The 64,627-nt window shown below is 44.3% G+C and overlaps 1 protein-coding gene across 9 annotated transcripts; it reads right to left on the reverse strand.

Annotated features, from left to right (window-relative positions):
• Positions 1–240: 240 nt before the first annotated feature.
• LOC308113149 (immunoglobulin superfamily member 21-like) lies at positions 241–51,399 on the reverse strand. 9 transcript variants are annotated; one of them, XM_080469165.1, is made up of 11 exons: positions 51,011–51,254; positions 30,695–30,819; positions 29,640–29,761; positions 27,494–27,612; positions 26,290–26,405; positions 17,841–18,155; positions 17,633–17,771; positions 7,193–7,293; positions 3,840–4,032; positions 3,735–3,773; positions 247–1,656 (listed from the first exon to the last, which is right to left on the reverse strand). In XM_080469165.1, the coding sequence occupies exons 1-11, from the start codon at positions 51,063–51,065 to the stop codon at positions 1,574–1,576; spliced, it is 1,407 nt and encodes a 468-aa protein (XP_080325291.1). In that variant the 5' UTR covers positions 51,066–51,254; the 3' UTR covers positions 247–1,573. The 9 variants fall into 9 exon arrangements, with proteins under 9 accessions (XP_080325290.1, XP_080325291.1, XP_080325294.1 ...); XM_080469168.1 differs by adding an exon at positions 40,599–40,686 and having other exon boundaries at positions 17,633–18,155; positions 51,011–51,157; XM_080469164.1 differs by having other exon boundaries at positions 241–1,656; positions 17,633–18,155; positions 51,011–51,399.
• Positions 51,400–64,627: the final 13,228 nt, after the last annotated feature.

Here is a 64,627-nt window from a genome sequence, read left to right on the forward strand (position 1 = left end):
AAAATGTGATAGTTTTCAGTTGATCATTATCGTGACAAGAAAATAAATCTATTTAATGGCTTAAATAATCCTTAGAACATCATCTGTGATGAAAACACTGAGTTGATCCTCCTGGATCAACAGGTGAGGTCAAGTTTGTAAAATCATACAAAGACATTGTTGGTCATTTTCTGAATGTTCCTGTTGTGTCTCCAGACGGTGTTGGGAGTTGGTCCTCAGGTGGAGAAACGACAGCGAGGCCATGGTAACAGCTAGTGCAGGTTTATTAGCACACGGCAGGAAAAACAACACCACCAGGCACGGTCCCTACTAACCCCTGCAAACTCTGCCTGGAGCTCCCCTTGTGGTTTCCAGGCGCCCCCTATAGACCTAAACAGGCTATAGCAATTCACTCAGAACAGAGTTGGCTTCGCTGTAAACGAATGCCCTTTTCTTTGGATTCTTTTCTGTTTGTTTCTCTTAAACACCACAGTTACTCTGTATGTAATTCTTTTTATGTAAATATATGCTTTTTGGGAGGTGGGTACACTCAAAAAAACCTCTCACACCAGATTCCCCACTAAGCCGCTGTTTTCATTTTGAGTCTGAAATGTACTTCTCATTCTGACTTTCCACATTTTGTTGGTTTCTACAAATGTCAGACGTTGACTCACTTCCCTTCACAGACTTGTTGTTTCGATCACAAGCGTTCCTACGGAGACGAGCAGGTCATTAGCAATAAGGTACAATTAAAAGTGACAGGCCTCACGTATTATAGATGTGAACCCCTGAGCGCTCATCCTCATACACTGACATACTACTGGACCAAACTAACTCATGAGTAAATATTTCAGACACCACAACAGGTCTCCTCCAGTTCTTGGGCCGTTCCATCGTCACAGTCCAGTTTTAACTTTGTGTTTTAGAGAAACACTCCATCTCCTCCATCTCCTCCATCTCCTCCTTCACCGGGCCTCTTCAGCTGGGTGACGGTTCTTCTGTGAGCTTCTTCACAAAGCTTCCACATGTTTGGGCGGACTTGTTTGGAAAAGCAGAGGGTCGGGCCACATCGGGTCACATCATGTCGGGTCACGTCACATCGGGCCACGTCACATCGGGTCACGTCACATCGGGTCCTATCGGGTCACGTCACGTCGGGTCACGTCACACCGGGTCACGTCACATCGGGTCCTATCGGGTCACGTCGGGTCGCGTCACGTCACGTCGGGTCGCGTCGGGTCACGTCACATGATGTCACGTCGGGTCACGCTGGGTCACGTCAGGTCAGGTCACATCGGGTCAGGTAGCGCTGGGTCACGTCACATCGGGTCACGCTGAGTCACGTCACGTCGGGTCACATCGGGTCACGTCAGGTCGGGTCACGTCACATCGGGTCCTGTCGGGTCACATCGGGTCACGTCACATCGGGTCACGTCACATCGGGTCACGTCACATCGGGTCCTGTCGGGTCACATCGGGTCACGTCACATCGGGTCCTGTTGGGTCACATCGGGTCCTGTTGGGTCACATCGGGTCACGCCGGGTCCTGTCACGTGGGATAATTTCGGGTCACGTCAGGTCACGATAAGTCGGGTCACGTCGGGTCGCAGGTGAATCTCAGCAGCAGGATGATGAAGGTCAAAGTGAAGGGATGAAGGCCGACTCCTCTGTTGATGGCTACACACACACAAACAAACAAACAAACACCACGGAGGTGAAATCCAGTCAGCAGGTTGAGAGTTGAAAGTTCCTCCATGAGGAAAAGAGCCTGATGCGTCTTGATCCAGATCAGTGATTTAGTTCACCTCCATCATTCGACTGCAACAAATACTGAGGTAACCCCAGAGGCAAACTGACTGCATCCTGGAAATAACAAATATCTGCTGTTTAATGGAAAATTTATAAAAAAAAAAAACCTTTACTGAAATGTCAGGTCAACTCGTTTCTTTCAGAACAACAGCACAGAATTAATCAAAGCTTTATCAATTCTATGATGTTGACTTATTTATAATACAGCTTCTAAACAACCAGAGCTGATTCTATATTTTTCTCGGTGGAAAAGAAATTATAATGTTTTCTGAAATGATTTAGCTCTGATTTTAAAAAGCATTCTATGGTGTTCTCTGAAACCTGAAATGGCTTTGAGGAACGTTTCTCTACTCATTGGTTAGCGCTCTCCCCTCATTGCTAGAAGGTTGTGGTTTGGAGTCTGGACCGGGCCGTTCTCACTGTGGGTTCCTTCAGGAAGTTGAGAAACAAACCGAGGTTAACTGAAGAGAATAAGTGTCAGTCCGACCGTCTCCTCGGCTGCTCCCTCTCAAACTCTAACATCCCAACATGCAGCCATGCTGCAGAGACTCTCACTTCCAACCCAAATCAGTCACAAAAACTCACAATAATCAAATGGAATGTTGATTATCCAAACTTTGTCATCCAAGTCTTCACCAGTAAATGATTTGATAACTGAAACTTATTGATCTTCACTGAATCCTGATCACAAGTCCAAGAACTTCCAGCTGAGTGACCATTAATGTACAAACGACCTATGTGAGTTTTTCAGTCAGGTTCTAGAGCTCGTCATGGAGACGCTCTGGTCAAAGTTACTAATGACCTACTCATGGCCTCAGACAAAGGACTGGTTCAGGTCCTGTTCTGGTCTCTGTTCAGGTCCTGTTCTGGTCTCTGTTCTGGTCTCTGTTCTGGTCTCTGTTCAGGTCCTGTTCTGGTCTCTGTTCTGGTCTCTGTTCTGGTCTCTGTTCAGGTCCTGTTCAGGTCCTGTTCAGGTCTCTGTTCTGGTCCTGTTCTGGTCTCTGTTCAGTTCCTGTTCTGGTCTCTGTTCTGGTCTCTGTTCAGGTCCTGTTCAGGCTCTGTTCTGGTCTCTGTTCTGGTCTCTGTTCAGGCCCTGTTCAGGTCCTGTTCAGGCCCTGTTCTGGTCTCTGTTCTGGTCTCTGTTCAGGTCCTGTTCAGGCCCTGTTCTGGTCTCTGTTCAGGTCCTGTTCAGGCCCTGTTCTGGTCTTTATTCTGGTCTCTCTTCTGGTCTCTCTTCTGGTCTCTGTTCAGGTCCTGTTCTGGTCTCTGTTCTGGTCTCTGTTCAGGCCCTGTTCAGGCCCTGTTCTGGTCTCTGTTCTGGTCTCTGTTCAGGCCCTGTTCAGGTCCTGTTCTGGTCTCTGTTCTGGTCTCTGTTCAGGCCCTGTTCTGGTCTCTCTTCTGGTCTCTCTTCTGGTCTCTGTTCAGGTCCTGTTCTGGTCTCTGTTCTGGTCCTGTTCTGGTCTCTGTTCTGGTCTCTGTTCTGGTCTCTGTTCTGGTCTCTGTTCAGGTCCTGTTCAGGCCCTGTTCTGGTCTATGTTCTGGTCTCTGTTCAGGTCCTGTTCTGGTCTCTGTTCTGGTCTCTGTTCAGGCCCTGTTAGATCTCAGTGCTGCATTTGATTCTATTGATCAGAACTTCCTATTACAGAGTCTGGAACATGTCATTGGAGTCAAAGGTTCAGCACTAAACTGGTTTAATTATATTCATCAGACAGATTCTAGTTCCTGCATGCAGTTCCACAGGGTTCTGTCTTTGGACCTATACTCTTCACATTATATTGCAATCTATTTTTTCAATCAACATAATCTTCTCTGTGGGTCTTTTAGATTTGATTATTCTGAGCCTGAAATGAACAAAGTGAAGAAAAGCTCCAGATCCATGTGTTGTGGGAACATTTGGGTTCAGAGAAATCAGACGGGGAAAACTGCGATGATTTGAGCTAACTCACCAGTGTAATGTTCTTTTCCTTTCTTCCGTCTTGGGTTGTCTGTAAAAACCAGATAAACAGAATGAATGTGATCCCACGGTGGTGCTCAGACAGACACCAACTCACCAAACACAATAAGGCGGATGTGAGTGTCGGTGGAGCCCAGGGGATTCTGGGCCGTGCAGCAGAACATGGAGCCGTTGAGCTCGGCGGGGACTCGCTCCAGGACCAGCTCCCTCCCGCTGTGCTGCTCCCGGCCGTCCAGGAGAGGACTTCCCACCCGGGTCCACGTGAACAAGGGTTCAGGGAACACCTCAGTCTGTGAACACACAACTGTGTGAACAGAGCCCGGCAGGGTCGGGTCATATCTCCGTCTACCTCAAAACTCCTTGTGTGTAATTTAATAACAGTCAGACAAGAGTGGACATGTGGAAGTTCTGAGGGAGTTTCACCCACATAAGAGCTGCTGGAAAAGTTGGAACACAAATTGTCTTTACAGAGTGCAACTTTGAAATAATCACTTAATTAGGTTATTACTGTGATTGTGCTATATCTGCTCGTGAAGTTAGTATTGGAGCGAGAGACGTGCTCAGAATGAGCACCGTAAAGACTCCAGCAGGTAAAGCAGCTCCAACCTGGGACTGGAGAGGAGCCACATTCACACAATGAGTGTGAAACACAGTCAATTAAACATTTACATGTAGAATATAGCAGGTGATGATCGTACAGCGTCCGCAAAATCACACAACTGGGCTTTTTAAATAACAAATACAAAAGTAACAATAAAAAAAGAGCTTTATACCCTCTGAAAAATACTGCAGCAATTCAGGAATTTCAGACTCTATTTCAGGACTTTTCAGGTTCATCGACCAAATTCTGAAATTGAAACGACCTGATTTTGACCACTTTTACCACATTTTCTTGACCATGGAAGTGGTGATGTTGACCAATCAGTAATCAGAAAGCTTCGTCTCAGTTCATAACATTCTGCGCCTGGATTTCTGAATCAGTCATAATCTGCCTCCTGACATCAGTTGGGATTAAACTCCTCCAGCTTCAATGGGTTGTTTTTCTGCATGATTCCATCCTGATCTGCAAACAAACAGCTTGACTTTCCTCTGCAGACGCTGTTCCTCATGAACTTCACCAAAGGTTTCCATCAAAACAATTTCAGACAGGTTCCTCTGAACATTTTCATCATTTCATCATTCATATCCAACTCACCATCCTCATGAGTTTACAGTTTAACATCTAAGAACATGCGATGCACTTGACATCAGGTTACTTTGACCCTGCTGATGATGTGTTGTAATTGTACGCATGGCGTTTGTTAAAGAGTCATGAGCAGCACAGAACCCAACAAAAAGCCAAACCCAGATGGCAAAGCGGGTCACGTCAAGAAGAAGGACCTTCTTGGTGTTCCGTTTGGTTCTTCAACACAAACTATGACCAGTTTTCCAACATCCAAGAGGGCGACACTGATCTCATCAATATAAACCTTTAACTGGTTAAGGCTGTCCAAGGCCTGGGGATGTAGTGGAGCCTCTCATGCTTTATGACTTTGAAAAAAGGTAGTTGGTTTTCTGATTGCGCCGTTTGTATATGGAGCCTTTTGTCTGTGGATTTAGTGCAGCTGTTGTGTTGCAACGTTATTTATGCGTTTGTCCAGGAAGATTGTAAAACAGATTTTTTTATTTTCTTTGTTTCACTTCAGGACAGACTGACAGACTGACTGACTGACTGACTGACTGACTGACTGACTGACTGTATTGTCTGAGCCAAGCGGTGGCAGAAATGTATCTTTGACAGGGCCCCAAACAATAAAATACAACACATACTGTATTTAAAACACAAATAAGACACAAGTACGGACATAAAGGAAACAGTAGCCGGTATCACATTATTAAAGGACAAGTACAGGTACATGTACTAACCTTTAGCTACACAAATGATATGCGTGGCCACAACAAGCCACCTCCACACAGCCCCTGTGACGACGTTATGTGCTCTTCCAGTACACAGTGTGTAGCGTTCATCTACGCACTACCCTTGATGTACTGCAGACTGTAGACCAGGGGTGTCAAAACTACGGCCTGTGGGCCTACTGTGGCCTGCCATTCATAGATATATTTAGGCAGCGAGCCGTCCAGCCTTCGTTTGGACGGTCAATTTTTTGAAAAAGATAAATAGTGCTCAAATATGTTTAGTGTGGGACCTGTCTGGGGCCCAGGCCCAGTAAGAGCAGACGGGTCGTTGTACACAGACAAGTTTTAACTGTTAACACACCTTAATGAGCGGACAGCCTTCCCCACCGCACGATGCTGCTGGGAAGTTTCACTTTCGTCAAAACATAAGGTTTTATCGGCAAACTTCCCCAAGCAGGTACGAGTACGAGTATGACTACTCTGTGCAGTATCGGACCCGATACTAGTAGCGGTATCGGTTCAAACCTAGTTCAGAGATTTATAAGTGATCTATTTGTATGTTGTGGAAGAGTCAATATTTGTTTTGTTTTGTTTTTGTTTGTATTTGCACATGTTTTGTGGTTTTTGATTTTATCATGCTTTTATCTTGAAGTTTTGACTTTTATTTTTGTACTGCCTGCCAGTCGACCAGCATCAGGTATGGTATTCTCCCCACCAGATAAGGACTATATTTTAATATATTCCTCAAAATATGACCCAGAATAATGGAGTAATAGTAAAAGAAAAATTCTTCAGGATTTTACTCGAAAGTGAAAACTGTGATGCTTTGAAAGTACTCTTAACAAGTACACTGATTGTACCATGTTGCCTCTGTGTGCAGTTTAACACACTACAAACAGGATGTCAGCAAAACAGGCCCAGGCTGTCGCTCTTACTTTGAAAAGCTTTTGATTCATTTCATGTGGATCAGCCATCATCTTATTTAAATACAGTAAATTTGTTTAATCCTAATCGGGGTTAAAAAACAACATTCTGAGTGACTTGAGAGTACGTGGTGTGAGTTTCACTTCCTGTGTCTGAGAGTCTTCAGGTCTGCTCCTGATTCACCGAGTGCAGAGGAGATGGAGTTCGTCCTCCCTGCAGTAAAAGTCATTTAGCAAAGGAGTAGACGTATAGATCCCCTCTATGCCCTGCAGGAACTCTGCAGGCGACACAAAGGAACTCCACAACGTTGATTTTAAAGAACAGAAAGGAAGTGAAACCAGTTTTTGCCTGGAAGCAAAGACCTCAGTCCAAACGCTTGTTTGATAACTGAAACTTTGAGGTGTGGTGGACAGAAGGTTGGTTTCCTCTCTCTCTCTCTCTCTCTCTCTCTCTCTCTCTCTCTCTCTCTCTCTCTCTCTCTCTCTCTCTCTCTCTCTCTCTCTCTCTCTCTCTCTCTCTCTCTCTCTCTCTCTCTCTCTCCCCCTTCGGGGAATATCAGCTGCCTGTTGGTGACATTTTTCAAACTTCACAGAGATTGTCCTGCTCAGAGGACGTCCACATAAAGCTCACCGCAGAAGGTCCCAGCTGGAAGCCCTGGACCGCCATCCGGACCGTGTCTCCCACTGTGGCTCTGCTGGGACTTGTGGACAGCTTCGGGCCCCTGGGAGCCGCTGAGGGGAACAAATACAAAATACAGTAAAACTTCTGATGTAGGGACACCCTACAATCCAAGGGCAAGTGTCCCCTGAAGACAGGTGTCCTGTCTTCGGAGGGACGGGTCACAAGGACAAATTGTAGGACCAGTTGATATTGAACGACCCAAACATCAAATATGTTCTGGTTATTTAAAAGCACATCATAATAATGCTTTAGATTTATATCGCACCTTTTTTCACACTGACTCAAAGCACAGAGACCATGATTCAGTCACACCAGTGATGCTAAGCTACGTTGTAGCCACAGCTGCCCTGGGGCTGCTGACAGACCTACAGACCCTACCCCTACGACCACCACCAACATTCATACCAGGGTGTGGTAATGTGGGTAAAGTGCCTTGCCCAAGGACACAACGACAATGACTTTTTGATAGAGTGGGATTTGAACCACCAACCCTCCGGTTATTGGATGACCGACTCTGCCACTGAGCCACAATCACCCACAACTGAACCAATACAAGATGTATACAATATAAATACATATATACACATGCATGTAAGCTGTATACAAGATCACTATTAGGTAAGATTTAATGTACTTCAGGGACCACAGACAGTCCAGTTTCATCCTGAGTGGACCAGACTGGTACAATATTACTATAATAACCTTTACATTTACACTTCAGTTTTTCTTTGTTGAGGTCACAGTGGATGTGATGAAACTGTCTCTAGTTTTGCAAGATCAAACAGTTAGTACTGAAAATGATTACAATCTCAAAATAGTATTTTAATGAAACATTCTGGTGCAAAATACAATGAAATGTAAAAAAACCAAAAACAACTTGTCTACATCCTATTTAACCTCCTTGCTCGGTGGGTTTATCAGACCAGGCTGGAGCCTCTTACACTCGGTTTTGGTCCACGGTGGATCATCACTGAATCCTGATCACAAGTCCAAGAACTTCCAGCTGAGTGACCATTAACGTACAAACGACCTATTTGAGTTTTTCAGTCAGGTTCTAGAGCTCGTCATGGAGACGCTCTGGTCAAAGTTACTAATGACCTACTCATGGCCTCAGACAAAGGACTGGTTCAGGTCCTGTTCTGGTCTCTGTTCAGGTCCTGTTCAGGTCCTGTTCAGGTCCTGTTCAGGTCCTGTTCTGGTCTCTGTTCAGGTCCTGTTCAGGTCCTGTTCTGGTCTCTGTTCAGGCCCAAGATCACGGTCCATGGTTCTCTGCTGTAAAGGGGAAAGTGAAACTTTCGTGTGCGCAGACGACTCGTGACGTCAGAATCGTCATCCAGCCTGTGCGCTCGGCTCGGCTCCGACCCTCTGCGGTCGAACACGCAGCCCAAATTCTGTGACCGTGCAACCTGTGTGCTCCAGAGCCGCTGGGCGCTTAATGTGAGGAGCTCCTCCGTCTCCCCGTCTGAACAATCACAATTTAAAGGCAAATAAAGTTTCAGAGGCTCAGAACTTCTGAAGTGAAACAAAAAGTACTTTGGGAAAGCTGGAGAACGCCGGGCAGCAGACGTGGAGATAGTTTGGGGATCGTTAGGTTATGGAAGTGAGCGTCATATGGATGCGGCCAGCGCACAGTCTGTGGACACAGAGCAGCACCGTGCTGCGGGGAAGCGACGATTATTCAGGTCTCAGAACTAATCTCCTGACACCACAACGTCTGAATATTCCAATAATCCGGTCCAGCCCAAGTATTTTGGCCGTTTTAGTGTCGCTCAGCTTGAAATTTGCCAGGACAGCCTGAGTGTCGTCCTCGTCAGGCAGGTTGTCCTCATTAAGGTGAGTTAACAGGTAAATATGCAGTTAATGTGTAAATCATTCGGTCCGGAACACAGGCTGCGTGTTGTTCCGGCGGCAACACAGAGACAGTGTGAAGGAATACTTCTATTTTTAAAGCATCTTCTGCTAACTAAACCAATAATATCACGTGAACACAAACAATCAATTAACCTAAATGTTTAATAAAAGAATGATGAATCAGCGTTAAAGAACCACGGACAATCATCCGGTAGCCCTCTCTCTCTCTCTCTCTCTCTCTCTCTCTCTCTCTCTCTCTCTCTCTCTCTCTCTCTCTCTCTCTCTCTCTCTCCCCTCTCCCTCTCCCTCTCTCTCTCCCACTCATCAAATTTCACTAAACTTTCAGAAGAGAAAAAGCTACAAATAATAAATATTTACCACCTTTTACACCCATAAGGCCACAAATCCTGTCACGAGTCAGCAGCACAGCAGAAAATCTTAATCATCCAAAGCAGCCTAAAAAACATCCCTGGCTTAAAAAAGCTCTTCAAATCCAACTGTCTCTCTTTGTCTCCCACCGTCTTCCAGGCGAACTAACACACTCACAGTTTTACTCAAAATCACAGTTTAGAGTGACGTTGGAGCGTCGGACATTCCCTCTCCTCCTCACCCACGTTCAGTTTTTACATTCAGTTTTGTGTACAATGATATTTCTTGTGATTTCAACTCTATAAAAAACACGGCTGTCCATATATGATATTTAAAAAAAATGATTACACATAAAAGTGAAAAAGCCGGATCCTGTTCCTGCAAGATCCGGCCCAAATGAAGCTCTGTAAATATGTGTCCTTACACAGTGACGTGTCCGTTCTTACCGGGTCTGATTGTCAGAGGTTCTACTGTACCTGTCTTTACATGGACAAGACAAAAGCCTGCTTTCAGATTATAACAATGTTCAGTATATGTTCTCGAAACATGGACTCACCTTGAAAACATGCAAGCTGTTTCCACCTTCTATGGATTAAACCTTTTGCTTCGAAGTGAATCAGTACAAACGGTGCCGAGGGCTCCGAGTGACAAAGTACTGTGACGATCCTCACTCTCTACTTGGCCACAATATTTAACTATTCCATCGGCCGTTAACCCTCCGTTGTTGTTTACATACGCCGCTTTGTGCTCACTGGTTGATTTGTTAACCGGGTTTATTGAAAAGTCGGCGTGTGACACAACATGGTGTCTTTTAGCGAGATACAGACGCTCCTCTCAGTACCAGGAGGAGGAGATTCAACAGGAGCTGGACGCTGCAATCAGAAAGTTTAACCTGAGTCACAGAGAACAACTTGGACGGCCGCCGGCCGCTTCCGTGTTCTTCGCTCCGAGTCGTTCACAACCCCGCCTACATTTTCCCGTACTTGCTTTGCCGTACCGTAACCTCCCGCTCCGGCACGGTGGAACAGCGGGTAATGTAATGCCGAAATGTTGAAAAATAAGCCCCAAGGTCATGCACGTGTTATTCCTATTTATTTAGTTTTTCTCTTGCCGCTCCGGGGCTCCAGACTAAAACAAGACAGACAAGAAAAAACAACAATAGAGATAGGAGGAGAATAAATCATCATCATCTTTACTGCAGACATAGGAGTACATTAAAAAATATTCACAGATACATACAAATACATTAAACTGAGAATAAAACTGTATAAAAATATCAGAAACAATCACAGACAAGTTAAATATCACCCTATTTATAAAAGACACCCATATAAATGCCTCCACAAGGATGACTGGTATTTTTCAGTACTATGAGTGGGATTAGTCAGCAGTATTATAATGGTGTTCTGAGAGTCCTCAAGCCTGCGTATACATTTATACATCAGATTCCTCATGAGAGCTTGAAAAGCAGAAACATCTCACTTGCTCTTTCCCAGTGAGGTTTTCTCAGCAGGATCCTCAGAGCATCATTGTAAGCAACCTTGAGGCGTTGTAGGCTTGGTTTTCTATATTTAATCCACAAGGGGGCAGTATACAAGGGAGTACAATAAGCTCTAAAGAGAGTAATCTTCACATTATCAGTGCACATAGAAAACTTCCTTGCTAGTATGTTGGCTTGAACATACAGCATACGGCACTGTCTATTCAGATCATCATCATCATCATCATCATCATCATCATCATCATCATCATCATCATCATCATCATCATCACCACACATTTTATCAGAGATGAGATGTCCCAGATATTTTGTTTTGCTACTGACAGTGACTTCCTGTTCTGACAGGTAAAAATGAGAGAAGTTGAGATCCTTCTCCTCCTGAGGTCTACGTATCAGAACTGTGTTCTTTTTGGCATGATATTTATCATCAGATTTTAACCCATACTGAGAACAGATATTTAAAAGCTGATAAAAACCTGCACTGCTGGGAGAGAGAATGACCGAATCATCAGCATACATGAGATGATTAATTATCTTGTTACCCAGCACACATCCAGTTTTACAACTATTCTGTTGTTGAGATAACTCATCCATGTACAAGTTAAAGGGAGTAGGGACATACTATTAAGCCAAAGTTCTTACAATATAATCCGGCACCCCCTTTTTACTTAATTTTATAAACAACTTTTCATGGTTTACACGGTCAAAGGCCTTAGAGCATCAATACATCCTAGAAGAACAGATGAATTCTTTCTCATGTAAACTTCAACAGTTCCTTTCAAAGTATAAATACAGAGACCAGTGCCATGTTGGGATTTTAATCCAAACTGATTATCATTGGTACCAATATATTTAGTGATTTGATCTAAAAGAACCCTTCCAAGTACCTTTGATACCACACTGGCAGGCGCAATAGGCCTGTAGTATCTCGGCTCCCAATCTTTCCAGCTTTGTCCTTAATGAGAGGAACTAACAGGATGGACATCGAGTCTGGTATCAGACCACGAGTCAAAAACCCAGTGAAGCACAGAGCAAGAAGTACTGCAACCCTCGGGCCAGCAAACTTCAGATGCTCTGCAGTGATCCCATCTGATCTAATAGTACAGCTTTGTTATCAGGGTTCCCCATGACATAGGGTTCCCTGTGGAATAGTTCCTGGTAGTGTTTTCTCCATAATTCTGCTATATTATCTGAACCAGGAACTCCCCCTACTGTACATGCAGCTGCTGGTCCCTTATTGAACGCTCTCCCTTGCTTCCAGAAATCTGTGACCTTGTTACTGAGGAGTTTTTCAGCCATTGAGTCTCATTACCTTCTCATTTCTGCACACAACACTACAGCATATTTGAACCGAGCATTGCCAGGCTTCCTGTGCTCCAGGACAGGCCCCTGCCTGGGACGGCCTGCCTCAATCCAAGCTTTGAAGGCTTCCTGAGCTGCTGTATGATGGACAGCTACATGTTTATTCCATCCTGTTTTGATGTTACCTGTATTGTTATAGACAGTGAAGTGTGCTCTGCTGGCCTCATAAATAGACCCTATAATACCATAATACAAGAAACAAAGGGATTTACCATGAGAAACATCTTTACAGTTTACATTCCAGCACATTATAGCGTCTATAAATAGAAATAAGCCACCCAAGAGCTCCTCAGTTCTCTTATAGTATAACAGCAGCTCCTCATTGGTCCTGCTGTCCACACTGGCCTCATGAAGCAGCTCAGGAAGATTATCAACACTAAGGGTCATAGCATATGGTACATGATCAGCTAGAGACGTGTCATACAGCAGGTTTATTGACTGTAACATAGCATGGACATCTGATGCAGTGGTCAAGCCAAGACGTTGTGTGCCAAGCCTCACTTATGTAGGAGTAACTAGTTGGAGGTAACAGCGGCTGACTCAACAGCAGCAACCACAACCTCTTCACAGAGATGCATCATGTGCCGGGCAAACTGAGAACGTTCATCTGAGATGTCAGCATTCATGTCACCAACAATAAATACATTTGTACAATTATTTTCCTGCATAAATGATTCAATGAAAGCAAGGCGATCTGAATAAATATCTTCATTTTGCTGACACTCAAAGGGTGTGTATACATTAAGAATAATAACCTCTTTCTTCCCAATATGTAGTTGCACTGCTATACACCAGTCGGCTTCTGTCCTGTTTACTTTTAGCGCACAGTCCAGCTTTTTCTGCCACAGAATGGCCACTCCTGCTATTCCTCCTCTTATTAAAAACATAGTCAGATCCGTCCTTGATTCTCCAGCCCCAAGGAAATCATCATGTAAAGTGTTCCGTTTCCCCAGGTCCTGTTTTCTTAAAAATGCTTCCTGGAAACACAATAGGTCCCACTGTTGGAGCAGGTTGTCCACTGTTATGCGTCAGGCTTTATCTCCAGTGCTGTCACCCACACGCAGACCACGACAGTTGTAGGAAACACGTATATCACGGTTAGATCAGCATGGTTGTGGCGCACACGGACACAGGTGGAGAAGCTGTATGAGCCGCGAATTCAGAGGCTAAACCACTCACCAAATTCGTCTGAATCACTTTGATATTTCCATGCACCCCCGTGCCTCCAACAGGCTTGAGCCTCACTGCAGGCGTCTTTTCTGTGCGCTGCCTGTCCCGGGTGGTCTGTTCCCTGGTGCGATTTCTCCGACGCCGGCCTTGCTTGACAACTTTGCTCCACTTCGGCGAGCTTTGCGGTACCGCAACAGGGCTCACCCTCATGTTCGAGCCCACCACGGGGCAATCCACAGACGCTGCGGCGACTCTGCTGGGAGTAGAGGCTCCAAGGAGTGAGGCCTCACTGCCGTGTGCGATGATGCTGGCTGTAACCAGCGTTGCACTCCATCATGCCCTGGTTTCAGATGGTGATCCAGAGCCGCGACTCTGCGCTCAGTAGTGGAGGTGATTTCATGCAGCCCCTCCTGAAACCAGCTTGTAGTTTCACTGCGTGTCTGAGGACAGACATTTCACTCTGGAGCCGCTCCAGGTTAGACCTCAACTTTGACACATCTATGTTGTTATAGGTGACAGGCGGTAGTTCATCCAGAGAGTGGGAGACGAACCGAGGGAGGTTTTCTCTGCACTCATTCAAAACCTTTAAGCAACTTTTAATGTTGTTGATGTTTTTCTGATCACCTTTAAAAGTCCCACATCTTTGTTTGGTGTCAGGACCGAGTTCAAACAGCCTCGTTCTTCAGGATTCAATCCATTTCGAGTTGAACGTGTTAGAAGCTGTTAGAACAAGATGGTCCTGGCCCATTATTCTCATTTTGACCACGAGAAAGTTTAAAAACTCATCCTCAACTAGAAGCTTACCGTCAACAGTCTCATAAACCGCAGGTTTTAATGGTGGCTGATGAGATAGTGGAGGAGCCGTCACTCCGAGCCCCCGGTCAGCCATCTTGCCTCCTGACCAACAGCGTAATGTTTTCTGGCTCTTTGGTCTGCATCAGAGGTTCAGGTCAGACTAGATGGAGCGACCTGGACCGAACCGATGAACACAGTCCGTCTCCGGTTCTTGTGTGAGCACTAAATTGGTGAAATCAGCGACGTATCACGTTTTGGAGTGACGTAATGACGTGGCTCCCACTTGGCTCCGCTAACGGTGGAAAAAGAACCGGTTCTTTGGCGGTGCTCATTTATGAACTGGCTCTGGCCCTGAACTCGCTCTTGGTTCTGTTAGGTGGAAAAGCCCTAATGGGGACTGTTGCCCTGCAGCTCTGTTCTCTCTGATCTGCCCCCCAGGTAGGCGTGGTGAGGTGGTGTGCTTACCGAAGCAGAGTTGCGTGCTCTTACCAGAGATTCTGTGCAGCTGTTGTCACTGGGTGAAGATTGTTTCACTGGTGAGGAGATCGGCTATTTAACCTGGCTCCTGACTTCACTCCACACTGGAACTTTGCACAACTTCAGTTAGTCTTGATGTCAGTGAGTAAAACTCTGAATCAGATCAGCTCTCGTTCAACTCCGGCTTCTCCTTTGTTTTACTGCTGCACTCTCTCTCGGCTTGCTGCTTTGCTGCTCGGCACCCAGCTGATCTCCCACTTCGTGCCTGACACCACCTCACCCGCCTGCACACCGGCACCCGCTCAGTCACAGACCCTTCCGTGACTGGACTCTGGACCAGTTGTGTTCTGTACCGTACCAGTTCAGCTCAGTGAATCACTCTCCTGTTCTGGATCTGCTCTGCTCAGAAGATCATCCTGCTCAGTTCAGCTCATCCTGCTTCTGGATTCAGTCACTTTATTAATAAACACCCGGGAGCTTTTCCTCAGCTTCCTGGCCTGAGCCTCAGTACCGGGCCCGTAATATTCTTTAATACATTTGGGATACAGTATTGCTCTTAAAATCTCTCGAAATTCCAAAATAAAATTCAAGCAAGAATTAAGTAGTGCAAAACGATAATAATTGGAGTAAACAACTACATGCCAGGTTAAAACAACTGGTAACCATTTGACATAGAGCCCTACCTGGATTATTCAGACTGATGGACAGACGCCCTTCCTCCAGTGAGAACAAACTGTCTGGATATTAACAATGATGGCAACAGTGTGTTGTAAATTAAAACTTATGCGTTCTGATATTTTTTGCAATACCACACATATAGCATGTTCAACAGCAGTGTGTTATTCTTTTTAAACCTTTAATTAGTTGAAAATACTTTTGAGCAGCGAGTGATACATTTCTTACATGTGACTCTTCATTATTCAGCAATTTCAACCAGTTTAACTTCATTGCAATACAGTGTGTTTATAAACCACATTACAACAATCTTACCTTTTTGGATTGGGAGGGGCCCCAGTGATGAAAATGATTGTACTTTTAAAGAGCTAGTGAATAGAGAGCTCCTATTAAGATAACTCTTGTATTAAACAAATACAAGCAGATGCTTAATGCCTCTTTTAGAAAGTGAATGTGTTTTGGGGCTGGTTTACTTGAAATAACAGTTAGACTGAGTTTATTGAAAACTAAAACTAAAGCTAACGCAGGTATATTTTAACCAAACCACATTTCAAAACATTTTAGATTTGTGCCTCAACTTGCAACATAAACTGTGCTTTTTTAAACTCTTAGATTTTCAGTTGTGGCAGAGGCGAGGCAGCGCCCCTGATCCACATCAGCTGCTTAATCACCTCTCTGCCACATCAGTCATTAATAAATAGGAGCAAATCTAAACATTTACAAACATTAACAAACCTGCACGCGTTTGCTAAATTCTGAACACTTTTCTGTTTGTGTGGATCTGAAAATAAATATAAAGGAGAAACTTGAACCTGATGCAGCTTTTCAGCCAAATTTCTCCTTTGAAACGGGTAAATTACAAGAGATGTAAGAAGAGTTAAAAATCAGGGAGTCACTGCTTGTCATCGCCGTCGCTACAATCAAACACGTGTGACCAAACCAGAATTGACTTTATCTAATCACTGAGCAGGTCTGGCGATGGGCGATTTAAAAAAGTAATTGGTGAAACCACAACTAAACCCCGCCTCCTGGGCACTTTTCACCTCGCCCCAAGCTGCTCACACACAGAGAGAAATCAAGATATAAAGAGAGGAGTGTAACCTCCTCTCTTTATTTCACTTTAGGGTGCAGATGTTCGCCGGGGGCGCAAAACCAACCAGGTCTGCAAAACCAGCCAGGTCAGCAAAACCAGCCAGGTCAGCAAAACCAGCCAGGTCTGCAAAACCAGCCAGGTCTGCAAAACCAGCCAGGTCAGCAAAACCAGCCAGGTCTGCAAAACCAGCCAGGTCTGCAAAACCAGCCAGGTCTGCAACTGTCTGCAGTGTTTCCACATCATTTCATCCCACCAAAGTTACTCTAACCATGAACTCTTAGTGAAACGTGTCTGAAGAAGATGTGCTTACATGGTGAATGATGTTTCGAGGAGGAAATAAAACATCGCTGAAACATCCATCCATCCATCCATCCATCCATCCATCCATCCATCCATCCATCCATCCATCCATCCATCCATCCATCCATCCATCCATCCATCCATCCATTCATCCATACAGCCATACATCCATCTATACATCCACCCTGGAAAGTTCAACAACAATTCATTAAAGAGTGTAACACAAACATCACTGCAGTTAACATTTTGGTTCATACTGATAAATTTGTTTGCAGTGAACACTGTTTTTAAAATACATCTTAAAAGAAGGTCTGATTCGGCTCCTTCAGCAGAGATCTGCACTTTCGATGTTGAGAGAAGTTTCCTCAGCTGGCTCTTCATGATTTTCATTTGTGGACTTAATTATAGGATATTTTCTTTGTAGTGATCTTTTCTCATTCTCTTCTGTTACTCTTTATCTCACACTTTGACTTTGGGATGATGGGCTTCCATCTATAGTTAATTTATTCACCCATACCTCCATCACACTTGATTTTAAGCTTTTGTAGTTCCCTCCATGGTGAACACTGGATATCCCTGAATTTGGATATTCCTGTTTTCCCCATATATTGTTAGTTTCCCCTCCCCCCCGCTACGCTAACACAAACTGAACCTGGTGTGATCAATCTGAGGGGCCATCCTATTTTATACAGGATCTCAGTGAATCAGCCTGTAAGTGTCTGATATAGTTCTGGAGGATGTGCAGTTAAAGAACAAACTGTATTTGCGTTAGGTCAGCCTGGCATTCAGGACTTACCCAGTGTGACCTCGGCCTGCATGGGCATGGACAGAGCAGGGTGGTTGACCTCACAGCTGAACAGAGCCTCATTGTCCAGCTGTGGGTTCAGACTCCAGGTCAGCATCGCTCTAACCTCCATCGTGCCGTCGCCAGCTGCCTGTTGACGATGTTGGAAGTAATAGAGTGGATCGTTGCTCTGGACCCAACGGGGAAACTCTCGGCTCACCACTGTCTCGGGGATGACCTCGGTTGTTGGCTCGGGTTTCAGCTCTGACCCATCTTCTCCACCCTGCTGAGGGTCTTCAGGGTCATCTTGGCCCAGCCGACCCAGCTTGGCCTCCTGCTCGAGTGGAGACAGGGACTTCTTCACTTTGGTATCATCAAGGTCTCGACTTGTGAGCACCAGAGAACTCCAAAGCTTCTCCTGACTGCTGATCACACTCCTATCCTGGTCTGGACTCCTGCTTCGGTCTCCCACCGAGGAGGACAACTGGCCTGGTGGTACCACATCGATGAGCTCGCCATCTCGCTTGAAGTGAACCTCAAAATCAAGAAAAACAGCCGACATCAAACAATCAATTCCTTCAAATCATAATCAATTTCAGTTGTGGAGTCTCCAGAGGAAGGGCGGATTATAATTAGAAGCAGCGCACAGGGCCACCTCAGTTTGTGTCTTTCTACATATTTGTTCACACTGAATAAATTCATCACTGCTTCCAGGAAGTTTATCCTGCTCAGATCTTAAAATCTATGGAGGTGAAGCCCTGTGACTACCAGGGACATGCCGAGACCATTGGAGGGGCAGGTGCTCCAATTAAACATAAGGGCACATACTACCAGACGTATATTGGCCAGTGTCAGACAATTCAATATATAAAAGAAAAATGGGTAAGTATGAAAACCGAAAGTGATTTTAATTTATGACAATGTATAAAACAAACCACCTTCAGCACATATTTTGAACAAAATGTTTTAATTCAATGAGAATTGAGAGCTGCACCTTTGATTAGAAAGTTATTCATGGCCTCACATGTGACTGCTGCGTGGCTTAGGAGGGATTGGGCAAAGATTGTAAATATCAGATTGTAAAGGAAAATCAGAATTCACCAAGCTTTGGATTGTTCGCCCACTAATAGGCAATGTGAGCTGGGTTTAGACTGTCGTGCGGAGGTTAGTTTTACTCTACTATCCTCTTGACCCAGGACAAGAAATGTTTTGCCGAGGCTATCTCGACGATGGGGGGATGGTAGAGGAAGCAGCACGCTGTTTGGGTCAATGTTCGGGGTTCTTTTTGATCCCATCAGACCGCCAGAGGCAGTGCTTTAAGCACTGGAGGATCATCCCTATGCATACGCAGGTCGAGAATATTATGACAGCAACTTCTCTTGTGACGTCCCGGTGGCCGGCGTGGGTCTATATAGTCACATGACACCAGAAGCTTCGTCCCCTTTTCAAACTTGAAGCCCACCTAACACATTCACTATATGATGTGTAATTGTGAATAAATGCTACTGTGATCCTACTTGAAAAATGACTCAGAGGTACCTGGGGGCATGTATAACAATAATATGTAGAAAAAGAACATATTGTAATGACAGTTGTATGTATTTCAACAAATTGATGTAAAAAAAAAGGAACTGAAGTGTCCTGACCTCCTCGTCACCGCCTCCAACTCGAGTGACAGAGGACACAAGACAAAGTCCACCAGCGGTGTGTTCAGGTGCTGGCCCCCATGATGTCACCATGCCACTCTCCTCTGGCCTCCACCTTCAGATCAGACTCTTCTTCTCCATCCCTGCAGTCACAGATCTCTTTGTGGCTCTCACACTATTCACAGCGGTGATGACATGCTGCCATTCACTTGTTTGTCTTTTATTAGTGATTCCACTAATGTGGCACCAAATATTATCATTTTCCTGGTCTTCACCTTCCCCTTCAATATTCTCCATAAAAGTCCTTTTCTGCCAGGATTTAGCAACAAATGTTATTGATCAGCAGGCTAATTGTGATGTAAAAACATGCCTGAGGAACTTTGCATTGACCATTTATGGTAGAATGTGGGTGTGTTGAGGAGGGATATGAACCTTCCAGGTGGACTGTAATCTATAAAAGAAAAGTGTGTGAGGGTTTGTGTACACACAATTTTACAGATCAGAATTTTGGGGGCGCACGCCATTTTCAGCTTTTGGGCGCAAATGATCCTATGCAATGTTTTATAGATGAGGACGCTGGTGATGATGCCTTTTTCATCCATCACTCACTCCAGTGAATTCTTAAGAACGACTCACAGACCTAAAATATCACGGTCTCAACCAAACAATTGGAATAAAATCGGAGAATCCACCAATAGAAATACTGACAACACTCAGTAGGACATTCAGGACAAATTGGTAAATAACCAACCTGACAAAAACATTACTTAGCATGGAAAAGGTGTTCAACACAAGACTGTGAACTTTCGGCAGCATTCTGAATGAGGGTCACATTACAAAGTGCCAAAAAGCCACAATCAAATATCACATGAAGAGAAGTGAAGGCTTAGAATCTGACTTTCGTAGTGGTGCTTTACACAGATGAAAAAATTATGTTCTCCATGCCTCTCTGTAATGTGTCCAACAATGGCAAATCCTCTGAGTGTGTTTAGGCTCCCACAAACTGTGCGATTTTCGGCCGTCTGAAATTACAGCACGGATCGTGCTAGAATCTTTAAAAATCTGCAGTTGCAACCCGAATCGGTCTGGCTTCGTGCTCAGTTGTAGGACGTCTGAGGTACCGGTCAGAAGCCAGCAACCACTATCGGACTATGTCTGATATTTGGGGAGTCATAGCAGCAGCTGCTGCTGTGACCAGCAGTCTGCATGAAATGAACGGTTTTGTTTACACTGAGTGTGCTTTGTTGGAAAATGAAAGATTACATTAGATGCTTACGTAAAATGCTAGTCGATGTCAACAAGACTTACTTCAAGCTCCGGCTGCAACATTGCTCCCCAGGTTGTCCTCTCTCTTTGAGTCACAGGTGTGAGTGTGTATGTTTACACACTCAGCGTGCGAGTCAGCGTGTGTCAGAGAGTTGAAAGAACGTGTCATCCAAACACCAATGATTACTTTTGTAGACCTTCAGGGTATAGCTCTCAGGTGGGCAGAAGCAAGTAGACAAGATAGTAGAGCGAAATCACGTGCTCACTTGTGTGAGACATACTCTCAGGCAGTGGATGGTTTGGAGACATGCATAAATGCAGTCATGGCTAGGCTCAGCGATGAAATAAAAGAGTGTCTACGCAGGCAACAAGCTTAATTAGATGCCATTTTGACACACACCACCGACCAGGCCCCACAGCCCACCCAGATTGATGCTATTTCCATCTCAGCTAAGCATTTCTGATGGAAAACTAGACCCTTCTGATGCATAGAGCCAGGCATCAGAAGAGGGTTTTGGGAGCTCACCTTAAGATCAAACGGAAGACCCTTCTCGACTTATTGGAGACTGCCCAACGGTGGAAGTCAATATGGGGGGTATTAGGGTGCCCTGCCCTTTAGGTACGGGGTCAATGGTCACCACAATCACAGAAAGTTTCTTTGACACACGCTTCGAGCCTCAGGGGGTTGGACTGCTGAAAAGATGTCGCTGGCCACACCTTAAGGCTGCAAATAGGCTGAAAATCCATTAAAAAGGATCTTCAGCTTGGTGTTGTTGTTTTAGGCAAGACCCTGACACAAATGGGCATGCTGGTTGTAGAGGACACCCAAGATGAGCCAACTGAACAGCAACCACCGCAGACCATGCCTGGGCTTCTGGGAATGAACATAATTCGCCACTGTTACCGCTTGTTTTTTTCTACAGTTTGGCCTCGGTCTGTTGGAATCACCAGAAACATCGGAAAGAAACATTCAGCAAGTGTCAACACATTGAAGCCGCGAATGCACAAGGGTACCTGGGTAAAGCCAAGGTCCATGGTCAAGCTCTTTGTGTGCCTGCAGGTTCCCTGCAGTGGATTCGCACATCTTGCCCCTCTGCTGCCAACATCACCTTTCCATCTGTGCTTCTTTAGCCCCAAGATTCCCCTTATCAACGTGGGCATAGAAGACGTTTGGCTACATCCCCATACGCAGCTGGGTGAGCTGCACGTGGTTGACCCAAGGCAATTAGAGGGCTCGGTCTTCATTGAAGAGACAGATGACCACCACACCATAGCGGTGGTCCAACAGGTGGCTGCAGAGAGTGTCCCATCCAGGGATTTTTCCAGTCTGTCATGGCCCAAACTTTCTACTCAAGAGATCAAACAGGGAGTAGAGCTTTTGCAGAAGCGTAGCACAGTGTTCAGTCAGGAAGACGGAGACCCGGGCTGTGCTACTCTCGTGGAGCATGAAATTTCTTTAGTGACTTTAGTGACAGCTGACTTTTGTAAGGAATATTCTGATATTATAGCACCAAGACAACTTGTAGTCTTTTGAGAAGCACTTCAAAAAGGCAGTATGCCGGAAAGTATGCATGCTGCTGTGATAACACTAATACACATAAATGGTAAGAACCCACAGCAGTGTGGAAGCTATCGCCCTGTTTGATTAATAATATATATATTGTGTTATAGTGTTGGCTACAAGGCTGGAGACACATTTGCCCAATCTAATACACCCAGACCAAATAGGTTTTATAAAAGGGCGGTGCTCAGCCGATAACGTACGTAGATTACTACATCTGATCTGGCAGACCACGAGTAACACTGAACCCACTATTGCCTTCACCCTTGATGCAGAGAAAGCATTTGATAGGGGGGTGATGACATACAGTGCATGACGCACTTAATCTGTGCGGAGGGAGACGCCCCTCCAGGTATATCTGATGTTGAATGAAGCTCGCTCTCTTTCAAACTCCATAAGGTTTGTTCGAGCGTGTAAGGTCCTTGTTCTGATCACCAGGTGAATACAACTTTTGTTAATAAATGCTGTGTAAACTGATCATTTCAGACCCGTTGTATTATTCTGGAACATGCAATGAGGTGATTCTCTCACAGAAGAATGGAGATATTTATTCAGGACTTTACACAGGTTTGGATTGGGCTCATCGATAATAAATTGAGTGAAACTATTGTATTGTAATCCCAGGGCATCAGTATTAACAAATGGGAAGTCCCCGTCCTTTCCCCTGTTTAGCGGTACAAGACAGGGATGTCTATGGAGCCCGCTAATTTTTGCCCTGGCACTAGAACCTTTAGCTGCTGCAATTAGGAATAATGTGAATATTAAAGGTATACAGGCAAGAAAGATCGAACATAAATTACTTTTATATGCCGACGATATATTATTACTGACCAGAAATCCTGAAACAGCTGTACCTCATATACTAACATTGATTGACTCTTTCTCTCTTATCTCCAGGTATAGAATAAACTTGGGTAAGTCAGAAGCGATGCCCTTGTCCAGGTCTTGCTTGCCTGCTATTACAGAAAATTGGGGATTTGAGTGGCTTCCCTCAGGTATAGTGTATTTGGGCATCAAAGTTACCCCAGGCCTAAAAATATAATGCTACAAAACCTCCTCCCTCTTATACAGAAAATTGAAAGTACCTTACAAAATTAGACCAAACTCGGTTTTTCTTTATTAAGTAAAGATAACTGTGCCGCAAATTAATTATATAACATACTTAATACCTTTGAGTTTCCCTCCTCCGCTACTGAAGTGGTTCAATAAGGCTATAGCCAGGCTAAAGACCTTTTTAAGAGAACAAAATTATGTGCCGCTAAAAAAGGTGGAGGTCTGAGTCTGCGAAGGGTGGACTGGTACCATTACGCTTTCTCTCTCAATCAGCTATCCAAAATAAATATTAGAGGCTAAAGCTCCAGGATGGGTTTTAATTGAAAGGGAACTCTTTAATCCCCTACCAGTTCAGGCTTTTATTTCACAAACGGGGTGAAATCCCATTTAGGAATCCGCTGTTGGAGTTTGCGAAGGAAACTTGGAGAACGTCACACCAGATTGTAAAAGCAAAATCCTCCTTCACTAAGAAGTCTTCTCTCTGGCATAACAAGTTATTGAAAGTGGGTAAAACAAACTCTAGTGGAAGACATGGGTCGAGGCGGGGATAATATTTATTGAGGATGCTTTAGCGCGTGATCATTTTATGTCTTTTGAGGAGGTAATGGCCAAATACTATATCCCTAAAAAAGACTTTTGGAAATATCTACAACTAAGAAGCTATATTCTATCCTTACTAAAAAAAACAAACTCCCAATAATATCTCGTACAGCAATACTTCTAAGCTACTGAATTTTGTACTGTTTGCTGATGACACTAATATTTTTCACTCGGGATAACATAATACAGTTGCAGGAGGAAATAACTACAGAAATGAACAAATTAAAAAAATGGTTTGACAGCAACAAATTATCATTATATTTAGGAAAGACAAAAATAATGCTATTTGGCAATTATAAAATGAATGCACTGGTACAACTAAAAGTGGAGGGGGTAGAAATTGAGAGAGTTCATGAAATTACATTTCTGGGGGTAATTATAGACGACAAAATGAGCTGGAAACCACATATCAAACATATACAGAGTAAAGTCTCAAGAAACATCGCAGTACTGAATAAAGCAAAGATGGTCTTGGATGGCACATCGCTTCATACTCTATACTGTTCACTAGTCTCTCCTTATTTGCAGTACTGTGCTGAAGTTTGGGGCAACAACTACAAAACCACATTATCTTCAATAAAAATCCTTCAGAAAAGAGCAACAGGATCCTTCACAAAGCCGCTTATCAGGAACACACAAACACAGTATTTCTGAAGTCACAATTACGCAAGCTTACTGACATTGTGCAATACCAAACACAGTATTACTCAAGCTGACTGACATTGTGCAATACCAAACACAGTATTACTCAGGCTTACTGACATTGTGCAGTACCAAACAGCACAAACAATGTTCAAAGCAAAAAATAATCTATTACCGGGGAATATACAACAATTGTTCAAAAATGATGAAGAGTCTTACAATCTAAGGAGGAAATGTAACTTTAAAGAAACAAGATTTCGCACGACCAGAAAACGGTTTTGTCTGTCAGAATGCGGGGTGAGACGACTGAACGGGTTTAGTATGGAACTGAAGCAATGTCCAAATATGAGACAGTTTAAAATGCTGTATAAAAATATGATTTTCAAAAGGTACGAGGAAGAAGAAGGTGTGGCCAGTCACTAGGCTATGTTTAGGGGCAAATGTCTGGTCATTTCTTTTGGTTATTTATATTGTTCATTTCTTTCCTTGCACTGTGTGCTTGTGTGTGGGTACAGGTGTTTATGTCTGTCTGTAGGTATGTATGAATGGACGTGTATGTATATATATTCTATGTGCTGCACAGGATGTGTGTGTGTGTGTGTATCTGTGTATGTATGTAAGAGATGGAAGGAAGTAATTATATTATTTACTTGTGACAAGGGGTGAGAGTAAATAAGTTTTTACTTCTTCTCACTCCTTTTCGAATACTCATCTGACGATGTTTTTCTTGATTTATTTTATATTATTATTACTGTTATTCATTTATTTATTTATTTGAGAGGAAAACTTTGTTGTTAATTTTCTTTTCTTTTTTTTCTTATTTGTTTTCGTACCTTATTCGAAATAAACATTTCAATCAATCAATCAATCAATACAGGAGTTTTTTTCTGGGCAGTCAGCTGGTTAGAGGAAGAATATCTAAATTCTATAGTCTTTTGAGACAATGTCACCCACCAAAGCTTGAAGGTCTCAAAAGAGCATGGGACGGCGACCTTAGAGTGGAAATAACTGAAGACAAGTGGAAGGACGTTTCGGGGTCCTGGCGTAAGACATCACAGGAGGCACAGACTGGTTTTCACAACGTGTGTGTGTGTATGTGTATATATGCATGTGTATATATTTATATGTAATTTAAATATATGTAATGTATGTAATATATGTAAATCAAGATGACTATGATAAAGATTCTGAAGCCAAATGTGATAGAAGGTTAAGATGAAAGTAGATGTGGAGGACATTGCCAATGTGTGAACAGCTGGTCATCACCAATGCTCACGCTGTGAATGTTTGTACTGATTAACTTTTTCTTTTGTTTAATGGCTGGCATTGTAGGTTAATATATTAAAAAAAAATTCTGTTATCTATACGTTTTGTATGGTTATTAATGTTCAAAAAAGCAATAAAAAGTGAATTACAAGAAAATCTACCAGTTTATCCAAAACGGAATCCTGATTTAGAACTCTACATTCTACCTTTGCTATGCTGGCAGGACATGACAGTACATTCTGCTCTACCAGTTAGTTTGGTCGTCTTCATCCTGTTGATCTCCCACAATTCATAGAATGACCTGATTCTTGTCACAGCTGTACACACTTGAACAGAAATGCAATCCATCGTCGTTCTATTAAGTTGATTACATATGACGAGGACATGATGTACCTGATATTTGTCTCATTCAGGTCAATTGAAACATTATTTAGTAGACGTTTGTTCAGTTTTACATACGAAGCTCTTCTCTAATCCTCTGATGAAAAATGATAATACATTCCCAAAGCGGTTGTGGCTTTGAGATTTAACTGTTGTCTCTGTGATAGGAGCAGATGGAAGGTTCATACAGCTTTACCTCCTCACATAGTATTCAGTGACATGCAGTACATTGGATTAAAGTGATGCTGTCTCACCACGGGAGCTGGCTTTGCTCCTGTAACGACACAGACCAGCGTGAAGTTTTGGGCTTCGTAGCGGCTGAATGGAGCTGGACTGTTGGCTGCCACCACAGAAATGGATTTAGGAGGGACTGGAAGAGACAAAGATGAACTGAGCATGGTAATATAGTCAACGCCATAGAAATGATGGAATATGTCAGGTCTCTGTGTCTGTCCCGATGTGTCTCGCCTCGTGTTTCCAAATAACTAATGGCCTTCTCCCTCTGTGTGCACCCATCGTTGTGTTCCACTTGTGTCCAACCCTTCCTTGTGTATTTAAACCCCTCTCCCTCTGTTGTCCTTGTCGGATCGTCTTGTGTTCTTGTCGTCATGTCGCTCCTCTTGTCGCCCTTTTGTTTCCTGTGTCTCCTCGTGTTCCCTGGTCTTCAATAAACTCTGGGTTTTATGGAACTCTGTGAGTCTGCGCTTGGGTCCATCCACACACCACCTGCATTCCCTGACAACATCTATTTAAGCCTTTGACCTATTCCAGTCTGGCGTGTTCCCCTGGGGTCTGTTTACCTGCGACCTGTTCCAGTCCATCCTGTTTGCCTGGGGCCTGTTTGCCTAGAGCCTGTTTGCTTGGGGCCTGTTCGTCTGCGACCTGTTCCCGTCTGGCCTGTTTTGCCCTTGACCTGTTCCCGTCTGGCCGTGTGCGCCCCCAGTCCTGTGTTTCCCCGAGTCCTGGTTGCGTTCTGTCCCCAGTCCCTTGGCACGGGTTTCCTTTGTCCCGAGTTCCCCGTGGCCCCCCTGCCTTCCGAGGTCCCCCCCCCCCCTTGTCTTTGGGCCGTCAGGTGCCGGCCCTTGAAGGGGGTGTACTGTCAGGTCTCTTGTGTGTCTCACCTCGTGTTTCCAACTAACCAATGGCCTTATCCCTCTGTATGCACCAATCGTTGTGTTCCACTTGTGTCCAGTGTCTAACCCTTCCTTGTATATTTAAACTTCTCTCCCTCTGTTGTCCTTGTCAGATCGTCTTGTCTATGTGTCATCCCTTCGCCCTTGTGTTTCCTGCGTCTCCTCGTGTTCCCTGGTCTTCAATAAACTCTGGTTTCTTGTTTAGACAATGTATGGGACCAAGTGTTTAACTTTCATCATATACTTTGAAAATTTGTAACTCAGTAAAGACAAAATGAAATAAAACATTCTTGGACTATAACAGAACATAAGAATGAATACATGCCTATCACGGTGAGGGTGATGCTACTGGAAGCTAGGATGACTTTGTCTCTGGAGCCTCGGTCGTAGATCCCCACATGGCACTCGTACAAACCGTCATCCTGCATCTGGACCTCTGGAAGCCTGAAACAAAGATACATCCAAATAACTGAAGGCCACACACAGTTTGCCGCTGTCCTTCATCAGGATCTGCTGTTTAGGATTTAATAACTTGAGATGACTGCTTAAGACTGACACTACATCAAGCTCAAACAAAACCGGCTGCCAAAAACACCAAGCAAACTGAAAAACTGAAAGGAAATAATTAACTTTTTAAGACTGTTTTCTTGAGAGTAATAGACATAACATGACACAGACAACCGAGCTGAGATATGAAAGCTGGCTACCGGTGCCCGTATTCACGAAGCGTCTCAGAGTCTGTCAGAGCTTCTAACTTAGCCTAAAACATCCTAGCAATCTTAGCTTAAAAGTGATTCAGGAAGTTTCTCAGAGCAACTCTTAAGGCCTTCACATTCTCTCTGCAGTGCGCAGTAACGTCACAATCGTCATCCGCCTCTTTTCACAGGGTCCGCTGCGGCCCCACTGCGGTCGAACGTGCGCAGCCGACTGCGCAGCCGACTGCGCATGCGCCAGAGCCTACTGGCCGCTTGTCTGAGGAGATCCTCCGTCTCCCCATCTGAACAATCACAAATTAAAAGCAAATAAAGATAGCCAGTCGGCTCGAACTCCGGGCAGCAGAAGTGGATATATTTTCGGGATCGTTACGAAATGAAAGAAGTGAGCCCAGAAGTGGAGCATGAATACAATCATGTGCGCACCTGCGACCTGCGAACAGTCTGCAGACGAGCCTTGTGGGGAGCATGTGAAGGCCTTTAGCAAGGAGTCGACAGAAACTTGTATCTCAGTGAGGAGGAGGGTGACCCCGTTGCTATGCAGGATGCAGTCTGCTGGAAGCTGATTGGTTGTTAGAGGAAGGAGGACAGAAAAAAGCCTCTGTGCTCCGAGTAATGAATGGAGAGTAAAATTAACCCGTCAAATATCTTGGGCTGTATTAAAAATGTGTCATCATGACAATTATTTTATTTAATTAATTTGTACACAACTTAAAAATGATGGAACTTACCTCGTTCACAAGCCCATTATTATATTGATTTGATTATTATCTTTTCTGTCCACGCTGGTTATTTTTACCACTTAATGTATTTGATATTAAGGGTGGAGGCGACGCAGCGTCACCAATTCCTGTGATTTACCACCAATGTGGGGCTTTTAAAGCGCTGTAACGGTCAGACTGGTCACTCCGCTGACGGAGGGTTGGGACAGACGTAGTCATCACCACGACACTGCTGCAGCTTCCCTGTAGCGACGTACCGCAGTGTTGTGATCACCTTCGTCGAGGACAAACATTATTCCTCCACGATGGAGCCGGTAGCGTGTCATTAAGTCATTGTAGTTAAACATACGGAGAACATCTTTCCTTTCTCTTTGTCTTTCCGTCATCTTGTCTGTTTAAGAAACTCTTAGGTTTCTTAAAAGTTCTCCTCACTACTTTTTAAAGGTTTTCCACCTTAGGAGCTCTTTTAGGGCTTAAGATGCTTTGTGAATTATTTTTATTTTTGTAAGGAAAAATTCTAAGAAAAATCCTAAATTTCGAGGAATTCTAAGATTTTTTTTAAGAGTGACGTCACTAAGAGCCGCTTTTAGTCTCAGATGCTTTGTGAAAACGGACACTCATTGCTATCAAACTAGCCTCAAAGCTGTGATGTCAGGGTGAGTTTGTACCAGAAGGTTTCATTAAAATTGGCTTTATGTTCTGGTTGGAGTCATTTTGGTACTAATTATGAAATGTTTTGCAAATATATGCACTTTTTCAACACATGTACTCTTTGCCAAGACAAAGAAAAACTGAAGATTTAATGTAATAGGTATTATGACACTAATTTACTGGTCCTGGATTAAGGTGTGTTTCACGCTCCTGAAGTTTATCAATTTAATTAAAGAGCTTTTTGTACAATATTGTTCTTCTATCATTTCATGTCAATAACAGAAAAGTCAGACTCGATTTGCTCTGCACTCCCCTCCACCATCAAATCCTTTACTTCTGATTGTCCCTGGAGCTTCAGCATCATACAGGAGTTTCAATCTCTCACCGCACTGTTGACTGATAGATCAGGTCTTCTCGCCGGCGGTTCTCCTCCATGTGGGAGTAGCTTGCGTTGTACAAGGCATCGTAGGTGAAAATCTTTTGTTTGGAACTGCCTCCTTCCAGCACCTGCTAAAAGGAAGTCCATAAGTGGATCTTAAATAAAGCAAATATGACTTCACTAATAATAACGCTTGATGTCTGTTAATGTTGACGGTTTCTGACCCCCCCCCCCCCATAGAATTAGGGTTTGAATCATGCAGTGTTGTCAGCTTAAAGGAGAAAGAGAAGGAGAAGCACAAAGACCCTGAGGCAGAGAGAAGCAAAGTATACAAAGACATTAAATATAGGGTCTGAGCGCCGGGAGCAGGAACACTGGAAACAAGGTGCAAATACAGTGAAAAGGGATGAATGAAGAAAAAAAAAAAAAACACAGAACAAAAGAGTTGCAACAGTTAAAGAATGAAGACTGACTGATAACTACAAGTGGCTGTGAAAGCAGACTGTTTGTAGAACCGTTTGAAAAATAAAGGAAAGTACTAATCCCTATGATAACTGGTTTGTGGCTTCCTGCTTGTCAAATTACAAGCATTTTTCATCGACAATTTGGAAAATGGAAGCCAATTAGACTGTTTAATGTTAGTGGATAGAACCATATCTTATTTATTTTTACAGGTCTCTTAGTTTGGTATTTGATGTTTGAATCAAACAATCTTGTATTTAAGATTTTAAATAAATTGAGTTTGAACCCTGCTGTAGAGTTCAGCCTCACTGTCACATACTAATACATTTATAGTCAATATGTCAATATGCAACATGTATGAAGAACCTTTTGATATTTCCTAACCCAACAGCAGTGATCCTGAGTTTAACTAATTGAGACTCTGTAACTTGTTAAACAATATTATCAGACCAGCCATCATTGACATTAGAATTTACCTCCCATGTAAATGGCATAAAACAAGTTCCTGTGTGATTACAGGTCAGGAGAAGAACTTGATTTCCCTTTCCTGTGCACCTAATGAGTCAGTGTGTGAGTGAAGGCGTTTTCATAAAGTTCACCTGTTTGTTCACCCGAAACCACACGATCTCTCTGAGGTTTCCATCGGTCTGGAAGTTGCACTTGAGTGTGACTGTGTCTCCAATGACGACGGGAGGAAGAGGCTCAATGGAAACAGTGAGATAACCTGCCAGAGGAAGCAAAGGAAGACGTAGTCATGTGATGGTGTATTTACAAACTGCTCATCCAACAGTCCTTCAGCAATGCTTCTTCTTTCTGAGAGCCTGGAGAGACGTCCTCTTGTTGCTGCCTGTCTGTGTGGCAGCGGGAGACATCATGGAGGTGGAGGATGAAGGTCCAGGGAGGAGGAGGAGGGTCCAGGGATGATGATGGAGATGACCAAGTGAAAACATCCAAATCCAGGAGCGTTTTGGATCCCAAAGTCCATGTTTTTCTTAAATACACTGAATGCTTCCAGTAGTGGGAGTTTCAGTGTATTAGCACATGTATTCGCAACGGGAAAAGGCGAATAACTCAGAAAGCCGATGCGTAGAGATGGCGTCAGGCCTGCTGGTGGGAGTGCTGTCAAACCTGTGGCTAACATCAGCAGCCCTTCACGGGACCCAGCTGTCACTTTCAGAAAATATGTAAAACATTTTAGTGCATAGGTTGACTCTGCATTAATGAAATTCCATTCTTCCGATCACGACGTTAAATGATAAACATGATTAAAATATGACTGATACAGTCATTAACGAGCTGGAATGTGCATGTGAAGCACATGGCAGTGTGCGTGTGTGTATGTGTGTGTGTGTGTGTGTGTGTGTGTGTGTTTGTGTGTGTGTGTGTGTGTGGGGGGGGGGGGGGGCATCATGTGTGCAAAGAAGACCATTCTTCACGAGAATAAAAAGCCATATGATACCATACTGAATTTAAATGCACATATACTAGATATATGAAACATAATAACAGATCAATTAGAAGTAATATGTAAAACTACATTGTACAGGATATATTTTCTCCCAAAAAACTCATCGGTGGACGAGTTGTCCGGGGTCGCAGTTTTGTGGATGAGTTGTCCTAGAATCTGCGCACACATGCGCAGACACTCACAAGCACGCACACACTTTGAATGGATGTAAAAAGTTACTTTAACCTCTGTATAAATGCAAATCATCCTGGTTCACTCCAGTACAGACCAGTCTTCACTCAGACTTTGTCTGAGTGAAGACTGGTCAATTAAAGTAAATTAAAACTGGTCAATTAAAGTAAATTAAAACTTGAGGCTTAATCGTCAAAACTTTATCACGATTGTGTGAAAGTTGGTTATTTAAAGCATATTTACCTGCTTACAGCTAACATTAATAAGTTCATAGTTGAAAGTGATGGGAATATACGCCTGTAAATATTGGTTGCATATAATGTTGTGTGTTTAATATTTCAATTGTAATCTTACCATTTTAAAGATGAACATACACGCCGTGGCAATACTAACATGATTAGCCTGTCAATGGTATTTCCCATTATATGTTAGCATTAAGCTAGCGGACTATCAGGGAGGATTGTTTGATCAGAATACTCTTGGGCCTTCATGTAATTTTATCTGTACAAACACATATTAGTGCTGCTTCCAAAAGTCGACCAAACGTAGTAAATGTACAATTTTATTATCGTTTCAGTTGTAGAAGAGTTGACGCTTGCTAAGGTCTGGAAACACACAAACAGCTAACGTTAGCAAGCTACGATATCTATGAGGAACATAAACCTTCCATTGTGCTTATTAACTTGCTTGCTGGTTGTGGAGTGTCTCCGACACTGGAGATAATGGGCAGTCTTTTGCCACAGCTGCTGCAGAAGTTAGGTGACTCTTCCACCAACTCTTTCTCACAGTTGGGACAAAACATAGTTCCTTCTTTCATTCCCGGTGTCTTCCCCTCTCGACACTGTCAGCGCGCCGCAAGGGAAATAACTTCCGGTTCATAACCCGTCCTGCCCCGTCGTCCAATCAGTGATAGCGCTTGCCGCCGACGGGTACCTACCTTTTCCGTTAAAGTTAATGTGTTTTTTAATTTCTTGTTGTGTTTTGCAATTTGCAGTTGTGTTTTTGAATTAGTTGTTGTGTTTGATGATTTGTTGTTGTAGTTTGCACTTGTAAACTACACGCACTGAGCTGCCTGATCTACATACATTTGAGCGAGACACATCCCACAACACTACCCCCACCATGGACTGGTAATCAGCACTAATTCCATTCCATCTAAATAATATAAAGTGGTACACAATCCCTATTTCAGTAGGCCTAAAATGTGAAGACATAGCTGTGTCCAATATTACATAAATTTACATATCAAGGATGATAGGTTTGTTAAATTGTAATAACAAGTGTCTATTAAGTGATAAAATTAGCTCATTTAGCAGTGAACACACGAGTGAAAAATATACATTGAAATGCAATTATCTCTATTTAGAAAGAGTACAATACACCTACGCAATATATGAGACCTATTCTTTGGCGACCGGGAGTATTGCTGACTGACTGATCCTGTAATCAGAATACAACACGTACAAATAAAATAAAGTGCATGTATATAAAAACACTGTCTCTTCAGCTTTTGTCTTTGTTTGTTTTTTTTTAACAGTAACGATGAAAAAGAAAGTGCTTCTTAGAAAGTGCACAGAACATTGTGAACTAGACCAGAGTCCAAAATAAACTGTAAAGTCTCTAGTGCAAATATGAACTGTTTATGTGACTCACTCAAGTGACCCAGTCCCCGTACCGGTCCAGTCCTCCGCGCTAACGTTTGGGCCTTGGCTCTCCCACCGCACCCCACCATGGTCAAACATCACATGGGAAGGAGTGGATGGAGAAGACATGATCCCACTGGAATTATTAGCAAGTGGAGCAGGCGGCTTGGAGTTGCTGGGGCCGTCACTAGTTGTACTTCTTGCAGTAGAGAAGAAGTTATGCAGGCCGAGGTCCTGGTCTGCTGGTTCCCCGTCCACAGCGAGATCTTAGAAGGTGCCCAGTTCTGGGCTTGATCCAGACCCAGGCATTATCCAGGAGCTCACGGCTGCGGTAATGTTTCAGTTGATCATGGTGGATGACTTTGACTTTGGCTCTGGGGCTCTTTTGGATCCGGTAGACTAGATCATCCAACTGTCCCATAACAAAGAAAGGCCCTTCATAGGAGGGGAGGAACCTTCTGACTTTATTTTTGACATGACGTGTTCCTTTGATGAGATACCACACAGCATCTCTGACTTTGAACTGTGTGTGGCAAGCGTTTCCGTCATATTGTGTTTTTGCACCTCTGATTGACTCACCCAGGGCTTCTCGAGTGATGTTGTGGGCCAGTTCCAGTCGCTTGGGCATTTGTTGCACATACTCTGGGGCTGACGATGCATTGTCCGAGTCCGGGGGCAAACCAGCTACAAGGTCCACTGGTTCACTTATTTCATTTACGAATATCATGTAGTTGAGGGTGAAGCCAGTAGCACTGTGCTTGGTCGCTCTGTAAGCCATAGTGCATATGGAATCATGAGGTCCCAATCCCAGTGACTGCGCTGTGCAGTAGAGGAAAGGAGCTTTTGGAGTGTGGCATTGAAACGTTCAACTTGGCCGTCTGACTGTGGTCTGAATGGCGTGGTGTGGGTTTTCTCAATATCTAACAGACGGCACATTTCTTGGAATACCTTCTGATTCGAAATTGCGTCCTTGGTCACTGTGCAGAGTGAGGCATTCCGAATTGACACACCCATTCTGTTGAGACGACGTGTGCCGCTGTCACGGCCTTTTCGTCTGGGATTGGAAAAGCTTCTGTCCATTTTGTAAAATACTCCTGTATTACGAGCACATAGCATTTTGTGCGATTTGTCTCATTGAGTGGGCCCATAATTGTCCAGTGCAATACGCTCCATCGGGGCTCCAACCCTGATAGTTCCCATGGGTGCTTGTGGAGTTTTGCGGGGTCTGGCTCTGCATGCACAGTCAGTACAAGTCTGGCACGTGTGCGTTTTTCTTTGTCAGGTTAGGCAACGGTTCGGCAATGGAGGCAAAGTCTTTCACGAATCTGCGATAGTAGGAGGCAAGGCCAATGAAACGCCTGACCTCTTGGACTGACGTGGGAGTGGGCCAAGCTTGGATTTTGTGGACTTCATTGGGGTCAGTGGCCACACCATGCTCGGACACAATGGGACCTAGATAGGCAACTTCGAGGTGAAACAGGAAGCATTTGTCTGGTTTTAGTTTGAGGTTTGCTTGTTTAAGTCTCTGAAACACTTGGCTCAGCCGCTGCAGCATTTGGGCGCGTGTCTGGCCAGCACGATGATGTTGTCCAGGTAGACGAGGCAGGTCTCCCACTGCATGCCAGCCAGGACGCGGTCCATAAGGCGTTGGAACGTCGTTGGCGCGTTGCATGAGATTAACGGCATAACGGTCCATTCAAATAGTCCATTACAAGTGCATACGCCGGCTGTGTGTCGGGCTCTTAGCGACAGCTCAACTTGCCAATAACCTGAAGCGAGGTCCAAGGTGCTGAACCATTTGGCATTGGCGAATGTGTCCAGCATGTCTTGGTAGCGGGTACACGTCAGTGATAGTGCGGTCATTAAACGCCCTGTAATCTATACAAAGGCAATAACTCCCATCCTTTTTGCGCACCATTACGACTGGTGACGCCCAACTGCTGTGGCTGCGAGTGGCAATGCCGTTTTGGAGGCCCTCCCGGATCTGCTTGTCTGTGTGTTGCTGTTTTTTCCCAGCCATCCGACGAGGGGGCTGCTTCACTGGAGCTCCGGGCCGGGTTATGATGTGCCGCACGAGACTGGTCCGGCCCAGATTACCGGCTCCCCTGGAAAAGACACTTTCATAGACACGCAACAGGATCGACAGTTCAAGTTTTTTATTGTCATTAAGGTCAGTGGAACTCTGGGCATAGAGCTCTTGGAGGTGCTCTGGTACTGCAGGGGAGCTGGCTGGAAAGTCTGCCGCTTCTTCTCCGAACAGAACTATGCAATGCGGGCCTCTGCTTCGGTGAGGAATGGGTGGCCAAGCAGTACTTCATTGCTCACTATGTCAGCCACGATGAAGTCTGATTAACTTGATGGTTGTTGATACTGACAGGTATTTTGGCTTCACCAAGCACCAGTATGTGTCCTGGTCCCACCCCAAGCAAAGTCTCTACAATAGATGACTGTAATGTGGGTCTCATGTCTTGGTGAATGGTGTTGTAATGGTGAAGGTGCAGTATGCTCCTCCCTGCTCCACTGTCCAAGACTGTGCAAACCTCCAGCTCGTAGATGCTCATTTCACGACTCTGGCCTTTAAGGTGGAGTGCAGTAGGCTGTGGGCTTTCATGGGCAGTGCTCAGAACTAAAGTCTTTGCATTTATTTGGGGGGACGAGCACTGATGTTGTTTGTGACCCCAACCATTACAGTTATGGCAGCGAATGTCACCCCTTTTAAAGTTCTTGTATTGCTTTGGTGTTTTTGCAGTCATGTGTGGGACAAAACGATGGGCTAGCTGCAAGTGTAGTGGCAGTTACAGTCAAATTTATTTTTCTTCTCTGACAACAGCAGCATGGGGCCTTTGCTCAGTGTGGTTGCGGGTCACTGGCTGCATGACGCTGTGTGACATGGGACGCAGCTCTCTGTGGTTTCATGACAATGGGCTATCTCGTATGCTCTGGCTCGGGTGGCTGGGCGTTTTTCTAACAGTCTTTGGATTATCTCTGCATCACCCAGGCCATTAGTGAAAACTTCAACAGCTCTAGCATCTTGCTCAGCCTCTGACCAATCCCCATAAGCTACAGCTACTTTCCCATAAATGCCATCTCTGAACACATGGAGGGACTCACCAGCTTTGCGTACTCTTTGCCTCAGCTCTAATGCAGCAGCTGGTGCGTGATCTGAAGACGGGCCATATACAATTTCGAGTTCCTCTAGCAGGTGGCGGTAGTACCATTTAGATGAATGAGGGTTTCTGTGGACGATGATACCTGCAGCTCCAACAAGGCAGAATTTCAGCTGGATGGCCATTGTCTTTGCTGACCAGTGATTTGCCTCTGCGCAGCTCTCAAACTTGTGCATGAACTCTCTCCATGGTGTGCTGCCATCGTACTGGCCAGGATGTAGAGTGGGGACTCTCTTTGGGATCATCACTGTCCTTCGGTGGAGGCTGACATGGCGCGGAGCGGCTCTTACGCGGAGATGACGGTGAGATGACAGGAGTGACAGGGATGGCTTAATGAGGGATGTTCGTGTTTAACAGTCTCTGCTGAATTAATGCATGGGTACAACATAGGAAGCGTGCTTGCTTCTTGTTTGGAAGCAGCTGGTGTGCTTTGTACAAAACTTTGCATGTTAGCCGTGGCAAAGGGATTTGTGTCTGCATGCTGCACTTTTGATGGCATGCTTGGAGCAGCACAGGGGGGCGTGTAGACATCTGGGCTTCCTTACGGGGCCATGGCTTTGACTGTCGGCTCCATAAAAAGGATTGGTGGAGGAAAACGGAGCAGGACGGTTGAAAGGTGGGAACAGATCTCCTCCATTAGCAAGTGTGTTAGCACAGCTTTCATCACACAGAAATGGGTTGTAATGTTCACATTTTCTCTCTGTCCTGTGTTCATAAGCTCCCACAGTACCTTGTTCGTTGCCCCTGACATGTCCGTAAACATTGGGGAGATAGCGAGCGGCCGCCATTAGCTTAGCCTGTCGTATTAGCTTAGCGACGCTGCTGTCACTGTTGTATTACAGTCACTCGGTTTTAGCAGTTATTGTCCTTTTATTTCTGATGCTCACCACTCTTTCAACAATGTGATGGTCCCTTCTTGGTCGCCAGTTTTAACCATTCCTTCTTTAATCTCTTAACCGTGGTTGGGGGACACTGGAGATCCGTCTTCTCCAGGGCCGGAGGCAGTTTTTCCTCCGGGGTTACTCCCGTAGACGTCACGCTTGTTAACAGTAGTAGTAGCACCGAAAGAACAGGCCGTTTTTTTTGCCGAAGAGTTGGGACTTTATTGACTGCCGGCACTGTAATATACACATTATACTCACGACCTGCCCCGGTCGCCACGTCTGTCTCTCACTGTCATCACAGGTACACACACACCTGTCCGCTCCACGGGCTCATTCAGAAGAGCGCGTCTCGGCCGCACGCACACGCTCACTCACATTCACGCACTGAGCTGCCTAATCTACACACATTTGAGCGAGACACATCCCACAACAAAATCAAAAACAGAACCAAATGCCAACAGCAGCGCCAATCTAATCAAGAGAAAGAAAAAAATTAAAATAAAACTAGCTCTCACCTATCACTTGTAGATGAAATCCATCCCACTGTAAAATGCTGGACTAAGCCTTTGTTGGTCTGAGTTAGTCCTTCCATTTTTGGTGTCGGTCTTCCTCGACTCACAATTTCCATTTTTTTCTGCAAACTGGGACCTTGAAAAAGGCCCCGAAGCAGGTCCGTTATCGTATCACCCAATCTTGCTGTTAAATTAGCCGCCATCACCTTTCTGGAATAGCAGATAATAACAGTGCTTCATCATGCACCTGCTCATGGGCCAATCAGTGAAGCTCATTTCAATGACGACACCCAGACCAGCACTAGAAACTCTGCTTGCCCTGGAGCGTTCTGTCAATAGCACATCAAAATTTTATTGGCTGAAGATCCTGTCACTCAACATTTTAACCCAATAGCAGCGTCCAGCTTCCATCAGAGGTGAGCAATGCAGTCACTGCTGGCCCCAGCAGAGGACAGGAGCTGTGATGCGTTTAGAGGACTTAGGAGATTTGAGCTCCGCAAAATAAAACCATTTGTTTTCTGGATAAAATTGTATATTGAACAAGCAGCCTCACTGATTCCAGGCAGAATTCTGAATCACATTTTAATTATTAAAAAAAAAGAAATAATTTTTGACAGGGCTAGCAGTGCTAGCCTTGCTGCCCCTGACTGCACACCACTGCTGCATACTCAACCGTTTTTAAGAGTGTCTAAGTTGAAATTTAACGTGTAAGTGAAGTGCAACTGGTGCGACTAGAGTCGCCAAACACACTAGAAAGTTGCCAATAACACCAGAAGAAGTTAGATTTGTCGCTAGTCGCTTTTCACAAAAAAAGTCGCCAACAGGACCTGAAAAGTCGCCAGATTTAGCAAGAAAATCGGCAAGTTGGCAACAGTGGGTACCAGATCTGTCCGGGCTACCAGATGTGTCCAGGGTGGGGCTTGCGCATGCGCCTGAACTACCAGATGTGTCCGGGGTGAGACTTGGGTCCATGCCTTCTGATGATGTGTCACATTATGAATGGCTGTGATGACCTTTCACTTTATTACTGGCTGCAAGTTTCTCCCGTCACAGTGTAAATAAATTAGAAAGCTAACATTAGCTTTCACAGTTAGCGTCGTAGCTTCGTGGAAAGCTAACGTGGCTGTGTGAGGTGAAAAGACGCAACGAGTGGTTTACTGTCTCTGAATGTCCCGAAGCGGCAATATAAATAAACTTTCCTGGCCTTACTACTTCCTACAGAACGAGCAATAACATAATCTTTTTCATAAAGACCATTTAACACTAATTCAACGACGTGTGTCTCATCAATCATAAGTAGTTATATGATCCAACACTAATTTTCAAATTTTTATGAAAATTACTGTAATTTTGGATGTTATTTTTGGTCTTATAATGGAAAACTCACACCATGACTTCCTTATTAACAATATTATCATACTTGGTCAATTTGTTATACACAAAGCAAAATACTCGAAAGTCAAACCTCATTTTAATGCCTTTCATAACTCATTCTTAAGATATTTTAAATCCCTCAAAATGCTAATAGATAATAATGCCAAAAACTTCTTAAACATGATTGAAGGATTTACACTGGCAGAAAAACCAAAGCCCCTATTAAATCTGTACTCTACTTTACCATTGATTTTACCATGTATGTATTATTTATTTTATTCAATATTTTTCCCTATTTTGTGTTGTTCATTTTGTGTGTGTGTGTGCGTGTGTGTGTGTGTGGTTTGTCCACTGGGTGTGGCCGGAACTGTTGTGGGGGGTCCTGTAGCGACACCCCGGGGCACGAGGCCGTCGGGCCAGGACCTCGCCACCCCGGCGGTCGGCAGCCCCCCAGACCGGGGAGGCCCCAGCGAACCACCCCAGAGAGCCACGCCCCCGCCCAGGAAGCACCAGATGGAGAATGCAGAGAAGCCTCCCCCCCAGGCAAGAGGAGCCCACAGGAGAAGGATAAAGGGCACAGGGCACAGGGCCCCAGGCCCCGACCCAAGCCGCCAAGCCGAGACCGGCCGGAGCACGGCCCCCGGGCCGAGCGGGCCGAGAGCCCCCCTAATCCCGGCAGCGAAGCCTGCCGCACCCCCGGGAGCCAGCGAACCCGGCAAGGAAGAGATGGCCTCAGCCACCCGCCCCGGACCAGCCCCGCCCCAGCCCCGCCCCCAGACCAGGAAAAGTGAAGGCCCGACCAGGCCCGGTTGGAGGACAGTCAACTCTCCACCCCCAGGAGCCTCAGTTCCTACCACCCACTTTCCCGCCCCATGAAACCCCCCCCCCCCCTCACCACACACTCACACACTGGGGGAGGGAGGGTGATGCCTCTCGCCCCCCAGGCCGCCAGCCAGGCCCCCACCCGGCCACCGCGAGATCCCATCCTCCACTAATTCAACAGCGAATGGGGAAGGAGCACCGCACCCCAGCCCCCCCACGAGCACCACAACTGAGGGAGCACGCTCCCTGCATTCCAGCCGCACTCACCCCGAGCTGGGGTGAGACCCCCCCCACCCTGTGGAGTGTTGGATTAAATATGTATCTCCCCCAAATTATCGAAATTTTCACCAGAAAGTTCACAAAATTCACAAAAAGTTATGTATGCTAAGGCCTTCAAAAACGCATCTGTTCGGGCTGACAAACAATAATAATAATAATAATAATAATAATAATAATCCCTACGGTTTCCATAGGGTTCTATGCAGTCAGTGCTCAGACCCTAATTCCTTGGATTCTAACAGGCCCTCGTCCAGCTCTGCTCGGGCTCGGACTGTAATAAAAGTGAGAAGAAACAGAAAAAGAACTGCATGATTAGGTAAGCAATCATTTAGTTGAGTATTGTAATCATGGCACACAGGAACAGCCCTGAATGTGTTCACAGCAGTATGGTCTGGACTTCTGAAGTGCTCCACATTTCTTTCCTGAATACGAATATACCTCACACTGAGATGGTTTTAAATTTAGCAGACAAACACAGCTGTTGCTGGAGGAGCGTTTGTTTACTACACTTTGAGCCATATGTGGTCAATAAAGCAGCTTACTATGAGTCTGTGCTGTAAAAGCAGAAAAGCCTTTTAATAATTCAGTCTGTTGTGTGCTCAGGATCTTCCGAGAACACCAAGCAGATCGGACCTACTGGTGCACAACGAAAACTGTTTCACTCAAAGATACTGGAGAAGAGGAGTCTTTATTCAGTCCAGGGTCCCAGTGCTGCTGAGAGTAGAGCATTCTTCCACCACCCTGCAGGGTGGAGCAGTCCTCCTCCTCCTCTGTGCAGGGTGGAGTGTTCATCCACCATTCAGGGTGGAGTGCTCCTTTCAAAGACATCCACGTCTGCAGGCTGATGATTTCACTAAAAGATTCACATAAAAACCGCAAATGTCCTGAAAGTGTGTGTGTGTGTGTGTGTGTGTGTGTGTGTGTGTGTGTGTGTGTGTGTGTGTGTGTGTGTGTGTGTGTGTGTGTGTGTTTGTGCAGGGACTAAAGTCACCTTGTGTGTTGCTGCTGGGAGCCTCACCTCTCTCACTGGCCTGTTCTGCCTGACGGCAGCCGGCCCACAGATTATTTTTCCCATGTTTTCCTCTTAATCCTGCCTACGGCTTTTCATCCAGAGAGTCAGTCATTCGCCAAGCCCTGGTCCCTCCACCCACATACACACAAACAATGTGTTAAAGGGAGATTACTACAAATCAGCATCACATTGAAATGATTTCATTAAAAAAAGCAGCACTCCCATCTAATGACTGATTCCTAAACACCATCTGTAAACCACAAAGATCAACTGACGAAAAGCAGATTTTGTAATGAAATTAGGGTTAGCATAACTGTTACGTCACGGGGGTCCCCCCCCTTATATTTCTGCTCCTCTTACGGGCATTTGGCCCTGTTATATTCTTTAGTTAGATATTTTTTTTAGAAGATTGGAATTATTAGCGGCGGTGATCACATCCGGGTCCTGGTTTCTTTATTGGAATTATTTCCGCTCCGTCTATAAATAGGCTGGGCTTTGCGCTCCCCAGGTCTCTGGCTCTCACTGTCTCGCTGTCTCGCTGTCTCACTGGCTCTGTCATTCATTGTCTTCATGTCATTTCCTGGGAGGCGCCGTGGTCCTGATGACTGCAGGTGCAGTTCCAGCTCCAAGCTTCCCGGTGGCCGGCTGGCTGGCCGAGGTGGGATCTGTTTGGCGTGGCTGTACCTGCCGTACGGTTTTCGCTTTTTATTTTTCCCTCTGGGTCTAGTCTGGGTTTGTGCTTTCTTTCTTAGCCCGGCTGCCGGTACTGGTTCGACGGCCCTGTACAGGGTTGGGCCATTGCTGCATCTGTTTGTTTCGTTTGGCCGGGCTGCCACGCCATCTTTCAGTTAAACATTTCCCTGTTCCCTGCTTTTTTGTCTTTTTGTTGGACAGGTGGACGAGGCTCTCGTAAAAAGAAATCAAAGAAAATAAATTAAATGTTTAAAAACTCATGCCCTTGTCTCCCGGGTCCAAAAATGTGTTTCCTCCCTCTGTGGGGTCCTAACATATTTATGGGGGTTCGTCAAATGAACCATTCCTGGCATATTTGCGGGAGCTTGCCCCGTCACATATTTATGGGATGTGGAGAAGTGATATTACTGTCCACACTTGTCTGCTATCACTGCTTCTGTTCTGTCTAAAAGAAATGAACAGACACATAAATAAAGACCCCTGTATATTCCCATAAGAACCCATAAGAACCCATAAGAACCCATGAGAACAAGAAGCAAAGTTCGATTGTGACGTCAGCCAGACGGTGAAAAAAAAGCTTTTTTCTGCAGGACAGTTCATACTCAGAGGAGAAGCTGTCAAATCCACAGGCCCCGCCCCCTCACAGCAGGCCCCGCCCCTCACAGCTGGCCCCGCCCCCTCACAGCAGGCCCCGCCCCCTCACAGCAGGCACACATCTGTGAAGCAGCATTTTAACTTATCAACCGCACAGCTTATTTCTCACTTCAAATGTTTTCAGAAATAGATTTTGCTGAAGTGTTTCAGTAATAACAGAGAAAGTTTGTGTCCATGTCGCAATGTTAGTCCGGTTTTAACCGCAGGTGCTGACAGCTTTGAGTGACGCTTTCAGGTGTATCAAGTAAGTCAGTTAAACATGATTAAAATATGACTGGTACTGTCATTAGCGAGCTGGAAGGACCCTGGAGTGCCGAACTTTCTTCTTGTTCTTATGGAGTATGAATCGGCCTTAAGCGAGCAGCTGATGCTGTCTGATGTTGTGTTAAATTGCTGGAGTTGATGAAGATTGGATTTTTAGCCACTTTAGGAATTCTTCACACAAATGGTAACTGGACTTTTTTCCAAAATCACTTTACATCATTAATCACGTTCACCCACCAGTGGAGGCTACAGCCATGCAAAGCGCTGTCAATCCATTGGGAGCAATTTGGAGTTCAGTGTCTTGCTCAAGGACACTTCAACATGTGTGTGGGAATCATCAAGCAACCTGCCAATTGGGAGACAACTGCTCTCCCAAGCGAGCCATGCCACCACACATATTAGCATTTGTTATTGACCAAAGTGTTCAGCTGCTGCTGAACTGTGCTTGAGGATCACAGAAGGGAGGCTGACCAGAGCTCGGCTCTGCAGACCAATCACATCTGAGTATTTGGACTTTCTAAAAATGTTTTACTTTTACTTCCAATGTTTGAACACAAATTTCTTTCTTCTCCAAACGCCCATAAAACTGCCTCATTAATTCAACCTGTACAGAAACTGAAGCTGTTTGAGGAAAAGGTCAAACAACTGATGGTCACAGTGAACCTGCGACTGAACCGGCAAAAAGCTGATCAATCGAAGTGAGATGGAATTAAATCAATAATCAATAATGCCAGGACTTCTAAAATGAAAGTTGTAATTGGTATTGATTTATACGCAGTTCAGCCAGGTAATACTTGTTCATCCACTGCTTTTTTCAAATCTCACAATGCTGGAGCTGATCCAGCTCACAGTGTGTGATGGACATGTGAACAGTCCAGGACACACGCACATCGGGAGTCAAAGTCTATGGTTGCACCATTATTGGTCGATGCGTATGGAGAGTTGTCTGTCCGTATTTCAAGCCGTCTTTCCAAAGTCAGAGTGGTCAATGTAGAAAAGAATTTGTCAATGTGAACCTGAATCTGCAAACGTCGTCTCATGATTTGTCTGTCTGTATAATTACATTGAAATTTGTAAATCTGCTTTGCTCATCTCTATTAGAATTTGTACATGTAATAAGAGTTGTCAATGCATACAAAGAGATTTGGAGTTGAAAAGTCTGTTTTCAGCTTCAAATGCTGAAAATACAGAAACCTCACCAGTTACGAGTCAAGCAGTTTCATAATTGGCTGTTTTTTTTGTTTGTTTTTTTTTACACTTGACTTTTGCCCCTAAATACCTGCCTCAAACACACTGTGTAGGCATGCCTGTACAGAGAGAACCTGCCAACTGGAGTTTGACTTGAACCCAGAACTCTCTCAGTGTGCATGGAGAGTGCCAACCACGTTGCATTTTTAATTATATTGTATTTTTATCTGCTTTTTTTTTTAGTTTCTGCTATGTGTGCTTTCTTCTCTTTACTATCCTGTTGTACCACTGCAAATTTCTCCACATGTGAGATAAATAAAGGGATATCTTATCTTATGTTATCTTATTTCTTTCTTTTACTACCACTGTGATGGTGTGACAGGAGTTTTTTCAAAGTGCTGATGACGTCTGGCCGGTCAGGGAGCCTCGGCAGGCTCCATACTCTCTCAGTGGCACTGCTCCAGACGTCTCGCCTCAGGCTATCTGGTAGTGATGGCCAAATGAAGCTTCATGAACCACTGACTTTATTTTCTGAAGCCATTAGATGGTGATGTCTGTTGGACAAATGTTTGAAAGCACACTTCATTAGCAGTCTTTCGGCCTCTATCTTCAAGCCAAGATTGTCATCTGGTGGAGTCAGAATATAGAAAGTGGTTCATGAAGCTTCATTGAAGCTTCATTCGGCCATTACTACTTTCTGGTAGCACAGAGGAGAGTTTCACGTCTAATCAAAAATCTAGACAGAAGCACAAGATCATGGACAGAAAATCTGGGAATTCTGCTTCGGATTAACATCATGCACTTTGTGGTCAGTAAAGCCGCAAACATTTAATCATTCTAAAGTAGAGATTATTTATAGCAATATGGGTCACAGTTGGACAATGGACGCTTGATCCGTGAGGTGGAAAGCTCTAAACAGGCCAAACAGTATTACATAACTTACAAGCTCTCCTGAAGTCACATCACTGAGCTGCATTAATGCCGTCATTTAGTTAGATAGTAATATTGCTCCTGTTGGGATCTAACAAGACCACAGAAAGTTGGTTCATTTCTACTGAAAAACAATCTTTATTTGTCCTTGAGCATCTCACCGCAGGGGGTCCTGTTGCCTCTGCAGCCCATGCATGCAAACCAAAAGCCGTTTAGAGAGATTCTCTCAAAAAGCTTTGCTCCTGCTCTTCAACGGAGGAGGAGGAGGGTTGCTGGAAGCAGCAAACACCAGAGGCCTGCAACCAAAGGCCTCAACTCCTCAACTCCTCTTCTGACCCGATCACAAGTGTCAGAGCTTCCCCCCGGACCCAGAGACCAGCACCCAGCGTCTGATCTCCCATAAACCAGGGAAAACCAACCGGTTTCTCCAGGACGAGACCAGGAAACGACACCTCACAGAACCTCTTTGTGTTTTCCTCAACAAGCAGGAAAAGCACCACAGGCCAGAGCAACCAGATCCTCTGGTCTGGACAAGGGAACAACCAGGAGGCTGCAAAGAAAGACTCTCCTGAACCATCATCTTGGTCTTCTTCTCCTCCTGCTGAACTCAGCCAACCACAGTTAGCAGGAGGTGCTAACTGCTACAGAAGCCAGCAGCTTCTCTCAACCTGGACAAAAACCAAACTCCTTCTTCAGAGACATCAAGGAAGTGTTAACAACCAACTGGGCAAATACCGGAGATTTGTGCTGAACGATTCTGGAAATAATCTAATTGCAATTTTTTTCCTCAATATTGCGATTTAATAAGCGATTATCTTTTCAAAGTCCTCTCATGTATTTTTCAACAAACACAAGCAATAAATCAATGTGTATTATAATAAACAATATCAGATTTATTATACATAAATTGTTCTTTCTTATAGGCGAGGCTTATGTTAAGATAAAGTCAAATGAAGCATGTATTAATATGAAAGACAGTTTATCTTCTACTTCAATTACAGTAGTAAACTTACTAAGTACTGTCACTAGCAGTCTTGTAAGCGTTCATCACAACAAGCCAGCCGCTTGTCCATTGTGCTTATCAAAGCCCTAAACCAGGCTGGGTCACTATACTAATGCTGCGCTGGACATTAAGGGTTTTGAGCAGTTTGCTCATCTACACTGCAGTAGGGAAGCACCGATTCACGTTGTTTCACTTCTGATCCGATCCTGATACTTAACTTCAAGATTCAAGATTCAAGATTCATTTTATTGTCATTCTACTTTTCAGTACAACGAAATTACTTCAAGCACAGATGGAGAGAAGAAGACAACATTGGGAGAGGGAGGAGAAAAAAGAAGTCACATTGCAGACAGTACTCCTTAGAGTAAAGTCTGGAATATAAGAAAAAAAACACCTCAGCACATTTAGCATCCAGCATGTTACAACATAGTACATGTCACAAGACAGAGCACATAGGATTCCACGGGGTGGGGTGGGGGGGGGTTTGCAGGAGAGAGGTTGCATCCTTTGTATATCTGCTGATACGATTCTGATAGCAGAGCTCTGTTTGCTTTAATATTATTATTATCGTTATTGTTGACTTTAAATGAAGCTGTAATAAACTCCTCTACAGTAAAGTATGAAATGTACAAATGTATGCATGTATTCTCTCTAAAGACAACTTGAGGTTAGTATCAGGACAGAAAAGGAAGCAGTACAAAGTATTTTTGTTCCATGTGGACAATGTGGGGGTCTGCGTGACGTCATCATCTCATAATAAACTAGTTCTAGCTTTAAAAGCTCAGAATCACTTTATTAATTTCTGGTGAAATTCTTTAGCAAGGCAGCAGCAACAGCAGTGCTTCAGCTCGAACAACACAAATGATTGGGACTATTTCCAGGGAGTTTAGCGCGGAGTAGGACGCAGTTTCACGGAGGTGTGACTCGCCTGCTGACAGCCTGGAGGAGCTGCTGTTCATTGTGTTGATGCCGCGGTCAGTGCTGTTCTCCTCAGCTGGAGTTTTAAAACGGTGACGTCTGTTGACAAAGTGACCGCCTCGCTGTACAACTGCTTTGCTTAAATCCACGTTTCTGTTGCTTTGTGGTGTTTTGAGTGTAAAATCTGTCCAAACAGCAACATGTTGTCATGAAAGGTTGGATAGCATAGTGTTGCTACGTGAGCCTGCTCGCTGGCTGCAAACTGTGGACTGGATTTCCTGACTCATTCCTGCTGGTCTCATTGAGACCCGCCTCCCTTCAGGAAATCCAGTCCACAGTTTGCAGCCAGCGAGCAGAGCAGCAGCAGGGAAACACTGGGGATCATTTCAGCACCATGAAGCAGACCAGGATCATGGATCAGGAATCTCCGCAGGTTGGATCGGAAATTTCTGATCTATGAATTACGTGGATACCAGAACCCGATCCCAGATCAGATCCGCTCCATCCCTAAAAACCACGAGCCCGTTCAGGCAAGGTGGGCAGATGACACGCGTTAGTCGTCACGTGACCAGATCACGTGAGCAGTCAAAGTTTTATCGTATTGCGATATTAACACAAATGCAATTAATCGTTCAGCCCTACATGAGATTAGTTAAACCTGACGCTCTATACAGAACTGTTTAACTTTTATGAAGATGAGTTGATTCTGTTACAGTGATTGAGTTCTGTTGATAATGATATTAGGAGTAGTTATTAACCTGTAAACTGAAGTTAGCTCTGCCACATGAAGACACAGGGTCTGCATGCTAATCTTTGCTTTACTAACTAGTTTACTAACAACCTACACATTTCACATCAAAGACAACATCACACAGTAACTGAACACCACCGGACAACTCCAGATGTTTTACAAAGCAAATCACCTTCACATGAATTCATTTTAGAAATGTTCCTTTAACAGAGAGACTCAGGAAGCAGACGCTAAAGACGAGCTTCTAAGTTCTGTTGTTCTCCAGCACATCGTCGAGACCGAGGACAGACTTCCTGCTCTCTGAGAACCACTATTTGGAATGTAGTTTATTGTGATCCGCCATCTTGTCTTGTAGTTCCATCACACATCACACACACACTCCCTGTTCTGGCATTTAAAGACAAGGATAGAAAAATCATCCTCGCAATCATGTAGAAGAAGAGAACAGTATTGAGGATGAGCTGCGAAGCTTCGGATTGTTCAACATTTTGGCCCTAAGTTGTTGGGTTAATACTCAATTGAAATAAAGTCTCTGAATTTTAATGATTATAACCACAGTATGATGTAAAGTCACTTGATTCATCTGAGCAGGTTTTGTTCCTCAGTCATTTCAAAATGACACGAATGGCTGACATCTCACTAAACCTCTGGAGCTCCAGACCGCCAAAGCAGCTTTTTGCTTGGTGCTGTTAGTAAAGCCACATTGCGCCAGGCTACAATACAACAGCATGCAAATGCACAAGTAGAAAACAAAAACATATGAGCATTTTAACTTCATAATCTACATAAGTGAACATTTGGAAAAAGCATTTACACAGAGACCACCATTACCGTATTTTCCAGACTGTAAGCCACTACTTTTTTCCAACGCTTTGAACCCTGATGGCTAATCTATGGATTTTTCTTCACTAACGGCCATCAGGGAGCGCTCTTGCAGGAAGTGCAAAAGAACGAGACAGATGCAAGAGGTTAATGCAAAGAAGAAGTTTTTGCAGCACGAGAGGCACGACAAGCAAAATATTGTTCACACCCTCATCGTAGAAAGCACACGAAGAAAAGCATATGATGCAGCTTTTAAATTCAATCACACTTTACTTTATTGTCATTGTACAACGAAATTTCATGTGAAGCTATAGGTGAGAAGAGGACAAAAAAAAAAGGCAGATTTCAGACTGAGCTCTAAGAGAGTACAGTTTGTCATTAGGAAAAAATGACAAACCTCAAGCACATTTAAAGCATCAACACAAATTACAACACATCAAGACAAGCACATGTGGGCATAGGAGAGGAAGTGTTGCAGCCCGCCGCTGGGAGGAGGGGGGTCAAAGCGCACAGCCACTCATAGGCGCACAGCTAGCCTCCCCCAGATGCCCCTGCGGGGGAAGGGGGGGGGGGGGGGGGGGGTCCGGGGGATGGGGCCATCGGAGGCAGTGAAGCAGAACTGTCTGCTTCTCTCTGCAGTGTCAGTCCGGCGTCTGGTGTTGTGAGACGGCCTTGATCGTCCTGGTCAGAGACAAGTTCCCAGTGGGGCGGCAGTGAGGTGATATCGGGGAAGTTGAGAGCAATCTGGCTATCCAGGAAGGAAACAGAGCTGCTATATGTAAGCTTGGCGTTAATGAATGGTGAGACGTTGGAGACGGCAGCGTGAAGAACTGATTCAATGCCAAAACATGACAAAGGCTTTCAGAGGTCATAAACGCAGATGGCCTGAACTTGTAGATGTTCTTCAGAACTGCTGGGAACATACAGAGCGCAGACGGCCGAGGTGTATCCACCGTGCAGATCCCTCTGAAAGCCAAAACAATCGCCAGCAAAATGGATATTGAACAACTGGCCATTAGAGATTTGAGCTGTTCCACATCCGGACAAAAGCTTCCACCAATGGTGATTTTTAAGCGGATGACTATGCCAAAAGAAAAACTCCCGAAAGACATAGTCGTTAAAGTTAACAAAATAGGGTGGATGATAGAAAGCCTAATGAATGAATGCCTGACGGAGTACTACGGTAAGCGCCCGGGAGGATTTTTTCAACGGAAAAAAGCGTTGCTCGCTTTGGACAGTCTGAGGGTCCATATAACAGATTCTGTGAAAGAAGCCATCAAGAGAACAAGCTCAATTCCAGCTGTGATTTCTGGAGGTACAACTCGATTTTTGCAGCCACTCGACATCCGTGTGAATCGTGCATTTAAAGCGGCGCTCCGAGGTGAGTGGGGGGCTTGGATGACCAGTGGCGAGAAATCATTCACAAAAACTGTCCGTTTGCGAAGAGCATCCTTTTCTGAGGTCTGCCAGCGGATCGTAACAGCGTGGAGCAGAGTGAAAGAATCCGCGATCACCAAAGGCTGGACTGCTGTATGAAGAGAACAGCACAACTTCAGAGGAAACTTTGCCTCGAGACGAAAGTGACATTGAGAGCAACACCGACAGAGACTGAAAAGGTGCATGAGGGAGATGTTCTGAGGCTCTTCAACTCTGACACTGAAGAAGACGACTTCAGTGGTTTCAGTGCACAGGAGGAGGATGAATAAAGACATCAACCACTTTTCTGTTTTGTTTGATCAGCCGTGTTACTGCCATGTTACAGGCACCGTTAGGAAACAATTAAGGTATGCAAATAAACATTTACAAAATCTTTTTGTGTAAATATCTCATTTTACAACGGTCCAGTCCATATTTGCAGCTTATAGTCCGTTGCGGCTAAGATATGATAAAAATATTTTTTCTTTTAAAATTTAGTGGGTAGCTTCTTTTCCAGTGTGCTCTATTGTCTGGAAATTACGGTAATTGAATGTTTCGGTTCCTACAAACAGATGATCTATTGAATGAGACTCAGCACTGAGTGACTCTCACTCAAGGTTTCCTACATCAGACTACTGCTAAAGCACGTGAGCTCATCCCAGACGTCTCATGAACACATTTAGTTGTAAAAGTAACAAAGACCAAAAGTACACAACAGTCTTTTAATGTGTTGCAGTAAACATTTAGTTGAAGTCAGAGGTTTTTTCACCGGTAGTACATGTGCTATATCAAACTTTAAAAAGCAGTTTTCTGTCACAGTGACTTTTAAAACCAAACAAGAAATCAAGAAAACATCTTGATGAGTGCTTCTTTCATGCATTCCCCAGTGAAGTGTGTGTTAATCCTCCGGCTGTGTAGAATGATGGAGCAGCTGTGGTACTCACCCGCTGTGGATGTGAGTCCGGAGAGGAGGAAGCAGAGGAGGAGAGGACCAGCCATCCTGCTGGATATGGCTGCTCACACTGAGAGATGCTCCATTTGTTAGGAGAGCGAAGGACAATGGCAGCATTTCATCTCCCATCCTTCAAACTGAAACAGCTCCGCTCTACCACTCGGGTTTATATCCAGAGGATTACAGCTGCTCTCTGTGTGAAACCATTTCTCCTTTATCTCCCTCCTCTATGTAACAGCCTCTTTTCTTTCCACACCCCTTACTCTGATTTTCAGTCCTAAATCTCTTTTTCGTCACTTAACCTCATTCACTGCAGCTCAGCTTTTTCTTGTTGAAGGTGTCAGAGCCAGAATATGTTTCACTCTCATCGGTGTTGCTATGCACTACTTGTCAGAGGTGACATAAAAAAAAAAACATTGAGGGGGAGAAAAACCTCCTGATGATGTGAGTCTGTCATCCTGGGTGTAGCAGTTCTGTATTTCCAAAAAAAGAGTTCATCTGAAAAGGTGATTCTGCTACCTCAATAAGAAAATCTACAGAAATATGAGGATAAAGTTCCCTCAGTTATACCTCTCAATTCAACACTGTTATATTGTGACGTGTGTATTCCACCCATGTTGTGAGAGTATTATGTTTAAGGTAACACATTGTACAGGTCACCAGTCCCATCACGTACGGAGGAGTATTAGGGTCACCGAAGAGAAGGCTGAAAAGAAAAACCTTCGTGGCTTCAGAAAAAGTCGAAAATCAAAGTCAAGATTTTTTTTTTTTCACGGAGAGACGTCGTCTGTCCCTCATTATTTGCTCGTAGATGTGAATCCACATTAAATGAATTAATTCTGACTATATCGGGTTTCTTACTGCTCCTGGACGTGTGATTTTACACAGGATTGCCTTGATTAATAAAAACATTTAAATAAGCAGCCGGGATCCGTGTCTTTGTCCTTCGTACTCGAAGAACTTCCTCTACAGAACCAGGCAGCAGCTGCTCTGTCTCTTCTGGTCCTGATACTGATGATAACTGTGTTCCTCTACAGAACCAGGCAGCAGCTGCTCTGTCTCTTCTGGTCCTGATACTGATGATAACTGTGTTCCTCTACAGAACCAGGCAGCAGCTGCTCTGTCTCTTCTGGTCCTGATACTGATGATAACTGTGTTCCTCTACAGAACCAGGCAGCAGGCTGCTCTGTCTCTTCTGGTCCTGATACTGATGATAACTGTGTTCCTCTACAGAACCAGGCAGCAGGCTGCTCTGTCTCTTCTGGTCCTGATACTGATGATAACTGTTCCTCTACAGAACCAGGCAGCAGCTGCTCTGTGTCTTCTGGTCCTGATACTGATGATAACTGCTCCGTGTTTATGAGCTCCATTCTGTCCTGAAGCATCTTTTCATCACTTCATTAAACCGTCTGAGATGCAGTTTGTAGAAACAGTCACAGCGCTGGCATGTGGATGGACAGACTTTTTTTTTCACCGTGAAAAAAAAATCTTGATTTTGATTTTCGACTTTTTCTGAAGCGCATGAAGGTTTTTGTTTTTTTTAGCCTCCAAATGTTTTTTTCTTCAGTGGCCCTAAAACTCTTGCATACATCACGCAAAGGGCCTCATTCACAAAAAATTTGTAAAATGAGTGGGAAATGGCATTCCGACAATAAGTTGTTCTTTCAGTTTGCATACATTTTTTGTATGATCAACTAAGAATACTAAACACAATCGCTGCTCATCTGCCGCCTGCCCCTTAGCTTGCTGTAACCAAAAGTCCCAGGTTGAACCAGGATCTATTGTTTCATGGTGTGCACTCGATGAGTCCTGACTGGAACAGAATACGTCTCTCCTGGATTTAGAGAGAGTACTGAAAGTCCACAAATGTGGATCAGCTGCCCTCCCTCCCTCAGTGAGCGCCCCACACGTGTAATACGTGACATGTGAGAGACACCCTGCAGTTCAGGAGTGGGAACAGCAACTGCAGACTGGTTTTCTGACACTTTCGGGCTGTAAACAATCACTTCACACACACAAAAAAGGATTTGAACTGGATTTTACTGTTAAACTTGTAAAAAAAGTCATCTTGAGCCCTCGAGCTATAATGAAGCTCCAGCTCACACAGCAGAGGGATTTCAGGTTAAATCAACTTGGTGTGCTTCAGTTTACTGCACACCAGTGAAGCAATTTCAGCTGTTGAATATGTATGTCCATGTTTAGAAACATTCAACAGGCTAAGAGAGTACATGTATGGTAAAGGGTTAGGGTTAGGGTTAGGGTTAGGGTTAGGGTTAGGGTTCGGTAGGTAACCCTAACCCTAAAACCATTTTACGTGGTCCAAAGAAGAATTTAACCAGCTAAGACTTCACTTATCCAGTGTACAGATGGGCACAGCTGACCTGAACACAGAGGAGACAAAGCTTATGTAACCAGCTGTTAGTGGTTGCACTAGAATTAGAACAATTTTGTTTTGTTTTTATGGGGCATATTTATTCAGCATTTGGATGGAAGCAGTGACTGCTGTTCAAGCCTTGAGCCTTTTTGAATCACAGACTATATTTAAACCTCCACCGGTGATTTGGCCTGAATGTTGTTTGTAGAACAAACAACAAAGCCGTCAATTATGCCAGGACACCATACAACCCCAAATTAAATCTGCCCTGATCATCAGAACAGTGCATGTTTCCCTCTGCTAACAGCTCCATTTTGCACAATGTCATGAAAAGTGAAATCAGAAACCATGATTATATGGGCAGAAATAAAATGAAATAAAGTCTGATCGTTAATGCAGTTCGGTCAATCTTTGGAACCTGTGCTGATCATAAAGAAAGAAAGAGAGAGCCATCCTTCGTCTGTCCACACGGGTTCTGATCTGGTCTCCTCCAAGTGCAGGGGGCTCATTTATAAACGGAGCTGATGCACAAAACAAGGTCTGAAAGGTACGCTCAGGACTTCACACGTAAACGTTGTGACACATGAAAATATACTTGATGGGGGAATGTACGCACCGGCATGCCACCTGTGACCCTTGAGCAGGAACACAGGGGAGCCAGATATAGCTCATACATTTAATGTCACCACATTTCAGAGTTATAAATCCACGGAATCATGAACAGTCAAGCTGCGGTTTTATAGAGGTGTTTGTTACACTTGTTTTAAAGTGGTTAGTTTATACCGGAGGGAGAGCAACTCTGTCAGCGATCGAAGAAGTGAGACAACAACGGTTTGAATTTACAATCAGTCCAGGGTTTATTAAAAATCTGGACAAGAGGATGCATTAAAAAAGGTAACATCCGAATTTAAAAGGTCTTCAAGAACTTTGTAAAAACATGTCCTCAAAGTTTCAAAGGGCCTAAAATACAACTAAAAAGTCCAAATGAGCGTAATAAGATTAATTAGTTCGGTCCGAGTCCTTTTCCTCACTTGCAGGATCCTCTTGAGTTGCTCTGGATTTATTTCCTCAGCTCGGTCAGTTCGCTCCACACGCACACTCGGCTGCTGACGTTTCCACCATGCACGCTGTCTTCAGGCTCCCAGCATCCGTCCTTCCTTTCTGCGTGCGTGCGAAGCTTCCAGCGCCGTCCTCCAGCCTCTACGCTCTCGTCTGTGTGTCAGCGTCCTTCTGCCGTGGCATTCTCCTTCTTCCGGGTTGTTCTCTCCGTGCTTTCAGGTCCCGCCTCCCTCTGATCGCTGATTGGTTACGGGAGAGCCATGAGGGAGGTCTGGGAAGGTGTGAGGACCCTCACAGGCCACAACAGCAAGACCAGAGTTGAGGGGGGGACAATGGAGAGGGGGAACGAACTGAATGACTTCTTCAACAGGTTCAACCAGTCCATTCCCCCCCCGAATCCCACCCGAATCACTGCTGCCACCTCCCCTTCTCCCAACAACACATCCCCCCCGAGACACCTCAACACCCTCCTCCCCCTCCCCCTCCTCTCAACACAATCTCCGTCTCACATCACCACAGACCAGGTCAGAGAACAGCTGAGGAAGCTCAAGCCCAGGAAAGCAGCAGGCCTGGACAAGGTGTGTCCAAGAATCCTGAAGACCTGCGCTACAGAGCTGGGGGAACCGCTTCAACGGGTCTTCAACCTCAGCCTGCAGCTAGGGAGAGTGCCCACCCTCTGGAAGACATCCTGCATCGTTCCGGTGCCTAAAAAGAAGCGTCCCAGCAAGCTGAACGACTACCGACCGGTGGCACTCACATCACACCTAATGAAGACGTTGGAGCGGCTCTTCCTCTGCCTCCTCAGACCCCAGGTGCAACATGCCCAGGACTGCCTGCAGTTCGCCTACCAGCCAGATGTTGGAGGATGCCATCCTCTACCTTCTACATCGGGCCCACTCCCACCTGGACAAGGGAAGTGGCACAGTTAGGATCCTCTTCCTGGACTTCTTCAGTGCCTTCAACACGATCCAGCCCCTCCTGCTCCAGGATAAACTAAACACCATGGGAGTGGACCCCTACCTGGTGGCCTGGATCTCCTGCTACCTCACCGATAGGTCACAGTATGTCAGGCTGAAAGACACCACGTCTGACACTGTGATCACCAGCACTGGAGCCCCCCAGGGCACAGTGCTGGTCCCTCTTCTCTTTACCCTGTACACCTCGGACTTCTGTTACAACTCAGAGCTGTGTCACATACAGAGGTACGCTGATGACTCAGCCATCGTTGGATGCATCAGGGAGGACAGAGAGGAGGACTATAGGAGACTGGTGGGGGATTTTTCCGTCTGGTGCCGCAGTAACCACCTGGAGTTCTACACCTCCAAGACGAAGGAGCTGCTCATAGACTTTGGGAGGTCCAGACCAAAGCCCAGACCAGTCCTACTGGAGGGAGAGGAGGTGGAGGCTGTTGCCTCCTACAAATACCTCGGACTGTGGCTGTACAACAAACTGGACTGGTCAACACACACCAGCCACCTGTACAGGAAGACACACAGCAGGCTGTCCTTCCTGAGGAGACTGCCGTCATTCAACATCTGCAGCAAACTACTGTGGATATTTTATCAGTCTGTTGTGACCAGTGTCCTCTTTTACACTGTGGTGTGCTGGGGACACGTCCAGAATGGACAAACTGATCAGGCGGGCCGGCTCTGTAGTTGGCATGAAGCTGGACTCTCTGGTGACGGTAGCAGAGGCAAGAACACTGAATAAACTGCTGGATATTCTGGACAATACCAGACACCCTCTGCACACCGTCATCAACAACCAGAGGAGCATGTCCAGAGAGAGACTGCTTCTTCCCAAATGTGGGACTAACAGACTTAAAGGAGACATATCATGCTTTTAAATCCTTCCTTTTTACATATAAATCATACAGTTGTGGTCTATACAACGCGAAACTGCAATGCTTGGGTCTGAATTCCTCATTATTAGAGCTCCACAGGCCCCTTTTCAACCCCTTTTCTGATGTGCTTCTGAGAGCAACTCGTTTTGGGGCGGTCTCTTCAAATGCAAATGAGACACTTCATACCCCGCCTCCTCTCCAGGTTGCAGAGGTGATACTCGGTTCAACGTCACCCTGTTCGGCCATCTTTGTAGTTTGATAGAACAGATACAATTATCTAGCGGCGCAGAAACTTTATATTCACACATTATTTACAAAATGTCAACAACGGAAGATTTGTCCATCCAGCCATACATGTTGGAGCCAGAGTCGGACCCGGCGGAGCGAGATGAAAATGACGATGATGCACCTACAGAACAACGTCTTCATATGGATGTAACGCAATGGTGTGTTACTATATTTACACTAACTTCTCCATCCATGCCCACTACTACAATACTGCCTGTATTACAACGACTATTTAACACAGAAGTTACATTATAATCTAAAACGAGCACACAGCGCTAACATATGAAGACGGTGCAACTGCTAATGCTAACAAAACAATGACAGGGACGTCTTATCATCACACTTTTTAGCGTTATATACAGCTTACCGATGTGCTCTGTTCGTCGTCTCCATAGATAGAAGGAACTGACCGCTCAATCAGACGAAGTCTTTCGGCAAATCCTTCTTTATACTGGCGGAGGTTGTTGAAGCAGTCGTCCTTAAAGTGCTTCGCGCACACAAAAATGACCTTACCCACAGATGTGGGTACATTTCTGTGAAAAATAAAACTCAACCAGGCACTTCGAAAAGGTTCTGATGCTGGGAGACGGTGTAACGAAGCTTGTGGGTTACTACATCCAACAACCGAACATTTCGACTTATCCTCTCGTAACTTCGGTTGGACTACAAAATCGCAGCGAGAAACAAAAATGGCGGATTGCTCGAAATGTCGATGTCCTAATTTGGCAGTTCCGCTGAGAATACTGTGACGTCATTGTTCAAAAAACGTAATAGAGAATAGAAAAATCGAAACCGATCGCAAAATATGACCAAAACAGAATATAAAGATATCAACGGAGCACCTGAAGAGACTACTTTGAACTTTTCTGTACTTCTAAACACTCTAAATATACAACAAAATGCATTTAAGGGCTAAAAAAGTGGATTTAGCATGATATGTCCCCTTTAAGAACTCCTCAGGCCATCAGGATGTACAAGTCCTCACTGGGGGGGAGGAGGGGACAGAGGACAGAAGGGAAGTAGCAGGAGCCGCTATCCACCTCACCATCTTATATCTCACGTACCATAATGCAAAACTGTGCAATATCTAATTGTCTATTCACTGCAAATGATCATACTTGTGCAATAATTCTTTCTGTAACCACAGAGTAATTTAACGTTCGGCCACTTTCACTCCTATATTTTGTTTGGAGACTTATTCTTTTTGCCATTTCTATATCTAGCTAAGTTAAGGTTAGTTAAGAGTTTATATTATTTAATATTTTTTGTACTATATTTTGCTAGGAGTCTAATTAAGAGTTAAGAGTTATATTATCTTATATTTTGTGTACTATTTTGTGTACTATATTCTGCTAGGAGTCTAATTCTTTTTGCCACTTCTATATTTAGTTAAGTTAAGGTGAATTACCTTTTTTTCTGTAACTCATCTTTGTTATTCTCTGTGTGCTGCTCCTCTTCTATTAAGCTGCTGGAACTCAAATTTCCCTGACGGAGTCATCCCAAGGGATTAATAAAGCAAAGTCTAAAGTCTCTGGCCAGCTGTTCAATTGGCTGTGCAGGGTGTCACTACCGGGGCTCATGCAGCCAAGGTGTAACCTATTTACAAATCATGCCTGCTAGGCGGAAAGTGCATAACAATAATAAAATCAATAAAACAACAATCATAACATGGATAAATTCACGCCACGAAACACAACAATACAATAAATAAAATCATGCAAAATACTAAAATCTCATCACATATCTAAAACACAATAAAGAGCACTCCCGCCTTACAAAACGTTCCTTTAGGGAGCCATGACAATGAATACTGAATTTTCAGCACTATGTTCATTAGCCTTTTCACAAGTCCCTGTTAGAATATTTAATCTAATAAACAGATAAATCTGTACTTTACTCAACTCCGCTGTAGTCTCCACCTATTCAGTGTCTCTGCCCTCTCGGACGCTCTGACACACAAGCTGGCCGTCCTGAGGATGGAGGCTGTTTTGTTGTCCAGCAGTGTGGACTCAGTGTGCCCTGTCCCCCATGACAGTGCCAAGCCACTGTCCTCTGGCCTCCATGTTCAGATCAGACGGTTCTTCTCCAATAACTGGTCTCTCTGTGGCTTTCACTATTTCCAGCGGTGATGATGTGCTGCCACTCACCTGTTTGTCTTTTATTAGTGATTCCATCTTCCTGGCCTCAAAAGCACAATTTAGTTTTTTTGTCATGCCAGGAACGATGAATGCAATCGGATCAGTCGGCCCTGCCAGTGAGGTGTCTCTTCTTTTGTTTTTCAGGGAGTTGGCAACCCTATTGTCGTTCCATCACACATCTGTCACACTACCTCCACCCGTCTCTCTGCATCTCACGCAGGCACGCACGCACGCACGCACGCACGCACGCACGCACGCACGCACGCACGCACGCACGCACGCACGCACGCACGCACGCACACACTCACTAAGCTGTGTATAGGTAATTAAAATCTGTGTTTCATTGTAAATAAATACAATGTTTGGAATCATACCTGCTGTTTTATTAATGTGCACAAAGGTGGATGAAATGTAAACCTCTAATGTGTCAGGAACTCCAAAATACTATTAATTTGGGTAATTGTTAATAATTTAACTAATTCAAATTCAAAATTAATTGTTTTGTATATTTTATGAGACTGATATAACCAAGTGATTTCATGTTAAACAGGTGGTGCTTCATTTTATCTGATGCATATCAGATCAGGAGAATTTTCGATTATAAACTTCAAGGAGACAGAATACACAGGAAAGAGAGTTTTATTACATTATTCTTGCAAGAAGAGACAATGTCACAATACAATCTTTAGTCCAACAGTTTGCGGAACAATGACGTCGGAGAGCGCTTTCTTAAAGGCTGAATTGTTTTGAGAAAGATCCACGTGCTTTCTGCACTGTAGACTGCAGAGGTTACAAAATTGCTGACACAGGCCATCCTTGAAAAACTATGAACTTGCACGTCATTCTTTATGAGACAAAAACAAGATTTCCAAAACAATTATCCATGGCCAAACTGCAAGAAACCCAACATTACTGATCGATATGAGGTAAGAAATCCCTACATACTAAAACGCCATGCGTGCATGAACATTTCAGTGCAACATAACCTTTTGTCAAAACGACTCATTTTTAGCCACTTTCTGGCTTGAGGAAATGCCTCGAAATATTCCACAACAGAAGAAGACTATCGACTTGCAGAGCAGCAACAATGAAATAACAGTTTCCTAAGTTTCTATGATTTAATGCTTGAATTGTGCTACATAGATTTCAATCCCTTTGTCAAACCACTCCGAAGCAAGTCAAGATAAAACTAGATGCGTTATGTGAATTTATCCAAAACCAGCAGAATTACTGGGAGAACAGTTTAACCTCTGTCATAGAAACGTGGGAACAAGCTAGACTTAATGACATTGTGCACCGACTGGGATTGACCACGGGAAGAGCTGATAGATGAATGTGCGTAGGAAAAGAAACGATCTTATACCATCTGTTATACAAGTACGACTTCAGACGGACGTGAAGGAGATTATATTCTGATCAGGCATCCTGAGGCCGTACACACAAGTCACAATAGTCTGTGTTTAAGCCCCCAGAGACAGAACGCTGATCTCAGTCCTATTCGACTCTGTAAAAGTGAATTTCCAGAAAAACAGGTCAAACACTTTAAAACATTAAGGACGGAGGAATACACATGGTAAGTTCAAGTTTAATACTATTTACTGTCCCACCAGGGGGCGCTACAATCCATTTAAAAGACTGATCACATCAGGGACAGGGACGGTTTTAGTCTTTTAGTCCTGGACATCAGGTACCTGCATCCTGAAGGAATTAGCTGGGAGTGATTGTGTAGGAGGTGCAGGGGTGTTAAAGGTGTCAGTGGCCGTATTCACGAAGCGTGTCAGAGTCCTCTGACGGAGCTCCTATCTTAGCCTAAAAAGTCTTAGCAAAGAATCTTGGCTTAAAAGTGATTCAGGAAGTTTCTAAGAGCAACTCTTAGCAAGGAGTTGACATCCGCTTGTATCTTAGTGAGGAGGTGTGGTTGACCCCGTTGCTACTGTATGTATGATGCAGTCTGCTGAAAGCTGATTGGTTGTTCGAGAAAGGAGGAAAGAAAGTGCTGGTGTCGGTACCAGATCTGTCCGGGGCGGAGTTTGTTCCTCCGCCTCTCAATGACGTCACAAACAATATGATCTACGGCAACTCCATATAAACAAACTACATTACGGGCTGGATCGATGAATAGATATTATAATATTGTGTACGTATTTGGAAATATAATGAAAACAGTTACTTATCTCTACATTATATCTGAACATTCCTTCTCATTCATGTGGCCACAATATTTATCTTCAGTCTTGGAAAACACTCAGTTTATTGTTTCACCTGCTGGAGACATGAGGGACAGACTAAATGTCTCTGTCTCCCATCACAGGTCTTTACAGCATTAGGTGGACAAAAAAAGGACATTTCATCAAATCAGACGAAGCTCCAGCAGACACCTTCAGCCTCTACACCCTCCTGAAGCTCCACCAGACAGACCACTGCTGCTTCGGGACATTCAGAGACATAAAACCAGTCGTAGCGTCCTGTTCACCTCACACAGCCTTGTTAGCTTCTCACAGAGCTACGAGGCTAACTGTGAAAGCTAATGTTAGCTTCATACTGAGAAACTTACTGCCGGTTAAAATGAGAAACGTCCTCATAGCCAATCATAATGTGAAACGTCATCACCGTGCGCGGGTTCAAGCCCCGCCCCGGACAGATCTGGTACCTTCACCGGAAAAGACGCAAAACGGGACGTTTGTTCTGCAACGCAGTTCAACACACATTTATCGTTTCTTTTACGTGTCGTTCGTATCTCAACACAGTCGAGGATCGTCTTCTGATAAGGTAAAGATTTGTCTTCTTGTCTTTATAGAAACGATCAGCCTGCACTAATAAGGAGGAGTTATATCAGTATTAATGAGAGTAAGAGTAGTTATATTAGTATTAATGAGAGTAGGAGGAGTTATGTCAGTATTAATGAGAGTAAGAGTAGTTATATTAGTATTAATGAGAGTAGGAGGAGTTATGTCAGTATTAATGAGAGTAAGAGTAGTTATATTAGTATTAATGAGAGTAGGAGGAGTTATGTCAGTATTAATGAGAGTAGGAGGAGTTATATTAGTATTAATGAGAGTAGGAGGAGTTATGTCAGTATTAATGAGAGTAGGAGGAGTTATATAGTTATGTTAGGAGCAATGAAAGTTTAAGTTGCTCTTTTTGTCATCGTACCATGTGATGGTTTATTAAGTTAATTTCTTGCCTTGTGAAAACTTGTTCCAGTAACTTTTGGTGTGTTAAGAGACTCATGTGCCGACATTGACCCGTATCAGTACTCGTATCATACTGTAGTAATGTATACAACGTGCTAAGTGCTGTGTTTTTATTGGTTTCATCCCAGATAGATACTATATATATATATATATATATAGCTATTAGTTTATTATTATAGTTAATATTAGCTATTTCTCATCATATGTAAGAGACACTTCCCATATTTATATTTATATATATATATAAAACATGTTTTTAGTCTTTTCTGTGAAGGTTTGCATCAGACATCAGGAACTGACTTTTTTCCTCTGACGTCTTTCCCCCTGAAGGAATCCAGATTATTTCTCTATTTAGTCGTGTTCCACCAGGTGCTGGACAGTGTCTTCATTCATCTGTCCTGAGTCTCCGTCCCTGTTTCCTCCCGTCACCTTCACATATGTGCCTGATTTGTTTTCCACTTCGAGCCTCTTTTCTATGAAGGACTCCATCACTTTTTATTTCTCTCCCTGCCGTGACTTTAAACCAAAGTTAAGCTACTTTTTTCAAAGGAACTATGTGTCTTTATGTGTAAAAATACATTACTATTCATCCTAGGTCACTACAAGGTGACTAATAATTAACTTATTATAATAAGACGTCTAAACAGGAAGCATCTATTTGGGAAGAAACCATTTTTATCAGTGCATCCACATGAGAAAATGATTAATGGTTATGAGAGAAATTTAAAATCAAATGTATAACATGCTGCAATGAATCATTTAGATGTTTGTCAATAAAGTTCAATGTTCATGTCCGTCTGTGCCTCATATAGAGAACTGAAATTGCATTTCTCTTCACACCCACATTTAAAAAAGAATTTCACACGCTAAAAACATACAATACACAAGAAATGATTGAGGTACATACATACAGGCTAAGAATATAATAAGTTAAGAGAAGTATCAAAAGTTAAATACGGCCATGAAATCAACACAGTAAAGTGAACAGAAAGTTATAACAAATATAAATGATGATGATCGACTTGGATTCTTTCAGAGACGGTTTCTATTGGATCATCAGAGCAAACAGAACATTCCAGAACGTCTTCCAGAGACATCTGGTCCCACATGGCAGAGCAGAGAGCAGGATGGGAAGTAGTGGTAGACACGGCCACCCTCACCTGGTCAGTGAGACTAGTTGTCAACAGGTAACTGGAACACCTGGTTAGTGAAACTAGTTGCCAACAGGTAACAGGAACACCTGGTCAGTGACACAAGCTCCTTCCAGCTACTCTGGAAGATGTCGTCAGCATCACTTTCCCTGAAGCAGCAGCTCAAACTGAGGATGTTTCCTTTCAGTGAGCAGCAGGTAAGAAAAGTTCTCATCAGTCAAGTTTGATAGTTTTTACTTAACATAAGCTGGATTTGTTAACTTGTCTTCCTCTGTATTGCAGCAGATCCTGGAGATGCTGAAGGAGATGGAGGAAGTCACAGGAACCAAGAAGGAGGACCAGAGACTCGTCCATTACCTTTTGATGTTTTGCTCCCAGAAGTAAGATGATCAATGGAATGGAGGACATCATAGAAGTAGAGTGGTCAGTATTGTGAGTCTTTGTAAACCTCTCTACCTGCACCTTGTCAAGGTTTTTCAGATCCTCATCAACATCCTGATGGCCGAAGGTCCTACAAGGCTTGAGGCAGAGGTCATCATAGCCAGAGGGAGAAAGTTCTAACATGCTCTCACAGGGGAACCAACCGGACATGACAGTGGAGCTGAAGGTGGATTGAAGCCTCCTGTCCTGATCAGTCTTCACAGAGTGGATCTCTCTCTTATCTGTCTGTCTGTCCTCTCCTCTGTCCTCTGTCCTCTCCCCCCACCCGGCCAGCAGGAAGCCTCCACCTCTGAGTCTGCTTTCTGCAGGTCTCTTCCTGTTAGAGGGAGTTCTTCCTTTCCACCGCGCTTGCTCATGTGGTTTTATTGGGTTTTCTCTATTAAAGTACCCTGTGCTTGTTTATAAAATAAAGACCAATGACATGATTTATGATGGTTTTATTCTTTTAAAGTTGTCATAGGTATTTGTTGAAGGTTTGTCATGGACATTTCCTCCTTCCTGCTGAAGAAACTAGTTATTCTCCATTCTGGTCCTTTGTTTTGCTTCATGCAGCCACATTGTCACTGGATGAATGAAGGAGGCAGACCTCTGACCTCTGACCCTGAGCTTCACTGTGGTTACAGCTGACCTCTGACCTCTGACCCTGAGCTTCACTGTGGTTACATCTGACCTCTGACCCTGAGCTTCACTGTGGTTACAGCTGACCTCTAACCTCTGACCCTGAGCTTCACTGTGGTTACAGCTGACCTCTAACCTCTGACCCTGACCCTCAAACAACATAACAAAAGTAAGATTTTATTTTGTCATTTTTTGTTTCATTTCAAACATAAATAAAAGGAAAAAAACATAAATTGCAGTAGAAAAGCTAACGTGTGTGAAAAGGATTAGGGGGTACGCTTAATAAATCCTAGCCCCTCTCCAGTCAATCTATTTGCACCGTGTGTATTTTTTTTTTTTTATTTGAGCTGCAGCAGCCGGATAAACATCTAAATCAACTGGTGGGTGATTTCGAAGCTCACAGACAGCCTGAAGGGGGCAGCAACGCAATGTGCCGTTGTTTACTCTCCCATCAAGCGAAGAAGAGACTCAACTTCCGGGTTTTCCAGCAAATCAAACTTGAA

Source organism: Lipophrys pholis (assembly GCF_963383615.2).
Source record: "Lipophrys pholis genome assembly, chromosome: 8".
Classification (NCBI taxonomy): domain Eukaryota; kingdom Metazoa; phylum Chordata; class Actinopteri; order Blenniiformes; family Blenniidae; genus Lipophrys; species Lipophrys pholis.

What these genes read in the sequence shown, in the direction of transcription:
- LOC308113149 (XM_080469163.1), bottom strand. Translation starts at nt 51,065, where the DNA reads ATGGCTGGTCCTCTCCTCCTCTGCTTCCTCCTCTCCGGACTCACATCC. An exon ending in GAGCAAAGCCAGCTCCCGTG is followed by an intron (nt 18,156 to 26,289) that starts GTGAGACAGCAT and finishes CTTGATTTTGAG; the next exon opens with GTTCACTTCAAGCGAGATGG. An exon ending in AGGAAAAGAACATTACACTG is followed by an intron (nt 1,657 to 3,734) that starts GTGAGTTAGCTC and finishes GTGTGTGTGTAG; the next exon opens with CCATCAACAGAGGAGTCGGC.